Genomic DNA, 72089 nt, shown 5'->3' with positions numbered 1-72089 from the left:
GGAGAGGGGGGCAAAGAGGAGCCCATCACAGCAGCCTGGAGAGGGGGGCAAAGAGGAGCCCATCACAGCAGCCTGGAGAGGGGGGCAGAGGAGCCCATCACAGCAGCCTGGAGAGGGGGGCAAAGAGGAGCCCATCACAGCAGCCTGGAGAGGAGGGGGGCAGAGGAGCCCATCACAGCAGCCTGGAGAGGGGGGCAGAGGAGCCCATCACAGCAGCCTGGAGAGGGGGGCAGAGGAGCCCATCACATCAGCCTGGAGAGGAGGGGGGCAGAGGAGCCCATCACAGCAGCCTGGAGAGGGGGGAAGAGGTGCCCATCACAGCAGCCTGGAGAGGGGGTGGCGGGCAGAGGAGCCCATCACAGCAGCCTGGAGAGGGGGGCAAAGAGGAGCCCATCACAGCAGCCTGGAGAGGGGGGGGCAGAGGAGCCCATCACAGCAGCCTGGAGAGGGGGGAAGAGGTGCCCATCACAGCAGCCTGGAGAGGGGGGGGCAGAGGAGCCCATCACAGCAGCCTGGAGAGGGGGGCAGAGGAGCCCATCACAGCAGCCTGGAGAGGGGGGGGGGGCAGAGGAGCCCATCACAGCAGCCTGGAGAGGGGGGGGCAGAGGAGCCCATCACAGCAGCCTGGGGGGGGGGGCAGAGGAGCCCATAAGAGCAGCCTGTAGAGGGGGGCAGAGGAGCCCATAAGAGCAGCCTGGAGAGGGGGGGGTGCAAAGGAGCCCATCACAGCAGCTTGAAGGGGGCAGAGGAGCCCATCGCAGCAGCCTGGAGAGTGGGGAGGCAGAGGAGCCCATCACAGCAGCATGGAGAGGGGGAAGGGGGGCAGAGGAGCCCATCACAGCAGCCTGGAGAGGAGGGGGGCAGAGGAGCCCATCACAGCAGCCTGGAGAGGAGGGGGGCAGAGGAGCCCATCACAGCAGCCTGGAGAGGGGGACAGAGGAGCCCATCACAGCAGCCTGGAGAGGGGGGCAAAGAGGAGCCCATCACAGCAGCCTGGAGAGGGGGGCAAAGAGGAGCCCATCACAGCAGCCTGGAGAGGAGGGGGGCAGAGGAGCCCATCACAGCAGCCTGGAGAGGAGGGGGGCAGAGGAGCCCATCACAGCAGCCTGGAGAGGGGGGCAGAGGAGCCCATCACAGCATCCTGGAGAGGGGGGGGACAGAGGAGCCCATCACAGCAGCCTGGAGAGGGGGGGGCAGAGGAGCCCATCACATCAGCCTGGAGAGGAGGGGGGCAGAGGAGCCCATCACAGCAGCCTGGAGAGGGGGGAAGAGGTGCCCATCACAGCAGCCTGGAGAGGGGGGGGCAGAGGAGCCCATCACAGCAGCCTGGAGAGGGGGGGCAGAGGAGCCCATCACAGCAGCCTGGAAAGGGGGGGGGCAGAGGAGCCCATCACAGCAGCCTGGAGAGGGGGGGGGCAGAGGAGCCCATCACAGCAGCCTGGGGGGGGGGCAGAGGAGCCCATAAGAGCAGCCTGGAGAGGGGGGCAGAGGAGCCCATAAGAGCAGCCTGGAGAGGGGGGCAGAGGAGCCCATAAGAGCAGCCTGGAGAGGGGGGCAGAGGAGCCCATCACAGCAGCCTGGAGAGGAGGGGGGCAGAGGAGCCCATCACAGCAGCCTGGAGAGGGGGGCAGAGGAGCCCATCACAGCAGCCAGGAGAGGGGGGGCAGAGGAGCCCATCACAGCAGCCAGGAGAGGGGGGGCAGAGGAGCCCATCACAGCAGCCAGGAGAGGGGGGGAAGAGGAGCCCATCACAGCAGCCTGGAGAGGGGGGCAGAGGAGCCCATCACAGCAGCCTGGAGAGGGGGGCAAAGGAGTCCATCACAGCAGCCTGGAGAGGGGGGCAGAGGAGCCCATCGCAGAAGCCTGGAGAGGGGGGAGAGGACCCATCACAGCAGCCTGGAGAGGGGAGGGCAGAGGAACCCATCACAGCAGCCTGAAGAGTGGGGGCAGAGGAGCCTGTAGTAATGGCATATGTCTTTAAGGAATAGTGTGAAAGAATAGTAACCATGTAATTATAGAATGTTGTACATGTAAAGGATGTATTCCATTTCTACTGTTAGAGAATGTTATGATTCATTCTTCCATTTGTACTTTATTGAGCTACATGCTATTTTCTTTACTCTCATATTTTTATCTTAATAAATATATTTTACCTAATATTAATAAGTGTCATCTATACACTACAAGATATACTACAATTTTTGGCGACAAGGATGGGCAGAATATATTTTTTTTTCATGAAGTTGTGAAGTAATCCACAATGTGGACGACGAAGACCAATGAGGAAGACAATTGTGCCTTTGGACACTCTCCGTGAGTACTTGTACCAAACTGTATGTTTGCAGAGTACCCAGCGAAGTGGAGTTCGTCGAAATTACCCTGCTGTGAGCTTGGTGGAAGCGGAGACCCGCAGTTGTGTAGTATCAACGTTTCCGTCCGTGTATGTTTTTGAGCGGCTTGGACTATTATTTACTGCCTTTAACACTGGCGCTGTATCATGTTCTGGCATAGTCGACAAGTGCGTTGGTGCAGGCAGGAGTACGTTGGTGAACGGGCTTATGGTGATTACCTTTGAATCCCGCATCGGAACGTTCTCTGTCTCAGCACGAAGACGCCAGTGACGCTATATCCTTTTCCAGCATTGGCAACGGGTGTGACGTCAGTTCCCCGACATCATCACGCAGAAGGTCATGTACGGCGGCCATTTTGAGCGATTTTCTTTTAAGGCAGTTTCCATGACAACGTTCCTGCGATTAATCGTTTTTGCTTCTTCCATGCTCACAGTGGATTCACGGTATTTAATTGATTTATAACGATGTGTTCTTCATGAGTAATGCATGCAGCATCAATTTCTTGAAGTTCTTTTCACAATTCTCGGAGTTGCAAAACTTACACTCAGTTTTCGATTTCTGTGACTTTTCAAAATCAATTCTTCATTTTTGTTTCACTATTTTCAACTGGGGTTCAACACTAACTATTGCTGACTTTTATTCAAGAATTTGGAATCGCATATAAACTAACTTTTATTCAAGAACATGTCGGTTGAAGCTAGCACGTCGAGAACAAATGCCTCAGGGGATACTAATGTACCAAATCTACAAATCAACTCTCCCAAGGAGTTTCTGTTGGTTCCTGTAGAACCTGTTGTTGCTTGGCTCGATTGGAAAGCATATTTTCTTAATTATATAGCGAATTTAGAGGATGTTAATGGTGCATTTTCCCCTGAGGGAAAAAAAAGAATGCTTTTATATCCCTAAGGTTTTTAAGACAGCTTGGTTAAACCTCGGTGACCATGTTTCCGCTTCAGTGTGTATTGCAGTCACTAGACATTCTTTTTTGCACAGAAAGCAGGAGAAACATGAATCAATAGAGGAATATGTATCAGCATTGAAGAAATTAGCGAGTAAGTGTGAGTTTGCTCAGTTGCATGACGATCGATTTGAGCCCAGGTAGTCACGTACACTAAAAACGAGAGTTTACAGGATAAACTATGGGTTGAAGGTGATAAGTGCCTTAAGGACATTATTGCCATGGTAAAGAAGGCTGAACTGTCAGAACGATGTGCCAAAGTTACTCTTTCTCAAGACAAGAAGAGTCCAGAGGAAATTGTGGAGAAGGTGGTGGAAAAGAAAGTTAGTTATAAAAATTATAAAAATGCCAAATATGCTAAAAGGAAAGCAAATATTCCTGAAAGGAGAAAGTCTGATGCTAATTCATTCCATCTTATTGAACTCTCTCCGGTCCCTGGGAGTAGATGGTCCTGCATTGGCCTGGATTGCCTCCTTTCTAAGTGAGCGCACCTTCCAGGTCTTCTCCACTAAAGCCGCATCTGATATTCGTCCTTCGGCGTATGGCGTCCCTCAGGGGTCCATTCTCAGCCCGTTATTATTTAATATTTACATCAAACCTCTAGCTTCCATCGTAGAGGATGCTGGGCTGACTATTTTTTCATACGCCGATGACACACAAATTGTTTTCTCCCTCTCCAGCACTGAAGGCAACAGTGTATCTAATCTGAAAATTGGATTGTCACGAATGGCTGAGTGGATGCAGAAGCATCTCCTCAAGCTAAACGGTGACAAGACCGAGATTGTCATCTTGGGGAAACACAAAGAGCTCTGGGGCCCGCAACACTGGCCTGGTGCCATGGGTCCCCTTCCTCAACCGGTCCCCGTGGTTCGCAATCTCGGATTCCTCATAGATGACAAGCTCTCTATGAGGCAACAGGCTACCAAGGTGGCTGCCATCTGTTTTTCCACCTTGAGATGGCTCCAGAAAATTCTTTGGATGTTGTCATATGTCACTAGGAGAACCGTCGTCCAGGCGCTTGTAACATCTCGCCTGGACTATGGCAACGTCCTCTACCTTGGTGCCGATGCTGCAACCATAAATAAATTGCAGGTAGTGCAGAATTCACCGGCTCGACTTCTATGTAACATCCCTAGGAGATCTTCGGCCACCCAGGCTCTCCGCGCTTTACATTGGCTCAAGGTCCCGAGCCGCATTAAGTTTAAAGCCCTATGCTACCTTTTTAAAATCAAGCAGGGCTCAGTCCTCTGTATCTTCAGAACCTTGTCCAACTGTACAGGCCTAGCCGTACATTAAGATCTTCGGCTAACTGTGACTTTGTCATTCCAAGATTCAAACTTGTGAAGATGGGGGGAAGATCTTTTTCCAACCTAGGTCCCAAATCTTGAAATGCGCTACCCACTGTCCTGAAATCCGAGACTAATTTGCTTTGTTTCCGGAAAAAATTAAAAACTTTACTTTTCCAATAGATTCCCGGCCGTTTTTAGCTGTCAATAATGCTGTTGTAAATGTCCATTTTCTTCTTTAGTCTATCCCTTGCGCCGGGAAACCCACTGTGGGTAGCTGTTGCGCATTACAAGTTTTAAATAAATAAAATAAATAAATAAATAATGAACAGAAGAAATTTAGCAACGTGATTTTTTACAGGTGTGGCAGTTATTCACATGCTGCGACGTATGAAAGGTGCCCTGCTAAATCTGCAAAGTGCATGGAATGTGGTTTGGTGGGACATTTTTCAAGAGTATGCAATAGAAAGAATAACAAACAAGCATTTACAATGCAACGGTTTCGCCTTTGGAAAAGTTAGAGCTATTGGCATTGTAAATGACAAAATTTGTATTTATGTGTTGGTTTTGAAAACCGATAAATAAATGGCATTGTCATTTACATTGCCAATAGCTTAATCTCTCGCAAATGTGAGACCTATTGTACCCTACGGATGAGCTCAGCAGACAGCAATTACTACCACACACACACACACCCAGAGCCACACACACCCACACACCCAGAGCCAGCCACACACACCCAGAGCCACACACACACACACCCAGAGCCCCACACACACCCACCCAGAGCAGTCCCATACACACACCCACTGGAGCAGTCACACAAACACACACACACTGGAGCAGTCACACACACACACACTCTGGAGCAGTCACATACACACACTGGAGCAGTCACATACACACACACACACACACACACACTTTGGAGCAGTCACATACACACACACTCTGGAGCAGTCACATACACATACACCCTGGAGCAGTCACATACACACACAGCCGTGCAGCGCAGAGCGTAGCCGTGCAGCGTAGAGCAGCAGAGCGCAGCGTAGAGCAGCAGAGCGCAGCGTAGAGCAGCAGAGCGCAGGGTAGAGCAGCAGAGCGCAGCCGCGCAGGGTAGAGCAGCAGAGCGCAGCCGCGCAGGGTAGAGCAGCAGAGCGCAGCAGAGCGCAGCATAGAGCAGCAGAGCGCAGGGCAGAGCAGCAGAGCGCAGCCGTGCAGGGTAGAGCAGCAGAGCGCAGCCATGCAGGGCAGCAGAGCGCAGCCGTGCAGGGCAGAGCAGCAGAGCGCAGCCGCGCAGTATTCTGCAATGGCATAGAGTAGACCGTAGTAGTATATAGTAGAGACCACATTTCTTCAAATGAAACGACCATTACATTTCCACTCTCATACAGTTTTACTGATAAAAGTATACAGCGCACAAATGATATGTGGAAATATCATCCCTCAATGCATTGATTTGAACGTCAGCACAGTTCATTTACAGACATTTAAATTTTGCTGTGTGCTAGAAAATAAACATATCCTCTACACAGCCTTACTACAGGAACGCCGCCTCCCCATGCCAGCATGAAGGTCACATAAATCCTCTCACTTTGAAGTCAGAAAAATAAAAATAAACACCAAGCTCACTAGAAAGCACAGCCTAAAATGTGATCTTTATCTTTGAATGCACAGCAATGTGACAAGATAAAAGCAAGATTTAGAGGCCTGTCTACAGAAAGTGAGTTTGTGGAAGAATACAGTAAACAAGGTTTGGCCAACAGAAGGGACGAACTCAAGCTGGAGAGCCTAAAGCAAATAAAGCCAGCAAACAGAAAGCCAGAAAATGTGAGTTACAAAACCAATGGTAAGCTATGGGCGGAATGCCTTCCTATATCAACTTTCTTAAAGTACCCAATATGTCTTTAGCAAACTAGACAGCTGCGTTGTCTGGTAGGCTGCGACCTAAAAAGTACATCGGTCGGTAGCTGGGAACAATAAATATACTCTAAGGTGCACATTAGGCTACTGAAATAGTAATTTTTAAGCTATTCCCCAGAATCTAGACATTCTGCATTTCTTCTAAAAATGTTAAATAACCTGCACATTTTAGATACCTGCCTAAATTTCCAGGCATAAAGAGGGCATGTAGAACTATCAGAATGGTAAGACGTATGACTGAAAACAATGAGGCATACCCGCGGTAGTGGTTATTTACAGATTATCACCATTGCCTTGGGTACTCAATTCTGACAGCAGATCACATGCCAGTTTGGCTGAGTTGAGAGTATCCGTGTAGTGAGTCTTGGCAGTGAAGCCACCTAGACCAATATCCTATATAGGTCAATGCAACAAGCATGCATGTATTGTCAGGTGTATAAATATATAAAGAGGGCCTGAGAAAGGTGTATAGGGGTGTGAATATTCTGATACCAAAACACAGAAAGGGTTATGTGAGAGACGAAGGCCATCAAGGCTCACCAACTGTAGCTGAAAAGAAGCATAAGTAACAGGGTTTACGCAAGGCTCCGAATTTACCAACCTACTCTTAATCAGGGCCCAAGTGTCTTTTTCTGTACTCATTTCTTTGTTGGCCATCTAACGGACAGTATGATGAGTGTCCTGTGGGTCGGGTTGAAACAATACAAAAGCAGGAGAGTGAAGGATTACATATTGGGTTGGTTGCCGCTTGAAGTAGAGCAGTACTACCAGTGCTGAGGGTTAAAATGTCTTTGTACTAATGCTGGGGGAGAGTGAAGATGAACCCGTACTGAGGATACTGGCGGATCTAGGTTGAACTTTCAGATCTTGCTGGTCGGTCCCTGTGGGCATGTACTGTTGCTGGCAAGGTTTCAAAGGGGGCCATGCAATGGTTTGAAGGTTTATTCATGTTAGAGTCAAGGTGGATTCGAGCAATTGTCTGGAAGTATTCTGCCAATGTGTCAGTATTACAGGGCAGTTTTAGTGAACCAGATTAAAGCTCTTCGACTAAGGGTTTGCACTGCGTTTTCACAACAGGTTATGTTAAAAGTGGTCCAAAAGGAGGTAGCCAGCGGTGAGTTTTTATCGTGCGGGGTAAAGTCTGTCCCTAATTTGTTTATGCCTTCGTGGAGGTCTTCAGGTCTGGAATGTTACTGTAAACTGTCTCATGACTAAAGGCTATGATCTGGATTATTTGGCGGAGGTGTGTTGTAATCTCGTGAACATTTTCTGTGTGCCACGGTTAATACTTGATGGAGTTTCCATAGCTGCTTGCCGTGATAGTATGTGCTAGGTTGTGTATTGTTCCCAATATTTGTGATCCTTTAGTTACTCTGATATTAGAATTGGGCTGGAAACTGAAAGAAAAATCTGGCCCCATGTAGAGCGCTACCTGTCTTTCACCGAAAACCTTGAAGTAAACATGCTGGAGAAACAATCTGGGTCCTGCGCATCTTCATATTATGCAACGATAACACATGCATTATGTGTGCGTCTTTTGCCCATTCTGATTTTAGAGACATGTAACCCCATATTTATAATATGTAAAATTGAGCAATATGTTGCAGAAAGCAAATAGTGCATGTAAAAAAGACAAGAGGTGGCTAAAAAAATGTGACACCTGGCTTCACCTTATGAACGTGTGACCTGCCCTGTGGTAAACGACATGGAAGCATCCTGTCAGCGAGGGGTGTGTAAGACGCAGGTGTATATACAGCTGTGACAAGAGCAGACGTGTATGAGTGTACTTACATAGTCCAGCCTGGGCATTATTGTGGAGCATCCCCCCATCTTGAACTTAAGCAACTTGTATATCTCGTCCGGATGCCCCATCGACTTAAGGATGTCCATCGTGACAGCTGCCACTCCTCCCTTTCCGCGGCGCTGTCGCTGTTTCGACCGGTGGAGGCTTCGGCGATGTCCCCCTCCCCGACCCAAAGCCTCCCGATCACCCAACTCCCGGAGCGACATCTTAAAAAGCAGCGCAAACGTTCCTCTGCGTCAACCAATGGCGCACCTGGCCTCAGGGTGGGCTGACACGAACTATTGGTTACCCGCCCCTCGGATCAGGCCGCCAACCAATCGCATGACTCGGCCGATGTGACGGCACCATCGTTGCACAGGCTGATTGGATAGCGTTATAATCAACCGAAAGTGGAGCTGCTCACATCGGACTCGAAGCCGGTTTATCATTCACAACAACGCAGGTTAATCAGTGCGTGTTCGCGCTGCTGGGAACCGACCCGTGAAACGGAACAGGTGTTGTGTAATACTTGAAAAAGTGTATCCAGTGCACAACGGCTGTCGTCCTAAGGGACTGTTTGGATGGTTATCCGTTGCCCCGCCTACTCAAGGATATGGGCACCGACCTCAGCGCTGCCTGTGCGGGGGCCGACAGAAGCAGCCGCACCGAGTCTGAGGAGAGCTAATCCTAGAAATTCACCTCCCCATTTGGATGGCGAGCGCACCTCAGTAAGCGTCTCTGTGCCATCAGCACTGATAACGAGCGATGACAGCCTTACGGGAGAGTAATGAATGCAAATAAATGTTAAGTAAACGATGACCTTAATACGAAACAAAAACAAGAAACAACGGCACAAAAGGGGAGCAGAGGCTTACCTAAAAGCCTCGGTAGACGCTGCTCAGAAAGCACAGTGTCCTGTAGGGATTCGGGGGCGTGCTCTCCCCTTCCCATTGGCTGGAAGGTAAAATTCCAGCCAATGGGAAGAGGAGAGGGCGTGACTTAAAAAAAGACACGGAAACGCCCCCGAATCGCGTTTTCACGGGGAGAAAGTGATTGACGCAGATGTCTTCCAATGGCTAGCCTCCATTTATGGAGCTAGCCAATGAAAGACAAGGCGGGACTAAGCCCCACACTGTAAGAACATGAGATTTCTCCTGGGCGGAGCTAGGAGCTCCAGCCCAGGCGAAACCTAAAAATCTACGGGAAAGGTTACATACATACAAGATGGTGATGATAGTTGTTCATCGTCTTCAAGTGATAATGACGTTCAAATGTATTTATTACAAAAGAAAAAGGTTGTACTAAACATCACTGGTGGTTCATCTTCTAAACCTTTGTGTCAAGTCTCATTGGGTGGAATTATAGTCCAATTAGCAGCAGATTCGGGTTCCCCTTTTACTATTGTGTCACAAGAGGTTTGGAGGAATCAATTTATTAACAAAATTGAAGAATGGTTAGAACCCAATGATGTCGCTGCGGAAAGCTTCACTGGTGAAATAATTGAAATTTTCGGATTTAGGACTTTAATTTTCCGCTTTAAGGAGAGACAGTCTGTAGGGAAATTGTATATAGCCAAGGAGGGTCCATCGGTTTTAGGATGGAAAGACCAGAAGTTATTGGATATCATCCTGAACCCGAACAGTAAAGAACAGGTCTTGATCTCATGTGAAAGTGAACACACTAAGAAGTGGGTAATACAGGAGTTTCTAGAAGTATTTGAAAGTTGTATGGGGAAATTAAAGGGTTTCACCCATCAAATTCGCTTAAAGGAAGGAGCAGTGCCCAAGATCCATAAAGCTAGGAATATTCCTTTTATTATCAGGGATGAGGTCAAAGGGGAGTTGGATAAAATGTTGGCTAATAAAGTCATTGAACCAATTGAAGCAGCCGAATGGGTTTCTCCATTGGTCGTAGCCCGTAAATCCAATGGGAAGGCCCGTTTGTGTGTGGATTTAAGGTACCTTAACAGCAACATCGTAGTTGACCAATTTCCTCTCCCCAGAATTGACGAAATGCTTTCTTTGATGCGCAATGCTAAGAGGTTCTCTACTTTGGATCTGTCGACTGCGTACCATCAAGTGATGTTAGACAAGAACAGCAGGCATTTTACATCTTTCTGTACCCCTTTCGGATGTTATAGATTTAAACGCATGCCGTTTGGGTTGGCATCAGCCGCTGCAGTATTTCAGAGGCCGATGTCAAACCTGTTTAGCCACATTCCTGAGGTCTTATTTTTCAAGATGATATTTTGATAATGGGCAAAGACAAAGCTCAACACGATGCCGTTTTGAGAGAGTTTTTGTCCATTCTCAGTATCAATGGTTTGATTGCTGAAAGGAGTAAATGAAAATGTTCTGAAAGGTCTGTTACATATTTAGGCCATGAAATTGGAGGTTGTGGCATTTAGCCCAAAAGCTCATTAGTGGAAGCCATTTTGAATGCTCCCTCTCCTAAGTCAAAGGACGAATTGGGATCCTTCTTAGGATTGGTAGAATTCTATTAGAAATTTGTCAATAATTTTTCACAGAAAACATATGAGATGTGTCTGTTGATGAAAAATAAAGTTCCTTTTGGGTGGAGTGACAAGTGTCAGAAAATGTTTGAGAGCATAAAAAGAGCCGTTGCACATGCACCTGCATTACAGGGGTTTGATCCGCTTGCTGATTCCATTGTCACAACAGATGCCAGTGGCACAGGCTTAGTGTGGTTCCGTGAATTCTGAACCCGTTTTATAAATGGCATGGTTTCGTTACGAATTTGATATTAGCGAACCGTAACTAGTTAGTGCGGCAAGTATGAGTGTTTTCGTCATGTTAGACTGATGGATTCACTACGTATTTAGGGATTTCGTTCTGAACCCGTAAGTTCCATTTTGTGTATGGCAGCCATTTTGTGGTTGCCCTCACATAGGCCGATGACTGTGGCCAAACTAGTCTTTTTAAGTACACGTACACCTTAGCTCCAGTTCGTGCTGACTCCTGTTTGACCTGAGTGAACTGACCCTGTTGCCTGAAGCTGACCTTGTTAAACCAGTTCCTGCCCTTTAGCTGATCAAGATTAAGGATCAGAGCACAGGACATCGTAAAGGTTTACAACACACAAATATGCCTTATCCTACTCTCACCTGTTTCTGCTCCTTTCTTTATGGTCTATTGATGATTGGGTTGTGGCCTTTTTATTATGGGTTCGTTCGACCTGTCTAAAGAAGAATGTTGGGTTTGACCGATGATTGATCATGGGCTGGGCAACTGAAAAGTGGGTTTTACCGTCATGCGATACCTTTGGTGTGAATACATGTGATTGGACAGTTTGTAAATGTTAGGTATTTATCTGGAATGTGATTTTTGCCATAAAAAGGGATGACTTGCTTTGTAAAATTGAGCAGTCTCCTGAGAACTCATACCGTGATGATTTCTAGGACTTCTGTTACTGGCTGCAGCCAATAAATTTGATCTCTGATGCCACCTAGAAGTATTCCGTGTCTCTGTTTGCCAGGACAGGTGGAACTCGAAGACATTGGGCGTGTCCCTGACGCCGCCGGTTCTGATTGACCCGGTTCTTCATTAGGAAGGGTTCTGTCTCAAACTACTAAAGGTGGCAATGGGGTTGTCATAGCGTTTGCGTCTCGCTCTCTTTCTCCATCAGAAGAGAAATATTCTTTTATAGAGCGCGAGACGTTAGCCAGACCCTCCAGGATATCGCGATTTTGTGGTTTGCCGCGAAATCGGCTCTTTTGCAAAAATGCCCGCAAAATCGGGAATTTTGTAAAAAAAAAAAAATCCATCCAATTCTGCACAGGTCTATCTTATTGATTTGAGGGACTCCTTGGTCTTTAAGCTCTCCCATCTTGCTGACTGATGTCACGGGAAATGCCTCCAGCTCACTGTTTGGATCCTGAAATGTGTCCGTTAGTTATCGGTGCAGAGTGGGCCGCCCGCCCCTTATTCAAATAGTATTCTCGGGAGAGGGGTAGGAAGGGTGTGAGCCAATCACCACTGTTACTTCAGTGGGCCAGTGCCTCCCCGTAATAATCTCGGGCCAGATACAGTAGGCCCCGCCTGTCCTCCCCCCCCACACGCCTTGAGCACTTTATTCCTTTCTCAATCTCTCAGGCGCTGCCCCTCGCAGCCCTCACTCATACGGCCTGCGCCCTTTCAGGCCTCTCCTGGGAAGTACCACGCCACGACTCCACTGTGTCTGGCTGTTTGTATCGCCGAGAAGTCATGCCAGTCCCTTCAGGCCTCTCCACTGTTAAATCTCCAGGGTTGAGTCTCAGGAGCAGCACTGCTGCCGGCTCGTCACTCACAGCGTGCCCCATATTTGCCTGTCATGGTCCCAGTGACTGTCGCTCGCCGATCCGCCCACTTCAACTTCACCACATGCCCAGGCCTCCTCTGGGCATGCCACTAGGAGCGGTTCCCCATGACGTCGCAATGTCTGCTCTGGTCTCTGCAGCCTATGAGTCTCCTAGGTTCCACTTGTCCGGCACTTGGTGACCAGCGCCATCCAACCTCATAACGACATCCAGCACAGGGTACAGGCAGCAACCTAGTCCCAACTCCTCTGATCCGCGCACCCGTCCGGGTCAATTCCTTCTGCTTACGGGACGATCATCAGTGTCGGGCGGCCGTCTGTATGTTCCTTAGTCTATCCCTGTGTTTATCTCCCATGGTACTCGTTTCAAGAGGACGGATTAAGGATCCCCAACCGAGCAGATCTCAGCTCTTTCTTGCCCACCAGAGCGCCTTAGTCCTAGGGCCTCATTTCAAGACTTTCATTATTATTTATGTTGTGTTTTAGCCAGTAATCCAAGGATTTCAGGCTGAAAATGAATGATTATGAGTAAAATAAAGTGCCACAAAAATGCAGCTAAATTTCCATATTTGTGCCGCTAAATTTCCAAATTTGTGCCGCTAAATTTGCTAATCCATGCCGCTATATCCTATGGGGTCTGATTCGTGTGTGTATGGGACATGGAACATTTCAGGAAATTCATATGGGGAATGAAATTTCTATTGATGTCTGATCACAAACCATTGACTAAATTGCGCAGGGCCCGATTCACAGAACTAACTTAAGACAAAATCCTAAACTTACTACCATTTTGGTATTCACAGAAGGCACTTACTCATTTTGGTATTCACAGAAGGCACTTACTCATTTCGGTATTCACAGAAGTTAGGACTCCTAAATGCCTTCTGTGAATACCGAAAGTCTTAAAATTAGGATTTTTCTTAGTTTAGTAGTAGTAAAGATAGGACTCCTAACTTTAGGACTCCTAAATGCCCTCTGTGAAGACCGAAAGTCTTAAAATTAGGATTTTTCTGAATTTATGAGTAGTAAAGTTAGGACTCCTAACTTTAGGACTCCTAAATGCCTTCTGTGAATACTGAAAGTCTTAAAATTAGGATTTTTCTCAACTTTACTACAACTAAAATGAGAAAAATCCTAATTTTAAGACTTTCGGTATTCACAGAAGGCATTTAGGAGTCCTAAAGTTAGGAGTCCTAACTTTACTACTACTAAATTGAGGCAAATCCTAATTTTAAGACACCCTGTTGCACCCCTGATTATGGCTTGTGTGCCATGTGGCACACATACATGCCCCATGGCACAGGTGTACATGCACAGATGTGCATGTACACAGGAATTCGTTATTTACCATGACATAGTATGTCATGGTAAATAACGAATTCTTAAGGGCCGGTGGCACTGTTTTCAGTGCCGCCTACATCACAAATTTGCGATTCGGTAAATTTACTGATTCGGTAATTTATAGAATCCGTAAATTTACCGAATCAGTAAATATACTGAATCTGTAAATTTAAGGCCCCCTACATCTGTAACTCCAAATACCGGTCAGTAACGGACGATTTCGTCCGTTACCGACCGGTATTTGGCTTCCTACATCTGGCCCTAAATTGCTTCCAATAGAAAAGAATAAGATAAAGTCGGCCTGTGCCATAAACATTTCAAAATTAAGACAGTCTGAAAATATAAACACTTAGAGACGTGGTTCTTTTATGACGTATGATGGAAGGATCATGTTGCTTCCAAAGAAGCTAAGGCACTTTCATACATTGGGGGTCTGAAGAAATTTGATAATCGCTATGGGGGTCCCTCCCTATGACAGGTGCTGGCAGCCTATCAAGGTATGATAAGGCAGCAGTTCCAGCACATTGCTGAGGGGGTTGGCATTGGAGGTAAAATAAGCTTGTACTGTGAAGAGGGAAAATGCCGAAAAACGTACTTCCTCTCCCCTATCCACAATGATGCAGTCAGTCAGAGTAGAAACGGGACTGACGGAATAGATTCAGCATATGCAGATATAATAAAACTGTGTCTCAATCAAGCAAACCACATTTGTAAACCGCAGCACTGTCCTCCCTGGGGGTTACCGAGCGCTGTGTCTCCATCGTAGAGACAGGTCGTCCGTCTCATTCTGAAGTTTGTCAGTAAGGGGAGCTGGAGAAGAAGGCTGTTCTAGGTTTTGGCAGTGATGTAGGAGAAGGAGCAGCCACTGCTGCGATGGATGCAGGGTATATGTGTGAGGGCGAGTGAAGAGGAGCGTAGGTATCTTGAGGGTTGGGGGAAGTTTAGTGGATGGTTGAGGAGGACCGGTCCTAGGTCATGGAGTGCTTTATAGGCGTGGGTGAGGATCAGGAACTGGCATCTTTTCTGGATTGGGAGCCAGTGGAGGTCTCTCAGGTGGGGGGAAATGTGGGTTAATTTAGGGAGGTCCAGGATGCGTCTGTCTGCTGCGTTCTGTAGGGTCTGGAGGAGCTGGGAGGAGATGGCGGCATAGAGGGAGCTGCCGTAGTCGAGGCAGCTGGTCACAAGGGCCTTAGTGACGTTCTTTCTGGTGTTGGTTGGGATCCATATGATGATTCTGCTGAGCATGCAAAGTATGCAGAAGCAGGGAGAGGCAACTGCGTTGACTTGTCGGTTCATGGTCAATTGGCTGTCGAGGGTGATGCAGAGATTGCGTGCATGGTCGGTCAGTGTGAGGCCGCGTTCTGCAGGCCACCAGCTCTAGTCCATGCAGTGGGGTGTTCTTCCCGAAGATCAGTACTTCAGTTTTGTCAGAGTTGAGTTGGAGGCAGTTGTCTCTCATTGATTTTGCTACACTAGTCATGGTGTTACAGAAGTTGGTTTTGTCATTGGAGGGGTCCTCAGTGAGCGGGGGCGTCAGTTGAGTGTCATCTGCCCAGGAGATTATATTCAGTCTGTTGGATCTGCGAGAGAATACATGTAGATATTGAACAGGGTGGGGCTAAGGAATGATCCTTGTGGTACGCTGCATATGATATCTGTGGGTGCGAAGGAGAAGAGAGGCAGTTGGTTGCTCTGTGTGCATTCGGTAAGGAAGGAGGCAATCCACTAGAGGGGGTCTTGCTGTATGCCTAGAGTCTATTGATGAGAGTGATGTGGGAGACTGTGTTGGATGCCAAAGAAAGCTTGAGGAGGATCAGGGCCATTTTTTCTCCACCGTCCAGGAGCATTCTGATGTTGTCTTTTGCGGCAATCAGTGTGGTCTCAGTGTTGTAGTTGGTACGGGATCCTGATTGCGAGGTATGCAGTTTGTGGTTTTGTTCCAGGAATTTTGTGAGCTGGTTGATGGCTTTCTCGAGTTCTTTGGCCTGGTAGGCGAGCAGGGAGATCAGATGATAAATTCTGAGACCGTTGGGCTCAGAGGAGGCTTTCTTTAGGAGGGGTCTGATGTTTGTCTATTTCTATCTGTCAGGGAAGGTTGCTTTGGAGATGGAGGTGTTGAGGATGCTGGTGAGTTGCATGCTGATTGGGTTAGTTGTGAAGTTGTAAAAGTGGTGGGGGCAGAGGTCGGTGGACATCCAGGAGTGGATGGAAGACATGATGGCTGAGGTGGTCAGGGCGGTAAGCGGTGACCAGGTGGTAATGGTTTGGCTGGTGTACGCTGGTTGGTTGAGGGTGGTGAGTTGGAGGTAGACATTGCTGTAGATGTTTTTGATCTTGCTATGAAAGTAATCCAAGAGGCTGTCACATAGTTCTTGGGAGGGATGGATGTGGTCTCTATGGCTGTTGTGTGGGAGAATTCTTTGACTATTTTTAAGAGTTCCTTTTTGTGGTTGGCCGTGGAGCTGTTGTGGGTGGTGATGGCTACTTTCTTAGCTTCTTTGATGTGCTGGTTCCTCAAGAGCTATTTTGTGAGCTGCTGTGTCGGCAGGGTTCTTGGTAGCGTGCATCGTTTCTCCAGTTGGTGGCAGTTGGGCTTGCTGGTCCTGAGTTCTGGGGTGTTCCAGCTGGCTTGTTTGGAGAAGAATAGATTGAGTGTAGCTTCACAAAATCTCATTGCTATGCAAAAACGAGATACTACAAAGTGAGTTAACCTGGGCACGAGTAGTTAGAGGTAGGATTCTTAACTGCTGTAGGAAATTAAAAATAAAAGGTGGTATTGATCGGGTAGGGGTGAGCAAGGCTGAGCTCAGAAGAGGAAAAAAACAGGTGTCCAGAGAGGAAGATTTTATCCACCAAAATAGTATGACATCTATTTCCCTCTGGATGAATTCATGGTTCGGAGATGAGACTTTTCCCTAATACACAGTGCGTCAAGGTATCCTGAGATTTAGATGTGGGTTAAACCAAGTACAGATATCAGATGTCCATGGAACTTTGCTAAATTTAATAAAACCTCTAAATGTGCCTTAAAATGAAGGGAGATTTAATAATATTTTGGTGGATTTGCTGTGGTTTTTAGCTCAACAGAAGTTTTTTTTATTAAAACCAGTTAAAACAAAATATGATATTAGAGACAGGGTGTAAGAGCTCGAATCTCATATGATCAACAGCTGCACACATCTCAGATCTTACTCAGGCCTCATAGATTTCTTAAGATAGTAACAAGAAGGTGTACTCCCAGAATACTGAGTTTTAACTGCCATGGTGCAAAAGTATCATATTAAAAATAGAACTATTCTTAACCCCAAATAAATGTCCCTTGGCATTGGCGGAGGCTCGCAGATACGCACTTGTGGAGTTACAAATACTAAGGGGCTTATTTATGAGAGGCCTGCGCCGCTGAAGCATCACTTTCTCTGACCATCCAGTGGTACAAACTTCTCAACCATACCTATGAGGTGATGTAATGCCACTTTGTATGGCTTTGCATGGCCTCATAGATACGGAGTAAGACAAAGCAGCGCCAGTCGCTGCGTTACCTTACTCTGCACCAGAGAGGCGTTTCCCACACAACCCATAGATTGTGAGGCTGCCCCGGATTTACTTAATCATGTAAACCTGGGCAGTGCCAATACCTTACATCTCCCCAGAGCGGATGTACGTTGTTACCACGCGATGTATTACATCGCGGTACTATACAACGCGTCTTTTACAACGCAAGTCGTTACCACAACTTGCGCTGTAGGGGTGCTGGACTTAGGAATAGTTACATTTACTATTCCAACACCAGCCTACGTACAGTAGGGAAGGTGTTGGAATAGTAAATCTACTATTCCTTATCCTAGAGCGCCCTCCAGCGCAAGTCGTGGTTACGACTTGCGTTGTAAAAGACGCGTCGTAACTGCACTGCGGGGTAACATCCGCGTTGTAAAGGATGTTCCCCCCCAGAGCAGGGATAATAAGGAGAAATATATTTATTTCTCCTTGTTTTTCCTCTTACCATATTTTCGGCATTCTGTAGCAGACATAGAAAGAGGGAAATGCCTCTCACAATAGTTTTTGTGCAGGAAGGTGTCCCCTCTTGCCTTGTGGAGGAGTGTGGCTCACTGATTGGAGCACAAAAAGGAGGTAGACCCTTGGTGGGGCTGAAGGAGGGCTGGGCCCTATATACTTGTAATACACAAAAAATTGCCCCCTCTCCAGTTATTTTAAATTGAGGACCAAATACACTCTTATTTTAATTCGGTCCGGTATATTTATTCATACCTTTTAATCATATTCTTTTGTACAAAAAACGTTTCAAATGGCAGAAAGAGAATACACCAAACAAACAATTACTGACAAAACTTATTAGATGAACAATTCACAAAAAAACATATTCACGAAATTATCAAACAATAAATATACACAATACATCCAACATTCACTATACATTGCAGTGCAGAATTTTGCAATATATGAGATCAAATCAATGATCAAACTTCTTTACATAAACAAGAATGAAATTACTACATTCAAAGAGCAAATAGAGGCATGTATCACAATTATCCTGAAACACTTTAGTTGTTACAATTCGCTCTTGCTGGGGTAGCCGACGCGTTTCAAGTTTGGACCATGAGTGTCCAAACCATCTTCAGGGCTTTGTATTATTCTGTTGGGATGCAGAAAAACGTAGTTTTAATACAACCAAGTCGCCTCTATTTTTAAAACTCCACCGTTTGGATAAAAACAAATGTACCTGTGTGATACTATGTGGTTTAACTTCTATCACTAGGCACGACTCTTTTCCTCAACTGTCAGGCAGTGCTCTGTGTTCAGCGAGCAACAGTCTGTGAAACAAACAACATATTGCCTATCTTTACTCATTGTAATGCCAGGGATTTAAAGACCACCTAATACTAATTTGAGAATGGTTTTTCGTACCTTGAACTGCGCTATCTTGCGTTGCACCGGGGGGCGGGAGAATGTCTTGTTCCTTGTTCGTATGATCCTAATTAAATGACATATAACCTGCTTTTAGATAACCCTTAAATGTCAACTAGGAGGAATAAGTACGTGTTATTCCCAAACCCGTTTCGTACCTTCAAATCATGTAAGGGTACCAGTCAAAGGCCTTTGTTTTCTTTCTTTCTCTTTAAGTCCTCCACGTCTACCTGTTTGTATAACGCACTTGTGAGTACACAATATTTATAGAGATTCACATGTTTACATAAAACCGGCAGCCTCACTACAGAAACAGGTCTGCATACCTGAATCTTCGGTAGAGCAAGGCGTCTAGACGTGGAGGACTTAAAGAGAAAGAAAGAAAACAAAGGCCTTTGACTGGTACCATTACATGATTTGAAGGTACGAAACGGGTTTGGGAATAACACGTACTTATTCCTCCTAGTTGACATTTAAGGGTTATCTAAAAGCAGGTTATATGTCATTTAATTAGGATCATAAGAACAAGGAACAAGACATTCTCCCGCCCCCCGGTGCAACGCAAGATAGCGCAGTTCAAGGTACGAAAAACCATTCTCAAATTAGTATTAGGTGGTCTTTAAATCCCTGGCATTACAATGAGTAAAGATAGGCAATATGTTGTTTGTTTCACAGACTGTTGCTCGCTGAACACAGAGCACTGCCTGACAGTTGAGGAAAAGAGTCGTGCCTAGTGATAGAAGTTAAACCACATAGTATCACACAGGTACATTTGTTTTTATCCAAACGGTGGAGTTTTAAAAATAGAGGCGACTTGGTTGTATTAAAACTACGTTTTTCTGCATCCCAACAGAATAATACAAAGCCCTGAAGATGGTTTGGACACTCATGGTCCAAACTTGAAACGCGTCGGCTACCCCAGCAAGAGCGAATTGTAACAACTAAAGTGTTTCAGGATAATTGTGATACATGCCTCTATTTGCTCTTTGAATGTAGTAATTTCATTCTTGTTTATGTAAAGAAGTTTGATCATTGATTAGATCTCATATATTGCAAAATTCTGCACTGCAATGTATAGTGAATGTTGGATGTATTGTGTATATTTATTGTTTGATAATTTCGTGAATATGTTTTTTTGTGAATTGTTCATCTAATAAGTTTTGTCAGTAATTGTTTGTTTGGTGTATTCTCTTTCTGCCATATGAAACGTTTTTTGTACAAAAGAATATGATTAAAAGGTATGAATAAATATACCGGACCGAATTAAAATAAGAGTGTATTTGGTCCTCAATTTAAAATAACTGGAGAGGGGGCAATTTTTTGTGTATTACAAGTATATAGGGCCCAGCCCTCCTTCAGCCCCACCAAGGGTCTACCTCCTTTTTGTGTTCAATTTAGAGCGGATACCAGATCCGCGAGAGGCGTAGGGGCACAATAACAAAGTAGCAGCTGTGAAGGACCGTGTTTTCCTTCGAATATTATGGCAGAGAAAGATACACTATCTTTTAGTGAGAGTCATATCCAGTCTCTCATTGCCTCTGCACCGTTTGGATCTATTTCTTTAAGTACCACTGCCAAACAACAAAACGAGTCTGAAAAACTTACAAGACTTTATAAAAAACACGTAAGAACTGAATTACATGGCTATTTCTTGCTAAAACACCTTCAGGGTGGAACTATTCCCTGGGGTCTCCAGGTTAAGAACATACCAGTTATTTTTGTAGACGACGCTGAATACAAAAAGGGATTCAGCTACATCAATACTAAATGTAGCCGGGACTTGATGGTCCATACCATCGAGACGGCACAAAGGTTGTGTAAAAAAGAACTAGAGGAAATAGAAGAGCTAACAAAAGCTATTGCGGATAACCCAGCGGTCACTGATGCCAAGACTCTTCTTGACAAAATCCAAAAAGACATACAGGTCTTTAAGGATATTACAATAAATAATAAAAGTTTGAAATACGAGAAAGACACCAAATCGTTTAAAATAGAACAAGTATACCCCTTTTTAAAAGAGGATTACTATACTCAGGCTGAGTCACGCAGGGCGTTGAACGACTACCAAGGTAGATCTCGAAATCGATTCACCACCTTCTCTGAGACTTCGTCATCAGATTCTTCAGACCCAGACGCAAGAGGGAATAATTCACGCAAACAGGTTGCTTATTTAGAGCGGGGCCAACAAGGAAGAGCCAAGTCCAAAGTCCCATGGCAAATGCGAACGCGCAAACGGTTCTACCAATCATAAGCAACCCCAATGTAGTGGTCAATCTTTCTGATCGAACACTGACAAGACAGGAAGAATCCTTACTCAATCTTGGCTTGAAATTCGTCCCTTGCAAACGAACAGACTATACAAAATTGAAGATAGAAACGTTGGAGTTTTGCAGGAAACTCAGGTTAAAGGCCTTCTTTTTTAACCAGCCGGCTCTTCAAAATACTGAGGCAACTGGGCTAACAAATAAATCTAAATTTGTCCCACAGCAAAACATTCCAAAGCAAATACTAGCATTTGAACAAATCATGCTTTCTTCAATAAATAAAATGGAAAGAACTAAGAAGTATGTACCTCCCAATATCAGCAAGGGAGAATTACAAGCAATATGTAGTCTGAAAGAAGATCCCTCGCTTGTCATAAAGCAGGCGGACAAGGGAGGAGCAGTTGTCATCTGGCCCCGCGAAAAATATGTCGCTGAGGGATTGAAACAGGTTAACAACACTGAATGGTATCGAGCCCTCAATGAGGACCCCACAAAACAGATCCAAGGATTGATCGCTCAAGTGTTAACACAAGGGAAAGAGGAAGGTTTTTTGGGGAGTAAAGAATTTGACTTTTTGAATAAAAAATTTCCACGAATACCAGTCCTATATTTACTCCCCAAAATACATAAGAACCTAGCCGAACCACCAGGGCGTCCGATTGTTTCGGGCTGTGATTCCTGTTTGGAACCAATATCCAAATATGTGGATTTCTTTTTAAAGCCCTTTTTGACGGAGGTAAAATCGTATCTCAGAGATACTACAGATCTCCTACTGAAAGTAGAAGGATTGACCTTTGACCCAACTACACAAATAATGGCAACCATGGACGTCACGTCCCTCTATACACAAATACCTCAAGAAGAGGCATTAGAGGTAATTGAACTATTCCTAGAGAAAAGGGAAAAGCCACATAGAGTGCCAACCAGCTTCATTTTAAAGCTTGCAGCAATAGCTTTGCAAAAGAACTACTTTACGTTTAATGAGCGGTTTTATATGCAAATCAAGGGCACTGCCATGGGGTGTCCTTATGCCCCAGAAATGGCAGTGCTCTACATGGCACAGTATGAGTCTCTATTTATAGAGAATAATAACCCATACAAATGTAACATCAAACAATGGTGGCGATACATAGACGACGTCTGGCTCCTGTGGCAGGGGAGCCAGACGGACCTCTTGGCGTTCCATGACTGGATTAATAACAGGCATTGGGATATCAAATTCTCTATTGAGACAAGTACCACCAGAATGACATTTTTGGATGTAGAGGTCACCTGTGAGGATTGTAAATTAAAGACGTCATTATATAAAAAACTGACTGATAAAAACACCATTTTGCACCACAAAAGCTACCACCCCAGAAGCTTGAAGGCCAATTTGCCGTATGGACAAATGTTGCGCATCCGGAGAAATTGCTCCGAGATAGCTGACTATGACCATCATGCCCAGGCGTTCTGTAATGAAATGACCTACAGAGGTTACCCACGAAAACTGTTGAAGAATTCCCTCAAAAGGGCCAGATGTACCCTTCGAGAAACTCTACTACAGGTTAAAGAGAAGAAGGAACTGGATAAACTAGTTTGCGTTACAACCTTTGGGCCAGACACGCATAACCTCAGGCAAGCGGTGCTTAAAAATTGGCACCTGCTTGAAAATTTAGAATGCCCCTTTCCGCGTCCCATCTTCGCATATAAAAAGAATAAAAGCGTGGGGGAACAAATAGTGAGAGCAGATCTTCCAAAATCGCAGCCAAAACATGACCTTCGAGCATTATGGGACATGAAACCATTAGAGGGCCACCACAGATGCGGCAATTGTGTTGCATGTGGAAACACGATCGAAGGTAATGAGTTCCAGCACCAAGGAGTTAAGTGGCGACATCTAAGTTTTTCAAATTGCAAAACCAAAAACGTGATCTATGTGATCATTTGCCCTTGTCAAAAAATCTACATAGGCAAAACAAATCAGCAGGTTAACCTCCGAATAGGACAACACAGGTCGAGAATTAAAAAGAAAATACTCACAGCTCCTATGGTTGAACATTTCGTTGAGATGTCACATAGTGAAACCGACTTCAGGTGGTCTGTCCTCCATACAATGAGCAATGTACAACGCCCTGCGGACATTGAAAGGATGCTACTTGAGAAGGAAGCATACCTTATCCTTAAATTTAACTGTACAATGACTGGATTAAATAATATGACTGAATTGTCAAGAATTTGAGACTTTCCATCACACTGCCCGGTTATCCTTGCAAAGCTTGCAGCAAAAGTTCTTGATTCAGGAAGTGATGTATTAAAATATGCATTCCTTTTGAGTATTAATGACAATACTTGTGTGATTTTTATCTTTCTAATAATATAGGTATCCCCCAAAAAACCAATTTGTCACCCACGCAACCATGATTCATGCGTTCCAATTTTAAACACACTACAACTCCCACAATGCATTGACTTTACAAGTAAGTCCCTTTTTATAGTTAGACAACATGGCGGCTAGCTACACACTCGAGCTAGTAGCAACCGAGGAGCATAACAGAAAAAGAGCGCACTGCGAATGCAGGTAATGAAATCTACGCGGTAGCGCAGAATCTCATTTCTTCACCCCGCTGAACGCGAAGCGTTTAATAATGCGCTTGATTTTTTCGAACAGAAGGGGAGATTTGTTATCCCAAGCGGAACCCGCCAAGCACTAAACAGAAGGCGAGGCCATTTTTCCTACAGCCCCGGACGGGGCGGTAGACGGGAGGCGAGAGGCGACGCCTTGCTCTACCGAAGATTCAGGTATGCAGACCTGTTTCTGTAGTGAGGCTGCCGGTTTTATGTAAACATGTGAATCTCTATAAATATTGTGTACTCACAAGTGCGTTATACAAACAGGTAGACGTGGAGGACTTAAAGAGAAAGAAAGAAAACAAAGGCCTTTGACTGGTACCATTACATGATTTGAAGGTACGAAACGGGTTTGGGAATAACACGTACTTATTCCTCCTAGTTGACATTTAAGGGTTATCTAAAAGCAGGTTATATGTCATTTAATTAGGATCATAAGAACAAGGAACAAGACATTCTCCCGCCCCCCGGTGCAACGCAAGATAGCGCTGTTCAAGGTACGAAAAACCATTCTCAAATTAGTATTAGGTGGTCTTTAAATCCCTGGCATTACAATGAGTAAAGATAGGCAATATGTTGTTTGTTTCACAGACTGTTGCTCGCTGAACACAGAGCACTGCCTGACAGTTGAGGAAAAGAGTCGTGCCTAGTGATAGAAGTTAAACCACATAGTATCACACAGGTACATTTGTTTTTATCCAAACGGTGGAGTTTTAAAAATAGAGGCGACTTGGTTGTATTAAAACTACGTTTTTCTGCATCCCAACAGAATAATACAAAGCCCTGAAGATGGTTTGGACACTCATGGTCCAAACTTGAAACGCGTCGGCTACCCCAGCAAGAGCGAATTGTAACAACTAAAGTGTTTCAGGATAATTGTGATACATGCCTCTATTTGCTCTTTGAATGTAGTAATTTCATTCTTGTTTATGTAAAGAAGTTTGATCATTGATTTGATCTCATATATTGCAAAATTCTGCACTGCAATGTATAGTGAATGTTGGATGTATTGTGTATATTTATTGTTTGATAATCTCGTGAATATGTTTTTTTGTGAATTGTTCATCTAATAAGTTTTGTCAGTAATTGTTTGTTTGGTGTATTCTCTTTCTGCCATTTGAAACGTTTTTTGTACAAAAGAATATGATTAAAAGGTATGAATAAATATACCGGACCGAATTAAAATAAGAGTGTATTTGGTCCTCAATTTAAAATAACTGGAGAGGGGGCAATTTTTTGTGTATTACAAGTATATAGGGCCCAGCCCTCCTTCAGCCCCACCAAGGGTCTACCTCCTTTTTGTGTTCAATTTAGAGCGGATACCAGATCCGCGAGAGGCGTAGGGGCACAATAACAAAGTAGCAGCTGTGAAGGACCGTGTTTTCCTTCGAATATTATGGCAGAGAAAGATACACTATCTTTTAGTGAGAGTCATATCCAGTCTCTCATTGCCTCTGCACCGTTTGGATCTATTTCTTTAAGTACCACTGCCAAACAACAAAACGAGTCTGAAAAACTTACAAGACTTTATAAAAAACACGTAAGAACTGAATTACATGGCTATTTCTTGCTAAAACACCTTCAGGGTGGAACTATTCCCTGGGGTCTCCAGGTTAAGAACATACCAGTTATTTTTGTAGACGACGCTGAATACAAAAAGGGATTCAGCTACATCAATACTAAATGTAGCCGGGACTTGATGGTCCATACCATCGAGACGGCACAAAGGTTGTGTAAAAAAGAACTAGAGGAAATAGAAGAGCTAACAAAAGCTATTGCGGATAACCCAGCGGTCACTGATGCCAAGACTCTTCTTGACAAAATCCAAAAAGACATACAGGTCTTTAAGGATATTACAATAAATAATAAAAGTTTGAAATACGAGAAAGACACCAAATCGTTTAAAATAGAACAAGTATACCCCTTTTTAAAAGAGGATTACTATACTCAGGCTGAGTCACGCAGGGCGTTGAACGACTACCAAGGTAGATCTCGAAATCGATTCACCACCTTCTCTGAGACTTCGTCATCAGATTCTTCAGACCCAGACGCAAGAGGGAATAATTCACGCAAACAGGTTGCTTTTTTAGAGCGGGGCCAACAAGGAAGAGCCAAGTCCAAAGTCCCATGGCAAATGCGAACGCGCAAACGGTTCTACCAATCATAAGCAACCCCAATGTAGTGGTCAATCTTTCTGATCGAACACTGACAAGACAGGAAGAATCCTTACTCAATCTTGGCTTGAAATTCGTCCCTTGCAAACGAACAGACTATACAAAATTGAAGATAGAAACGTTGGAGTTTTGCAGGAAACTCAGGTTAAAGGCCTTCTTTTTTAACCAGCCGGCTCTTCAAAATACTGAGGCAACTGGGCTAACAAATAAATCTAAATTTGTCCCACAGCAAAACATTCCAAAGCAAATACTAGCATTTGAACAAATCATGCTTTCTTCAATAAATAAAATGGAAAGAACTAAGAAGTATGTACCTCCCAATATCAGCAAGGGAGAATTACAAGCAATATGTAGTCTGAAAGAAGATCCCTCGCTTGTCATAAAGCAGGCGGACAAGGGAGGAGCAGTTGTCATCTGGCCCCGCGAAAAATATGTCGCTGAGGGATTGAAACAGGTTAACAACACTGAATGGTATCGAGCCCTCAATGAGGACCCCACAAAACAGATCCAAGGATTGATCGCTCAAGTGTTAACACAAGGGAAAGAGGAAGGTTTTTTGGGGAGTAAAGAATTTGACTTTTTGAATAAAAAATTTCCACGAATACCAGTCCTATATTTACTCCCCAAAATACATAAGAACCTAGCCGAACCACCAGGGCGTCCGATTGTTTCGGGCTGTGATTCCTGTTTGGAACCAATATCCAAATATGTGGATTTCTTTTTAAAGCCCTTTTTGACGGAGGTAAAATCGTATCTCAGAGATACTACAGATTTCCTACTGAAAGTAGAAGGATTGACCTTTGACCCAACTACACAAATAATGGCAACCATGGACGTCACGTCCCTCTATACACAAATACCTCAAGAAGAGGCATTAGAGGTAATTGAACTATTCCTAGAGAAAAGGGAAAAGCCACATAGAGTGCCAACCAGCTTCATTTTAAAGCTTGCAGCAATAGCTTTGCAAAAGAACTACTTTACGTTTAATGAGCGGTTTTATATGCAAATCAAGGGCACTGCCATGGGGTGTCCTTATGCCCCAGAAATGGCAGTGCTCTACATGGCACAGTATGAGTCTCTATTTATAGAGAATAATAACCCATACAAATGTAACATCAAACAATGGTGGCGATACATAGACGACGTCTGGCTCCTGTGGCAGGGGAGCCAGACGGACCTCTTGGCGTTCCATGACTGGATTAATAACAGGCATTGGGATATCAAATTCTCTATTGAGACAAGTACCACCAGAATGACATTTTTGGATGTAGAGGTCACCTGTGAGGATTGTAAATTAAAGACGTCATTATATAAAAAACTGACTGATAAAAACACCATTTTGCACCACAAAAGCTACTACCCCAGAAGCTTGAAGGCCAATTTGCCGTATGGACAAATGTTGCGCATCCGGAGAAATTGCTCCGAGATAGCTGACTATGACCATCATGCCCAGGCGTTCTGTAATGAAATGACCTACAGAGGTTACCCACGAAAACTGTTGAAGAATTCCCTCAAAAGGGCCAGATGTACCCCTCGAGAAACTCTACTACAGGTTAAAGAGAAGAAGGAACTGGATAAACTAGTTTGCGTTACAACCTTTGGGCCAGACACGCATAACCTCAGGCAAGCGGTGCTTAAAAATTGGCACCTGCTTGAAAATTTAGAATGCCCCTTTCCGCGTCCCATCTTCGCATATAAAAAGAATAAAAGCGTGGGGGAACAAATAGTGAGAGCAGATCTTCCAAAATCTCAGCCAAAACATGACCTTCGAGCATTATGGGACATGAAACCATTAGAGGGCCACCACAGATGCGGCAATTGTGTTGCATGTGGAAACACGATCGAAGGTAATGAGTTCCAGCACCAAGGAGTTAAGTGGCGACATCTAAGTTTTTCAAATTGCAAAACCAAAAACGTGATCTATATGATCATTTGCCCTTGTCAAAAAATCTACATAGGCAAAACAAATCAGCAGGTTAACCTCCGAATAGGACAACACAGGTCGAGAATTAAAAAGAAAATACTCACAGCTCCTATGGTTGAACATTTCGTTGAGATGTCACATAGTGAAACCGACTTCAGGTGGTCTGTCCTCCATACAATGAGCAATGTACAACGCCCTGCGGACATTGAAAGGATGCTACTTGAGAAGGAAGCATACCTTATCCTTAAATTTAACTGTACAATGACTGGATTAAATAATATGACTGAATTGTCAAGAATTTGAGACTTTCCATCACACTGCCCGGTTATCCTTGCAAAGCTTGCAGCAAAAGTTCTTGATTCAGGAAGTGATGTATTAAAATATGCATTCCTTTTGAGTATTAATGACAATACTTGTGTGATTTTTATCTTTCTAATAATATAGGTATCCCCCAAAAAACCAATTTGTCACCCACGCAACCATGATTCATGCGTTCCAATTTTAAACACACTACAACTCCCACAATGCATTGACTTTACAAGTAAGTCCCTTTTTATAGTTAGACAACATGGCGGCTAGCTACACACTCGAGCTAGTAGCAACCGAGGAGCATAACAGAAAAAGAGCGCACTGCGAATGCAGGTAATGAAATCTACGCGGTAGCGCAGAATCTCATTTCTTCACCCCGCTGAACGTGAAGCGTTTAATAATGCGCTTGATTTTTTCGAACAGAAGGGGAGATTTGTTATCCCAAGCGGAACCCGCCAAGCACTAAACAGAAGGCGAGGCCATTTTTCCTACAGGCCCGGACGGGGCGGTAGACGGGAGGCGAGAGGCGACGCCTTGCTCTACCGAAGATTCAGGTATGCAGACCTGTTTCTGTAGTGAGGCTGCCGGTTTTATGTAAACATGTGAATCTCTATAAATATTGTGTACTCACAAGTGCGTTATACAAACAGGTAGACGTGGAGGACTTAAAGAGAAAGAAAGAAAACAAAGGCCTTTGACTGGTACCATTACATGATTTGAAGGTACGAAACGGGTTTGGGAATAACACGTACTTATTCCTCCTAGTTGACATTTAAGGGTTATCTAAAAGCAGGTTATATGTCATTTAATTAGGATCATAACAACAAGGAACAAGACATTCTCCCGCCCCCCGGTGCAACGCAAGATAGCGCAGTTCAAGGTACGAAAAACCATTCTCAAATTAGTATTAGGTGTTCTTTAAATCCCTGGCATTACAATGAGTAAAGATAGGCAATATGTTGTTTGTTTCACAGACTGTTGCTCGGTGAACACAGAGCACTGCCTGACAGTTGAGGAAAAGAGTCGTGCCTAGTGATAGAAGTTAAACCACATAGTATCACACAGGTACATTTGTTTTTATCCAAACGGTGGAGTTTTAAAAATAGAGGCGACTTGGTTGTATTAAAACTACGTTTTTCTGCATCCCAACAGAATAATACAAAGCCCTGAAGATGGTTTGGACACTCATGGTCCAAACTTGAAACGCGTCGGCTACCCCAGCAAGAGCGAATTGTAACAACTAAAGTGTTTCAGGATAATTGTGATACATGCCTCTATTTGCTCTTTGAATGTAGTAATTTCATTCTTGTTTATGTAAAGAAGTTTGATCATTGATTTGATCTCATATATTGCAAAATTCTGCACTGCAATGTATAGTGAATGTTGGATGTATTGTGTATATTTATTGTTTGATAATTTCGTGAATATGTTTTTTTGTGAATTGTTCATCTAATAAGTTTTGTCAGTAATTGTTTGTTTGGTGTATTCTCTTTCTGCCATTTGAAACGTTTTTTGTACAAAAGAATATGATTAAAAGGTATGAATAAATATACCGGACCGAATTAAAATAAGAGTGTATTTGGTCCTCAATTTAAAATAACTGGAGAGGGGGCAATTTTTTGTGTATCACTGATTGGAGCGGCAGACCCTGATGCAGAGGTCTGGCCCGGGACCAGGGTTCAATTCCCGACGCGGCAGGGTCCTGAGCCCAAAATGTCCACGGACTCGATAATTCTCGCCTCGGTGCCTATTCTAATCATGGGGTCCCACGCTGCAACTCTGGGCAATAGTTGCTTAATCTCCACTACGGCGGCCCACCCGCTGCGGGATGCCTGGCTTTCACCCTAGGGATACCCAGTAGGGGTTATCTCACAGGGAAAAGCCAGGACGGGTTCCCAAGGCAAGCGCCTTGATGCCTTTGGGTGATACGTGCGCTATATAAGTCGCAATACATTACATTACATTACATTGTACCATGCCAGGTGCCTTCATTGGTGCTAGGCAGCAAATTGTGAGCCAGCACAGGGGGACAAAAGACAGGAAAGCACTGTATTCCATAAATACGCTGCATTTCCCGTCCTTTCGTACTGGAGTAGGGCAGCGCAACCTAGCAAGAAAACCTGCGGCGCTGCCCTTAACCAATTTCCCATAAAGGAGGCCCTAAATCTGTACTCACCTATAGATACACACCTTCAAGAAACTTTTATGGACCATGTTTCGGATACGATATTTTGTAGCACAATGTGCTCGATATTGTGACGTACAGTCCTGGGTGGGATACTGTGCACTTTTGTCAGTCTGGGGCACGGGATCGCCAGCAGTACAAATCCCATGTCAGGTGGTTGGGTTTCAGGACCGGCGCGTGGTTAACACGGCCATCCCCATCCCACACCCTTCTGTGTGTAATATGGGGAGAGGATGTGGTCAGTTGGCTAGACTGCTGACTTTGGTGCTGGAAACCAGGGTTCAAGCCTCGGGGTCGCGTCCACATCCTGTGATTCTGGACAAATCAATTAATCTCACCTGTGCCTGAATGTGTAATGTAAATACGGTGCTCTTGTAAAGGGTCGAGTTTGCGCTGTATAAATATGCAAACAACAAACAGAGCCGCCGCCAACATGTGCTCTACAAACTCATCTCCTGGAAACAGGACGCAGCCATCTTGGCGCACACGCTTCAGTAGGAGTACACCAAATTATGGGGCATATTACCAACAACTAGCGATAATTATCGCTATGCTGGCTTAGCGGCAATATTTTTATCGCCGTGCTGCTGCGATTTTTATCGCTTAGGAACCTTGCTATTATCAAGGTTTATCTCCTAAGCGATAAAAATCGGCCGAAATGCGTGAATATCGCTGAAAAGTCAGCGATATTTATGCATTACCGAGCCAATGCTCTTAGCCATGTTATCCACCTCCCATTGGATAACATGGCTAAGAACTGCTCAGGGGCAGGTGTTAGCTTTTGGAGATATTCGCACTTAGCGCGAATATCTCCAAAAGTTGGTAATAGGAGATAGCGATGTTAGCGACTGTTTCCAGATGCTAACATCTTGGCACGCCCACTTTGCATATCATTAGTGATAAATATCACTGACATGCAAAGCGGGGCCCAAGATGGTCGCTATCTCCTACTAGCTGTTGCTAACTGGTGTTAGCGACAGCGAGGTAATAGGGAGATAATTTTATCTCCGCTTTCTTGGCTTTTAAAGCCAAAATAGCGGAGATAAACCCCCTCGATAATATGCCCCTATGTTCTGTTCTGTGGTCTCGTCTCCGTCCACTTTTATTGCGCACCCGTGACCCATGTTGCTACAGGCTTTTGCATTCTTATTTTAGGTTTTTGGTTGGTCAATTTATGGCTTCAGTTCATTTTTTCAAAATTTCGATTTCGAATTGCTACATTCTGCTTCTTAAATAAAATTAACACCTATTTATGTTCAAGCCACAATTTTTCGTGTTGCTTCATTTGTTCATTTTAAGTCATGCCTGTAAAGTATTTTATATCACGTTTTACTACCATTTAATTTTGCACTGTTTACTTTCATACTTTTTTAGTTTGTTCAGTTTTGATTCACTTTTCTGGAGGGCCGTGCATGCGGATGGGCGGATGCTCTGGTCGTCGTGCAGTGTAGCTGCGGACCAGTTATTTCTCGTCACCATGAATTTGGTTGACATTGAAATCATCAGGAAGCAGCAACTTCTTGCCTGAAGAGCGGTGAACATTCCATTCCATGGAACAACCATGACTACTCTCTTTAGTTCATATTTATACACGAGACAGTGCGGCATGGCGGAGCGCGCGCCCACGCGACTATCAGGTTCAAATAAAGGTTTCTTCTAGCGAGATAGGGGAGCCATGTCTGACGTCAGGCAGAATCGGCGAAATCAGAGATCTCTGCGGTATTTAACGAAACACCGGATGCGGAAGGACGCTGTTCACTCACGTGTTCTTTGCTGTGGAGGCGGCCAAGAGTTGCAGGGAGATTCAGACTCATGCTGCAGATATCCACTTCCTTTGCACAAGTGGTTCTGTGGCACGCACCGTTGTGAGGGTTCTCACAGATTGCATTCAACGTAATTTGCTACAATCCTAGCAGCATAGAATCAATGCAAAAGACACGCACACTGTGCCCGATTCACAAAGGTAAAGTTAGACCATACGTCTAACTTAGACAGTGGGGCATATTTACGAGGCCCCTGTAGGATGTACGTTGTTACAACGCATGCTTTTACTACGCATGCCATTACAACGCAGGATTTACCACGCAAGTCCTTACCACGACTTGCGTTGGGGGGTGCTGGATAGTGAATAGTTTAATTTAATTTACTATTCCAACTCCAGTCCCCGTGGATAGTAGGGTAGGTGTTGGATAGTAAATTAAACTATTACCTATCCTAGAGCGCCCCCAGCGCAATTCGTTGTAATGACTTGCGTTGTAAATCCTGCGTTGTAAAGGCACTGCGTGGTAAAAGTTGCGTCGTAAAGGATATTTCCCTCCCTGTACCATTAGAGTGTCATTTGTTTTACACTCTGGTGGCGCACAATGCTGAACCATATATACAAAGCCACCCTTTCACGCATTACTCTACGTGGAAGGGGTATTCCATGGGTGTTGCTGTGGGTGTTCCCACGTAACCTTACAAAGAAGAGAGTTTCCCAGAGACCAGAAAGGACCGGGTATATAGTAATCTTAAAAAAGTTTCCTTTCTGTGTTATTAAGCTTTTGTGTTAGTGACCAACAGGCCTACTTGCGTATCAAATAACTTTTTGTTTTTAGCCGTGACACTGAGTATTCTAATTGCACCACACTAGTTTAGATTTGTATCTCTCAAAGTTTATTTTCTTAAAACATATTCGATCAGTATTAAAAACATTTTGCGAATATCTTTAATTAAATATTAAATAAAGGACCTAATTTTTATTAGTTTATATTAATTTTCATAACATTTTTATTGTGTATGTACATTGGAACAATATGCCCATTAAGTAATTTGTGAACTTCTTGTTTTATTTAATATTTAATTTTGATGCATAACCATCAGTGACTCTGTGCTAGAATACCGTAATACGGAATTGTTAGAAAAAGGTGTTAATTGTGTACCAGAGCACTGTACAAAGATATTCGCAAAATGTTTTTAATACTGATCGAATATGTTTTAAGAAAATAAACTTTGAGAGATACAAATCTAAACTAGTGTGGTGCAATTAGAATACTCAGTGTCACGGCTAAAAACAAAAAGTTATTTGATACGCAAGTAGGCCTGTTGGTCACTAACACAAAATCTTAATAACACAGAAAGGAAACTTTTTTAAGATGTTCCCACGTAACACCCCCAAATTCTGATGCATTCCAAGATTTACAACGTTTCTTACACCTGAGAATGCGTCACATTCTAATGCCTCCCTAGGGGAAGTGTTGAAGTGGCGCAATGGGGAGAAAAATCTTTATTTCTCCCGGTTTTTGCTATTTCATTCTGCTGCACATATAGAAGGAGGAGGAAAACGCCATCTATGATTCGTTTTGTGAAGGAAGGTATCCCTTCCTGCACATTCCTAATGACGTAGTTGATTGCTTGCAGCGCCGCACTGAATCATTTTTAAATAAATATGCTCCGAAAAGTATAACTTTACTACTTTTCAGTATTCACAAAGGTAAGTTACAACGAGTAAAGTTAGACTTTTTGTCTAAGTTAGACTTTTGGTCGGACTTTACCTTTGTGAAAGGGGCCCACATGCTCTGTACGCATCTCTTTCCAGGTCACATGCTAGGTGCTACATTTATCTCTTTGGCCAATCCTTCTAAAGTCTTTTGTGGCGCTGAAAGACTCTGCTGTAACTCTCCAGAAAGTTGTGCATGGTTAGAGAGCAGTGATACTTTCATCCCCACCTATGGAACCTAGACCACATCAGGATCTTGCAGCATGTTTGAGCTTTTCTGCATTCTAATTTCGGGGACCATTAACTGCTGTGTGCTTTAAATCCTGCTTCCTGCTTATCGCACAGATCGAGTTTCATAACTGAGCCTGGTCAACAAGTCAAATACAATCAATGATTTGTGAAGAACATTAGCCTCCACAAGAAAGAGACATACTATTTCAGTTTCAAACAAAAGGTTAATTAAAGGTCAGTGGTCTACAGAAGGAAAAAATGAGATTAGCATCATTTAATAACCAAAATGCGTATGGTTCATTTAACATGCAATTCAAATTAAGTCAACATTTTACAAACAAGAGGACGTATCAGTACAGGGTCACCTCAAAGGGAAAGAGAAGGAAAGTCAGTTCTCTCTCTGAGAGAGACCTCTAAGCCTCCTACTGTGCTCCCCTCTCATCTAACTCTCAGTATGAACCGCTCACTTCAGCTCTGCACTATATTAAAAGCACAACGCTAACATTGTACACACCCCTCTGTGACGTATGGAGGGTGTGGAACCCCCGCAAAGAACATACACCCACACATTTGCGGCTCACCACACCCACTCCAGTATAGACCTCATTCTGATGCCCTCCACGGACTGCCAGTTGCTCTCCGGGGTTACTATATTAACTAGGGGGATTTCCGACCACTCCCCTGTCTCCCTTCGCCTTGGAACCCCCATTGTCGGTCCACTTGGCGGCTGAACGCCTGGTTCCTGCAGGACTCTGCACTGGTGGAGTCAGTCGGACAGGAATTGCGTCACTACTTCTCCACTAATACGGGCTTGGTTCCCTCGCCGGGGACGCTGTGGGAGGCAGGTAAGGCCGTCTTTCGGGTGTGGCTCGAGGACTAGTCCACGCGAAACGTGTGCAAAGGACCGCCCAGTTAGTGCAACTGGAGAATCAGGCAGTACACCTAGAAAGATTTCAACTGACTAACAGCGACGGTGATTCCGCTCCACAACTTGCACTGGTCCGTGAGGAGATTCGCTGGATCTCGTTGGAATCCGCTAAAATGCTCTGGCACTCCTCGGTGGTGCGTATTTACAGATGGTGTGACAAGAATGGCAAGCTTCTCCACAACCTGGTGTCCTATCCCAAAATTAACCATATCATTCCCGAGATTCGGTCCGGAACCAGGGTTCACCACGTCACCTCCTCTGCTATCTCGCATACTTTTGCTGGCTTCTACGCGACCCTGTACAAGGCTCGCCCCCCCTGTATTCCCCTGGTGGACCTGCTGGACGGTATCGGTACTCAACTGCCATGCCTCCCCCAGGCGACTACAGATGCCTTAGACCACCTCCTTACCCCGGAGGAAATTCACGGGGCGATTTCACTATTGCACCCAGGTAAGACGCCCGGGCCTGACGGCTATCCCCAAGAGTACTACGCGGCCTTCCGCGATGAAATGGTTCCCCACCTAGTGAAGCTCTTCAATCACTTGGTGGAAGAGGGGTCCTTCCCGCCTGAAACTGATGTGGCCACCATAGTGGTCAGCCCAAAGACGCAACCGTTCTCCCTGGACTGTGCGGACTACCATCCAATTTCATTGATTAATACAGAGGTTAAGATTTTTGCCAACGCAATAGCCCAGTGACTCCGCACCCTCCTACAGGACTTGGTCCATCCCGACCAGTGTGGGTTCATGCCGGCCAGGGGTACCGGCCACTGCATTCGTCGCCTCCACTTGGCTATGGCCCACCGACACCACCTGGCCCCGTATCTGGCACTGCTTTTCATCGACTTTGAAAAAGCCTTCGATACGGTGGATTGGAATTACCTCGAGGTGGTGCTGGAGTGTATGGGATTTGGCCTTTTCTTCCACCGCATGATCAAGGTCCTTCACAGTAACCCCAGGGCCCATGTCCCCATTAATGGTGAGCTTTCTGATACCTTCTCAAACCGGAGGAGCACCCGTCAGGGGTGCCCGCTCTCACCGCTCTTATTCGCGCTGGCGATGGAGCCCTTGTTGGCGGTCATCCGCCAAGACCCTCTCATCCAGGGTAGGGCCTGGGATCGGAGTCAGGTGGACAAGATAGCTCTATACGCGGACGACGTCCTGCTCTACCTGGCGGACCCGGACCGCTCCGGCCCCAGGTGCCTGGAGGTACTTTCCACATTTTAATGGGTTTCTGGGCTTCGACTCAATCCGGCAAAATCAACCTTGGTCCCTCTGCACCCTTGTCGGGCATGTTTTGACTGGCAGAGTACCATCCCCCTACGAAGGCAGTCATTTAAGTACCTAGGTGTGTGGGTTGCCCTCCTACCAGAGCTTGAATGGGCCCTGAATGTCACACCCTTAGTCACCAGGATGAAGGCAGACCTCAAGAAATGGCAGACCCTTCCCCTCAACCCCCTGGGCAGGAGTGCACTTTTTAAAATTATGATTCTTCCCCGCTTCCTTTACACTTTGCAAAACATCACCGTCCACCTCCCAAATAGTTAGTTCCAGGATCTAGATGGCATGCTCACCCAGTTCTTATGGGAGGCCGCGAATATCCCTGGCGCACTGTCGGATACCTCCTTTGACAGAGGCATGGGGGTGACCAATCTCCACCTTTACTGCCTGGCCGCGAGACTCATTGTGATCCACGACTGGCTTGCTGGCGGCTGGTCCGACCCAGCGTACTGGGTGGAACTTAGAACAATGGACCTTCCACAGATTCAGGCAGTTCTATATGGATGCCCGGTGCCGCAGGCTTTGCTCCCTGTCATTAGGACGGAGCTAACGGCCTGGCGTACTGCCCTTCGCCACGTGCAATGGGACCGGAAGCCCACCAGGCAGACACCGCTGTGATCTGGGGCCTGGTTGCGGGAGGTCTCGTCCCTGCAGGGATTCCATCGTTGGGACCTCATTGGGATCTCACTGCTTGGAGACGTGTGGGTGGGAGACCACATTCGATCTTTCGCTGACCTACAGCAGCATCACGCCCTTCTTCCCTCCCAATTCTATAAATATCTACAACTTAGACACGCCCTCCATACCCACATTCCATCCCCCACCTCTAACCCAGAATTCATCCCCCTGGAGGCTCAGGTAATGATGGGAAACATGGGGAGGGGGGAGTGTCCCGAATCTACCGGTCACTGCTGAACAATGGTCCTACATCACTAGACCGACTCCGGGCTCTCTGGGAGGGGTGGCTGGGTTCCCTGGAAGATGTAGATTGGCGGGACGCCCTTATGGCACCTAAAACCTTGACAACATCCTCCAAGTTACACCTGGTACAACTTTACTACCTCCATGCGGCTTACCTCACTCCAGCGCGCTTTTTCAGGGCCCAGATGGGATCTTCCCCAGCATGCGTGCGCTGCGACTCTGCTCCAGCAGATTTCTACGTCATGGTATGGCAATGTCCAGCCCTGGCGAAGTTCTGAAGAGGGGTGGAACTTGTACTTATACAGGCCGTAGGATGGGAGGTTCCCCATGAACCGATGCGCTTGCTATTGGGGGTCTTCGACGGCCTCGACGGCTCCAGGGCTGATAAACGTTTCCTGGGGATTGCAGTGGCGATGGCGAAAAGAGACATAGCTGTGCTTTGGTCTCAGGCTAAGGCACCGACTGTGCGGAACTGAAGAGGGGAGAGGACTTGTGCGGAGCACAGGAAGAATCTCTCTTCGAGGGCCTGGGGTTGCCCCGAACTCTTTGGCAAAGTGTGGGGTAAATGGTTTAATATACTTCCACTGTGAGGGTGTAAATACTTCTGTACCCCTGCAAGGGTTTGGGAACTCCACGCCCGGCCCAAATGGGCCAATTACATTGTCTTGTCGAATGTATGGGATGTCCTGCTTTGTTATGACGCTTAATCTGCTACCAATGAATTTTGCTATTATTCAAAAACCAATAAAGTTGATTATCTAATAAAAAAAAAAACATTGTACACACCGACACACAGTTCTTATAAGTGTCCAAGCAGGTTAAAACAAGCTGATACAATTACATACTCAAAAGATTCTCTAGATTTTTTTACTATCGCAATTCTGTCTGCGTCCCTTAACTACATAAACTGTAACAGGATAAGACGTGCACTAGGCTGAAAACTGCAGGGGTGTATTACACATAGGGCGTACTTTCTCTGTTTGTGCCTTGGTGCACCTTTCAAAAGGTGTGCCGGGCTTAAACAGGGACAGTGTGCCCTATTACAAAGAATGAACTTCCCCCGATCAGCGGTGAACTTACACTCCCCTGAGGGCAGCACAAATTTGTAAAATATGCTTCATCTGTTTTTAAGCTGCTCTGTGTTTCTCTGCTAGGCAGCAAAACCCCTGCACTTTAAAGAAGGGAGAGACATCCCCTAGAACGTGGGCACAGTGAGTGACTGCACTCCCTTGCATGGGGATATCTGTCGGGGTCCATGGGACACCTTTTCACCCCTCGACAGGGCTGTCTACAGGAGGAGCACTGACAGTGTGCCACCATTTTGCACTCACCATGCGTCTCCTAAGGCCTGTTGTGCCTCTGTCTGCAGGTTGAAATTTTTGTGACAAAGCAGAATCGACATTGCTAGAGATGATTTCCATTAATTGTTCAATGAAAGGGAGGTTGTCCCCTGGGGGGTGGTAAAAGGTGTGTAGTTTGCAGATCGGCAGTTCTTACTTGAGATGATGAGGCCTAGGTATTCACAAGAGGTAGGGGAAGAGGACTCCAAGTGAGATATCAAAAGAGTGTTCTTGTGGATATAGGCTAGACCCCCACCCAACTTCAGAGCTCTGTCTAGCCTGATTATATTATGAGTGGGAGGAACTAGGAGGTCTAATATTGGTGTGGAGGTCGGGCTTTAGCCAAATTTCAGTGAGGTGCCTTAGTCTTGCATCCACAGCCCTCACGGGCTTTACATAGAATATGGCAGTATTTTCTCCCTTTCCACCTTCCTTCCCTGCATGTCCCAGTTCTCGCGCTGTCTCTATCTATCTGGCGTCCCTGATAACGCCCCTCCCTTTCCGGCCACACCCCGTCTGAGTCCCGGTCACATGAAGCACTGACGCTCCAATTCCCAGAAGCGCTGCGTCTACTTTACCCGGCCGGCTTTCTCCTTTATCTTCACGCCGACTTTCCTCTCCGCTGCGTCTCATCTGAGGTTCACATCATCCCCTCTGGAACATTGTCCTGTCATCGGGCAAGCTTGACGGACCCTTGATACATGCTCCCGTCCTCCTTTAGGTAGGCCTATTTTTCGCCTCCCCTAAGTGCTTCTCAGTCACGCAACACGCCCCTTCTTCCCCTCCCCTTTCCCCACTCCTGACTTCTTCCCCTTTCCTCCCCTATGCAACACCCCAAACTGGCAACCCGTTCCTGAAGATGATCCTGAATAAATAGGATCCAAACGCCGTCGACCAATTTATCAGCGCAACACACGGCGCATACTCAACTATGGTTCACTTAAATGTCTAAACTATGACCAAGCACTGTAAATAACAATTCTTGTTGGACCATTTATTCTTATAGATATCTTTTATCACCTTGTCACATTGCGCCTTTTGCTGCTCTTACACTTGTCACTTGCGCCGTCACTTTGTTTATATGTCACGAGCACAATGGTGCACCAAGTCCTTTTTGGGTTGCCCTTGCAATTTATGCCCACAGTGCTGATATAACTGTTTTGTATAAATTATTATTTCAAATATATGATACCATGAGCACTTTTGAAAAACTTACTATGAGTCTCCCTCGTTCCTTCTTGTAATGTCTTGCACATACATGTATATTTGCCTTTCTCATTGATAACGGTTGAGACATTGTAGTTAGTTTTTGCTTACAAATACACATTACATACCAGAGTCTATGAAGGTGTTCCAGAGTCAGACAGTGGGGAGTAAAAAGGTATCTCAGAATCGAACAGTGTTGACTATGGAGGTGTCTCATGGCAGGTACTGGTAACTATCAAAGTGTCTCAGAGACAAAAGCTGGTGACACAGAAGGAGGAATCAGACAACAGTGACTAAAAAAGCATTCCAGAGTTGGAGACCAGTAACTATGAAGGCATATCAGTGTCAGACATGGGTTAATATGAATTTCTCCCAGACAGAACCATTTTAAGGCATGGGCTAAATAGTCAATTACGCAGGGCCCCACCTTCCCCAGAGCAACCTAAAAAAGTGAGATTTCTTTCTATTTTATATATGTATTTTTCTCCATCTCTATCTTTGCTGTATTATTCAATGTTGTTTGGATAGGGGCCCTAAAAGTATGTCTTGCTCAGTTCCCCCAAATCCTTCAGGAGACACTAGTCTCAGAGTCAGACACTGGTAAATAAGAAGGAGTAGTTCAGCAGTGGCTATAAAACTCCCCCATAGTCAGACGGTAAACAGCGTTTACAACGCAACTTTTACCACACACTACCTTTACCACGCAACTTTTACAACGCAAGTCTTTACAACGACTTGCGCTGGGGGACGCTGTAGGATAGGGAATAGTCTATTTTACTATCCAAAACCTTTCCTACTATCCACGGGGACTGGAGTGGGAATAGTAAATTAAACTATTCACTATCCAGCGCCCCCCAACGCAAGTCGTTGTAACGACTTGCGTTGTAAGAGTTGCGTGGTAAAGGCATGCGTTGTAAAAGCATGCGTGGTAACGATATACATCCAGTCAGACACCAGAGACTATAAAGGCAAATTAGAGTCAGATTCTGGTGACTACGTAGGTGTGAAAGAGTCACACAATGGTGACTATGAAAGTGGCTTAGGGTGGTTAAGAGTGGTTAAGAGTGTGTCCTGGAGTTAGGCATGGGAGACTATTATTCCATCATTCATTTTCCATCGTCCATCTACATATGAGGTGACATCACTGGACTTCCCCTCATACGTATGCACAGGAAATGACATCACTGGATTTGCCATCATCCATCTGCACAGAAAGAGATATAACTGATTTCCTGCCAAAACCGTCTTTAAAAGAAGAATCCAAGCAAGAGGAGCTTTTTATATCATCCATATGCACAGGAAATGACATCACTGAATTTCCCATCATTCATCTCTACATATAGTGACATCACTGGAATTCCCATCATCCATCTGCACAGGAAGAGATATCTCTCCTCTCGGATTCTAGGACCTACTTAATGGCTGCCACAACGTGGACGTGCAGCGGACGTCACAGCAGACCCAATACTGGTGGCCAAAGGCAAGCCCCTCTGTGATTGACTGCGCGTAGAGTGGGTCCAACACCAGAAAGGGTGGTCCTCCCTCCTCTACCATGCTGCGACACTACATGGCCTCAACCCCAGCTGCTGATCCACACACTGCTGCCTCGCTAGACCACACAACACTGAGGGAGCATTATCCTGCACTTCCTGCAAGTTTTCATGCACTTACATATACCCAACACTTATCGCACTGACGGCACCCAACACCCCACTGTCTGACACTCACACAGCCCTGCAGTCATCCACACAGCAGTCCACACTTGCATGGATGGCCCTCAGCACCTGCTCACTCACCAATCAAGTCACAGAAGATCAGGCACCTGCTGCACAACAATGCCTCTTACCTCCTTTTACGCACAAAAACCTGGCTGAACCCTGCATCATCACCTGACATCGCCACAGTCACCCCCTTGATTGCCAGGCAAGACAGACTTCACAAGCCCAGAGGCGGAACCACCATCATCCACAAAAACACCATCAGTTGCACGACATCCACAGACACGTCATCTTTCAGCATTGAATACCTGTCATTCAAGCTCCACGTCACAGCCGACTTCACCTGTAGCGCCACTCCCACAGACCACTGGAACCGTGCACCAACTTCAGTGACACCATCACAGACTTTGTTGCACCACTCACCCTCAATGCTAGCAGTTATATCCTAGTCGAAGACCTGAACTTCCACCTGGATGACCACGTTGAACTCAACTCAAGAGCACTCATTGAAGACCTTGGTAGCCTGGGCCTCATACAACTAATAAAGGAACCTACCATGTCACTGGACACCTCCAGACTCCATTTTCACCTACTTCTGCAACAGAGTAGATGGGCTCACACTAGTACTCTGGACAGACCACACCCTTGTCTATTTCGTCCTCCCTGTTCCGGTCCAATGCACATGCACAACCAACTTAGCAGCCTGTCAAAACTGGAACAGCATCACTGACAAAAATTTAATTAATTTAATTGCGGGTTTATATAGCGCTAGGAATCGACTCCCGGAGGAGTATCTCCACGCTTCGACCGCTGGGGAACCCGTCCTGGCTCACCCTGAGAGATGGTCCCTGATGGGTATCTCTAAGGTGCGACCAAGCATCCCCGGCGGTCTGGGGGGGCCGTTGTGAAGATGAGGCAAGCTGATGCCCAGAGTTGCCGAGTGTGGTTTCTGACTAGAGTAGGCACCGAGGCGAGAATTATCGAGTCCGCTGACCCTGGTCCACGACCCTGCCACGTCGGGAATCGAACCCTGGTCCCGGGCCGTTCTCTGCTTACGGGTCTGCCGCCTCTAACCAGTGAGCCACACTTCTCCAGTGGACTGGAAGAATGCTCTACCTATCAAACGACCTGAACACAGCAACAGCCTTCCCAAAGCCATCCAGAATTTCAACAAATTGGTTCACCTCCTGCGCCAACTCTCTCGCTCCCTTCAAATACAACAGTCTAACCAGATCTAGACCCTAGGACAGTTGTTACACAGAGGAACGCAGACTGATGACATGCCACTGCTAACAACTGGAGCTCAAATGGAGAATGAGCCAGGACAATGCAGACAGGAGTGTGTTCAAATCTGCCCTGAGAAGCTACCACCAAATGATCCAGGCCACCAAACGCACTGCTCTGGTGGACCGCATTGTTGCCGGCACCAACAGCAGCAAATAAATCATTGCCACTGTGAAAGATTTCTCCTCACCATCAGCCACCTCCATCTCGATGACTCCTTTTCAGGACCACTGCAACAATCTCACTCAATTGTTCCGCAACAAAGTCACTGTCATTTTGCAGCAGCTGCAGACCAGAACCGGACCTGACAGACCTCACGACCTTTTCCACAGAACTAATGCTAACTACATGGCCTATCATCACCGCAGAAGAAACAACCAACCACCACTGTGAAGTCCATCCACTCATGGACCCCATAGGACCCCTGCAACCCCTACGCCTACTCAAGAGGACTACAACCAATCTGCACCACACTTACACCCATTCTGAATGCCTCCGCCTCTTCTACAGCCTTCCCAGATAATTGGAAACACAACTGTCCTGCTATTGCCGAAAAATCCCTTTGTATACCTTTCAATACTCACCAACTACAGACCGATCTCCCTGCTACCATTCCCAGCCAATGTCTACAATCATCAACAGAAACCTCACTGCAGACTGCCAGCTCCTTAACACCGTCCAATCTTGTTTCTGACCCAACTGCAGCATGGAAACTGTCCTCAACACTGCCACGGGTGAGATCCGCATGACTCTGGATGAGGGAGATACAGCGACCCTCATCCTTCTGCACCTCTACACAGCATTTGACACAGCCTCCCATCCAAAGCCTACACATCTGACTCCAATGGAGCTGCTCCTTCCTGACTGCAAGGACTCAGTCAGTCACACTGGTACTGTACATCTGCACCTCATCTGTGGAATACCACAAGAGTCCTCCCTGAGCCCTACCCTCTACATGATTGCTCTCATGGACAAGGCGCTGAGTACTCACCTCAATTTCAAGGCCTGCATGACTGAAATCGCCCACTGGCTGAAGAGTAACTGTTTAAAACTGAACACCGAGAAGACCAAAATCATGATCTTCGGGAAGAGCACATCCCTGTGGGACTCCACCTGGCTTCCAACAGAGCAAGGACGACACACACCGGCACCGATGCCAAGCAGCAAACTCAACATGACCACCCAAGTCAATGCCCTCACTGCCTCATGCTCCCATACAGTGGAGATACTGAGGAAGATTTTCTAATGCCTTTCAATCTGCACTTGGTGAACCATCACGCTTGCCCCGGTCACAAGCAAGCTGGACTAAGGGACCACTCTCTATGCCAGGATAGACCACAAACTCACCAGAAGGCTGCAAACCAGTCAGTACCCAGGGCCAGAACTACTCTCAACCTCCCACATCACACTCACATCAGACCACACCTGAAGGAGCTCCACCGGCTCCCCATTCAGAAATCCAAACATGAACAAAAATCAAACTCCTCACCCACAGTCTCAATGCACCGGTCCAGCAAACTTCAAGAATCACATCTGTTTTCGCAAACTTTGGAGACAGCCCGCTCACCAGGACTCCTTCTTGCACAAATCACAAACATTCGAAAAACCAGATCCTTCGATCAAGTCTTCTCTTACGACACACCAAAAGCGTAGAATGACCTGCTGCTACACATAGGAGCCTCCTGCTCACTGCAAGAATTCTGATAGAAGCTGAGATCTGGCTTTTTTAGTAGACTTGCTATGTCTTAGGTATATCTTGATTGACACCTGCCCATCGCCAGGATACTCTCCCATGTGATAGTGCGATCTACCGATCTACGTAACATGACATAACATGACGTGACACGACATAGCATAACATGGCTATAAAGGTATTTCAGAGATAGACCACAACGACTATGAAAGTGTACCATAGTCAGACATCGGTGACTATGAAGGCATCTGAGAATTAGACATCGATGTCTTTGGAGGTCTCCTCGAGTTCTCGACTCACGCCCTGGTGACTAGGAAGTTATCCTAAACTCAGACACCAGAAATTATGAAGGCATCCCAGAGTCAGACACTGGTGACTCTGAAGGTGTCTTGTAGTCAGACATCAGTGACTATGACGATGCCTTGGAGTCAGGCGCTAGTGGCCATGAAGGTATCTCTGAGTCAGATACTGATGACTGAAGGGGTCCCGGAGGCAGACACAGGTGACTATGAAGGTGTACCTCATACAGATACTGCAGACAAGGGCGGTTTCAGTGAGCCTTACGAGAGTCTGACCCGGCTGATTACTGGTTATACAATGGCAACAAGAAGGTGTCTTAGAGTCAAACACTTGTGACTTTGAACGTGTCTCACATTCTCTAAATCATCCCAAGGTACTTGCCACAAAAACTAGAATTATCTGGTGGTTTCAGATCCTCTAGAAGCAACAGCACTTTGGAGTTGAAACCACCGAAATACCATAAAAAGAAAACTTGCAGCTGAGCCTTCTTGGGTATCGCCCCAAGAATTAGGAACTCACTCCCACCTGAAATCAGACTGATCAACTGCATCATTCAAAAAAGAAGTCAAAATATTATTTGTGAACACATCTGTGCTCTAGGGCTCACAATCTGACTGAGTGTCTCCGCCCATGATGATTATTCGAATGTTGGATCATGTCTACTGTCTTGCGGCGTGGTCCTATGGGGATCACGTCCCTCAATGTGTGCGCGTACACAGTCTGTAGCACGCCTGATCATGGTGTTGTTTGCTTTCCCGTTTCTTCCTTCTGATCATCTGTAAAGCGCTCTGATACCCTCATGGGTCATGTTCGAACTATATAATAATTTATAAATAAATGAAAACATCAAAACACTGGTGACTACAAAGGCAAAGAATCTCCTTGGAGAACTCTATATTAACTTTGCATCTTAGGGGCATATTATCAAGACGGGCGCTAAAATTATTACCGCTTTAGCGGCAGGAAACTGCAGCTAAAGCGGCGATAAGGGCTTGATAATATGCCCTTGTGAATTCCCATAGAAGCCCAGGTTCACACCAGAAACTGGGCTTCTATGGGAATTCACAAGGGCATATTATTAAGCCCATTAATGCCGCTTTAGCAGCAGTTTCTTGTCGCTAAAGCGGCTATAATTTTAACACCGTTCTTGATAATATGCCCCTTGAAAGCATATCATCAAGGGACGGCGATAAATAACACTAATGGTTATTTATTTATTGCCATCTAACTCTGGAATTTATCGTCCTGGTAGCGCCTTATTAACAACGCGTTTCTCCAGGGCGATAAAAATTCCAGCGATAGCCGGGTAATCGCCGTTTTGCGGGGAACATCGCTGGTTTTCCAGCATTGTTCCCTGCAAAACGGCGATAACCTTGCTGAATCGACCCTGTGGTTGTATCAGCATAATTCACCCCCAATGTTAGCAATAGGTAAGTCTGCATTTAAGCAGACGTTCATTTTTGGCAAAAAACGCGTTTTTCTCCAAAACCTAATGTCTGTTTCAATGCTGGGGCAGCCTTGTAAATATCTCGATGTGCACATCAGCGATATTTACAAGGTTGTACTGCCCAGTGACGCCCACTTTGCATCTCATTAGAAATGCAAAGGGAGGCGTCGGGTAAAAGGGTGCTAACATGCGCTAATGCATGTTGGCACCCTCTTGTAAATAGGGCGAAAAGATGATTTTACTGTTTGGAGACGGTTCCACAGCAGGAGCTGAGGCATGGATGTGAATAATCTTTTATTTGAAATTAGGTCTTGTTCACACACCTACACACGCGCCAGGTGAGCCGATTGAATTAAAGGGATTAATGCGAGAGTAATAGAGCAATTGGAAAATATTAAAAACAGAGGAGTGCTGAGAATCAACATTTCTGGCGGCTATGACGCCAGCATGAGGGGACACTAATCCGTATGCTTATGTTAATGCCATTCAATTAAGCGCACAAATCCCAGAGGCTTCATGGCGCTGGGGAGCATTCAAGGAGGTAAGAAGGGAGAAGTTAAATACCGGGGTGAAAAAACAGGGATTTAAATACATTCTGCAGATACTCAGAGAGGTGAGGGGTCTCGGTCTGAGACTGGATGGAGCAGTCTTCCAGTGTTTTTCGCCCAACCGAGATGCAGCCGAACCCAATAAGAATGTGTTGAATTTAGGAATTACAAGCAAGTCAGAAGAGCAAAAGTACTTGTCTCTGATAGGGTGGAAAGGTGGCAATAATTTCTGGATAGACCTGGATGCCTATATTACGTGATTCTGTCTTTCCTTGTCACGATAAACTATAAATAAAGAAATGTTTTTGAATTGTAATCTGCATATTTCCCAGATGTTATAATTTTGTTAAAGATTTTTACATGAATGCTTGACTGAATGAAAAAAGAAATGTTAGGGGTCACTCGGTGCAAGGCTACTGAAGGGCTGATAGTATCTAGGGGTGCGCCTCTCCTTCCCATGACACCATCAGAACCCCACAGGAATGTGTGGGACCATCACAGCCCACAAATGCTTCCCATCTATTAGAATTGCTGAGCCCGTGATTCGGTTCCATGTACCAAAACTCCCGTTTTTAGGTCGGGACCTGCGTAGGCTGCGCTTGCGCAGTCGCAGGGAGAGATCTTATGTCTCCTAGAGTGGGGGCTTGAACCCGCCCCTCTTCTCCATTGGCTGGCTTCCTAAACGGAGGCCAGCCATTGGAGGAGAGGGGTGTCACTCCGTTCAAGCCCCGTCTTTTTGGGATTCGGGGGGGGGTGTTTTTAACTTTCTTTCTCTTTTCTTTCTCTCCTCTTCCCATTGGCTGGAATTTTATCTTCCAGCCAATGGGAAGAGGAGAGAAAGAAAAACACGCCCCCGAATCCCAAAATGAGGCTGCGTTTCTCCGAGGCATTTCTGCCTCGCCTCGGAGAAACGTGCTCATGAGGAGGCTCCTCTCTTGCTTTTTGTAAATGCACACGCATCGCAGGGAGAGATCTTATGTCTCCTAGAGTGGGGGCTTGAACCCGCCCCTCTTCTCCATTGGCTGGCTTCCTAAACGGAGGCCAGCCATTGGAGGAGAGGGGCATCACTCCGTTCAAGCTCTGTCTTTTTGGGATTCGGGGGTGTGTTTTTAACTTTCGTTCTCTTTTCTTTCTCTCCTCTTCCCATTGGCTGGAATTTTACCATCCAGCCAATGGGCAGAGGAGAGAAAGAAAAACACGCCCCCGAATCCCAAAATGAGGCTGCGTTTCTCCGAGGCATTTCTGCCTCGCCTTGGAGAAACATGGTCGTGTGGAGGCTCCTCTCTTGCTTTTTGTAAATGCACACGCATTTTATCTTGAGGCTTTCACCAGGAAACATTTTGGTAATTGTGTGTTTTTTTCCATCGTTCTTAGATTTTGCTCTGTGCTAGAATAGTTCCCAGTCTAAGTGACATTTTCCTGCAGTCTTTACAGAACCACAGCATTTATCTCATTTTAAAGGCTCAATTAAACTCTGTATACCGTGAATTCCCCTCTTATGGAGCTGGGCTGATTCAGTTGCATTAGGCGTGACTCGTCGCTTTGGCATACTGGAGCGTTTGTGCTGTGTGTAAAAGGTGGGATATCGTTTATAGGAAGTTGGCAGGGACAGTGCGCGCGCTGATGGGTCCGGTACCTGCTCAGGAAGTGCGAGTTGGACGAGGTCCTGGCGCAGGGTTTCATGTGATATTTGATGTCTGACGTAGCGGGGCCTTTTGCAGTGCGGTGCTGTCTGGAATTAGACACGTGACCGTCCATTTAGTTCTTGCTTCCATTTCCAAAAGTGGGTAGAGGTCAGTTGTTGATGGCTGCCTTTGACACTTAAACTGAAGGCCATTTGTTTGACTGAGTTTGCCTGTCTTTTTACTAAAGTGTTTTGCAGCTGGAGCATTTATTCTGTGTTGTACTGGGATTACAATTAATATCTTTCAATGACTTCCAGTACCTCGCAGTGATGGCGGCTATTTTTTGATCAGCAGCGCCTCCTGCCTCTAACGGCGATTATCGATGCGGCTGATTCAGCAGGACCGGGCCCTGCGCAGCAGCAAAGCCCTACCTGCTGGGTCAACTGCAACGAAGGGCACTGCTCCTTGGCACAAGAACAGGTCGAGTCAGCCGGTGAGCTGTGCTCCGCGTCGTGTGTTAGGAATCCCGGCAGAGATGCTGAGATAGCTTGAGGGTCAGAGCGCCTGCTGCTGCAGCTCCCTGGAGGCTGCATACAGAGCCCAGCGTTGAATCCTCATACCCAAAGCCTCCCTGTGAGCAGAGACAGGAGGGCTCTGGACCCACCGGCGGTGCTTCAAGAAGAAGGATGCCGCGGCCAGGACTGGCATCCCTCCCTCCTTGTCTTCATTGCAGGCGAGGTGCACGCGAAGGGCACAACGCGCGCATGGTGTGCTTTTTTTTTATTATGCGAGGCTTAACCATAAGACATGGATGGCAAACATTATTTTTTTTAAATAAATATAGACGCGCCGCGCTACAACTTTAACAATGGCAGCCCCATCATTAACTTTCTTGTTTCCTCTGAGTGCCTGAGCATCTGTACACGTGCGTATGTGTGTATAGTATACCTGTGTAAACATGTGTGCCTGTGTATTTATGTAGTGAGTATATTATGTATATGTGTGTGCGTGTATGGCAGTCCGTGTCTGTGTGCATATAGTCTCCTCGGCTCCACTGTCTTCTTGCCCTGTGAGCGTGATGAGGCAGCATGTCCGTGGATGCCAGCCGGCTGCCCGCGAGTGCCAGTGGCTGGTTATTTGTAGCTCGCATAAAGCCCCTCTAACGTGTCTCTCGACTTCATGTCCTGAGAGAAGGCAGGGGAGGGGGGGAAGGGGGTTTGTCTGCTTCAATCATCGTTGAAAGTCATTTTTTCAGTCCGAGGCAGATGAAAAGCCCCGCTTACATCTTCGCTCATGTTTCCTGGTCATCTTCTGCCTGTTGATGCAATCGGTTTCAGTAATTGTACGAAATTGGTTCACTTTGGATAATGGGCCTCCATAAAAGACCCCTTTTGATTTATCCCCGCAACGGACAATCCTTTTCAAACTTTTTCTTAAAAATCAATGCCACTGCGCGGAAGCGAGAGCAGGCGGATAGTGTGCAGCATGAGGTTTTTGATATTTGTTGTTTTTTTTAAAATCGCAGTCTTAAATCCACCAAGCAGCGCGACGGGCATCAATCTGGGAGACTGGAAAGTTGTATTTTCCCTCTGTGCTCTGAGATTTATTCCTCATTATTTTGACCCCGCTGTCCTTTGTTTAATTATTATGAAAGCTTTGTGATCTTTTTCCCAATAATGACAGCGACCAAAAGGCACAATCATATGTATCATGTCGCAAATAAAGACACATTTTGAGTCCGAATAATGCAATTAGAGAACAGGAGCCGCGTTACACGTGATAAATATGTGTTATAAACTAACATATAGTTAACTGTGGATTGTGTTTGCATAACACACATCTTAGAATTTACCCCTTATGAAACACACTGGACGCTTGTGACTCACACCCATCTCTCTGCGCGCCTTGTGCCTGGGGGGTGTGTTGCAGTTGTATCACATAGTCTGGCCCACCGCAGGATGCATGTTACCGCCACCATTTACCAAGTTTGCACTACAGTGGGGAACAGCGGCGGAACAACTGCTACTAGTTTTTTTCCTGATGTTTACTGTTTCACGATATTCACTTCCCAAATAATGCACTTGAATCCCCACGCTAATTCTTTGACACAATAAAATGAAACTAACCCGCGGTCAACTTTCTGCAACAAACTACCCCACCACATCCAACACCACATCCAACACCACATCCACCACCACATCCACCACCACATCCAACACCACATCCAACATCACATCCACCACATCCAACACCACATCCACCACCAGATCCACCACATCCACCACCACCACATCTACCACATCCTCCACCACATCCACCACCACCACATCCACTATCACATCCACCACATCCACCATCACATCCACCACACCCACCATCACCATGTCCACCAACACATCCACCACCACCACATCCACCACCACCACATCCACCATATCCATCACCACAACATCCACCATATTCACCACCACCACATCTACCACATCCACCACCACATCCACCACATCCACCACCACTTCCACTACCACCACATCCACTACTACCACATCCACCACCACATCCACCACTACCAAACCCCCTACCACCACCACATCCACCACCACACCCACCACCACTTCCACTGCCACATCCACCACCACATCCACATCCACTACCACCACCACATCCACCACCACCACATCCACCACCACCACATCCACATCCACCACCACCACATCAACCACCACCGAATCCACCACCACCACATCCACCACCACATCCACCACCACATCCACCACCACCACCACCACCATATCCACCACCACATCCACCACCACCACCACATCCACCATCAGCACATCCACCACATCTATGTGTGTGTGTGTGTATGTGGCTCTGTGTGTGTGGGAGTGTGGGTGCAAATGCAATAGGTCTCGCATTTAAGCTATTGGCATTGTAAATGACAATGCCATATATTTATCTGTTTTCCAAACCAACACATAAATTAAAAATTTGTCATTTACAATGCCAATAGCTCTAACTTTTGCAAAGGCGAGACCGTTGCATTGTAAATGCTTGTTTTTTTGGGGGGGGTGGAGGGGTAGGGATCGGTGGGAAGGAATCGTTAACAGAGTCCAGCTGCAGAGTCAGTTCATTCTATAGGGGCGTGGCATGGCACGAGAACGAGGCCAGCAGTTCCACTCGCCAAAGGAAAGAGCACGCATCTATGCTTAATTTGTGCCAGGGCTCTCATCAGGAGAGCACTGGAGCTTGCACCACTGATGGCCCCTGCCATGCTGCCAGTGAGAGAAACAAAACAACTACTAACCATCACACTCCAACAAGTGTAAGAAGTCGGACTATTACAGGCCCCCAAAGCTATAAGAATGGCTTGGCAGGGAAAAATCATTTTTAATGTATATTAAATTAATAATGAACTGTTGAATTGGTCATCTTTAAATTAGCCAGGCAGCACCACCTTGTGCAGACTGTCACAAATGCTGGTGTTGAATATTAAGTGCCGGTACCGAGCACCTGACAGCACCGGCTCAAATTAAGCACTGTAACAGCGAACCGCAGACATGGCCGTATAAACCATGGTCTGTCCAACTGATCCTTTTGCAGGTGCACGTTGGTCTGGTCCTGTTCACTCATGCCACAACACATGCCAGGCACAGTCAATGGAAGTGTGAAACAGTTTGCTAGCCTTAGGGAGATAGTGCCACCATGTGGTGGACAGTAATAATTAAGTGCTGGTGTTTATAAACAGATGCCAGTGCATGACACCGGCAAACCCTGGCACAAATTAAGCACCTCGACTGAGAAAGGTAGACCGTCTGACCTTGCACCACTCTTCTGGTTGCATTTATCTGCTCCCTACTAGGACTAGAAGTGGTTAACTCTGAGACGTTCACTTTTCATCACCTCCTCTTCTGAACCTCACTCTACTTTTTTTGTGTCCGCCTTAGAAGCTAGACCGCGGGAGCAATTTCGCTCTACTGAGATCAGTCGCCTGCAACCTATATTTTGCTCGCCTGCGTTCAAGCAGAATCTTACGGGTTCTTTTCTTTCATCTAACTTATTATTCCTCCCTTTGTGCTTCAGAGAAAGAAAGAAGATAAGGCTGGGTCTCATTCGATAGCACTGTCGCCCTCAGTAAGAGCTGAACTCCTGCGACAGCCACTGAAAGCTGCTGTGAGATATGCAGCAGGCAGAGCGTCCTGCAGAATAATGAATTTCTGCTTGGACGACCTGGGAGAGCAGAGAAGAGGGAGGCTGAGGAGGGGGGATATGTGCTATTTAGAAAGCAGCCAAGCTTATATGGGATCAGACACATTGAACACTATTGTGTCGCTGCCAGCGTGTGACTCCAAGCTGTCAACAGGAGATCAACGCGTCACATGTGACTGAATCTGTTCCAGCCCTGCTCTACTTGCTTCTGATATCACACTGACTTTGCATCAGTACTAGCACCTTTTCAGAGATGCCAGCCTGTTAGTAAATGCCCCATATTCCCTTACGCTGGCCCCGCTTCCACAGATTCTGCAACCCAATGGTAATGGCCAACTAGCAGGAGATTGGTGCATCAGAAAGACCCATACCAATGGGATCCCCTGAAACAGTAGTGACTTCCTGTCCTAGGCAGAAATGATGGTGGATGCACTGAAGGTCCTTATCCAGTGTAGGCAGTGATAATTTTTCTGTTCAAGATACCATGCATTTCGTTATGTTTTGTGGTTTCTTTTTAGAGCCTAGGAAAAAATATCTGTTTCTCTGTTTTAAAGGAGGCTGGCTTCACGCAGGTGAGACCAGCTCTGCTCTATCTTCAATCACTGAACGACATCCACATTACATTTTGCATGGCAAATTTCTTGGTGGCAGCAGTTAGAACTAAAAAAAATGCAACATAGTAATGGGCCCCCATAAAGGAGTTTTATTATTTTTAAACTTTGTATAAAATGAATTAATTCGCCCTTTTCATATATAGCCCGGAACTGTACCCCATTGTATGCACTGATCTGTATGATATTGTAATTAGTCTTTATTTGTATATTAATGTTTTTATCTCTCTGTATGATTTTTAACTAAATCGAATAAAGATTCTTGACTGACTGACAGTGTAGGCAGTATAATATTGCCAAGGATCTGAAGCTGCAAAGGTCTTTCTAGTTTCCTTCTTCATTGTCATAGGGATGGGTGACCCCTCAGTAACCACAGTGCAACCCTGCACTTTACACACATGTGAAAGGGTCAAGAGCCTCCTGGAGAGGGTCCCAGTTAGGAGGAAAAAGTCACACAGGGTAGATACAAACCTCCTGGGCAGCACTGGTACTTCCTGATCAAAGATAATAGATGATGCGGGAAACAACCTTTACAACGCAACTTTTAAAACGCAACTTTTACAACGCACTACCATTACAATGAAACAACGCAACATCCATTACATCGCATGCCATTACAACGAACCATTACAACGCACGACACTACAACGCATACCACTACAACGTATGTCATTACAACGCATACCATTACAACGGATAGTACCCTTCACTACCCAACACTTACCCTACTGTTGCACCCCCTGAAGTTAGAATAGTAAATTTTACCCCTACACTATCCAACACTTACCCTACTGTTGCACTCCTTAGAGTTGGAATAGTATTTTTTACCTCTACACTATCCAACACTTACCCTACTGTTGCACCCCCCTGGAGTTAGAATAGTAATTTTACCCCTACACTATCCAATACTTACCATACATGTAATGTAATGTTATGCGTTGTAATGGTATGCGTTGTAAAGGTAGTAAGCGTTGTAATGGAATGCGTTTAAAGGTTGTTTTAAAAAATGTGTTGTAATGGCATACGTTGTAATGGAATGCGTTGTAATGGATGTCGCGTTGTAAAAAATGTGTTGTAAAAGTATGCGTTGTAACGTCATACATCCGATGATGCAGATGTTGACAAGCAAGCCACCAAGACCACCCTGAGATCAAGGGTGAGAAAGATCTTGAGAGCTTTCAAAAGATAGAATCCAAGAAGAGTCCTGCTGCTGGAAAAGGAAGCACAAATCAGGGATGAAAATAGAAGTGATGAATGCCATGAAAAATAAGGTCAACATTATTCATTCTTCTCTGACAAAAAAACTGGACAGGGCGAGGCAGGAAATAACACCACAGCAAAAAGGTTGTCACCATCTTGGATTGGAAAATGTAGGCAACAACTAATTGTAAAGAAACATCTTGCTTAAGAATAGATTTAATGCTAGTCATGACTACTCTTCCAGCAGGATGGTGGCTTCGAGTACTGGGCAGCATGAGAAGCAAAACCACGCTTGCCATTCTTCATTTCCTTCCTGCGTCCACGCTCCAGCCATTCCCTGAGTCAGGCTTTCCACGTGGCATACAGCTCAACCTACTGTTGACCACAGGTGTTGAAGCACTGATGTTGGCTGGACAGAATGAAAGTAGAAAAGAAGTCTCCTGACCATCCACCGAGTATGAGGATCAAAAGGGCTCTGTCTTCTCCATGGACAGAAGGGCAAGCGAGCTCGTCGCTGTCTCTGGTGAGACCGGTCCCCAGAATTAATGCATATGTTAGCAAGAACAGGACAGAAATCAATGGTCCATGCTGAGGGGCAGATTCCACCTAGTTTATGCAAGTTAGCAGGTTTTTAATCTTACAAGCCCACCCACAGCAAACCGATCTGAGCCAGCCCAGATCATTCTGAGCAATCCTATGGTGTGTCCAACATAAACATTTCACATGACATCACGTACAGAAAAATAATGGACATAAAAGCAAAAGATTACACCAGAGCAGTCAACCAATGGAGTAAGATCTCTCTGTACGCCGAGTGTTTGGTGTGGACGGTGGTGTTTATAAAGGAGAATGAATGTACACTTTCATTGATGGGAAAAATGCACTATTTTATTCATTAAAAATGTAATATATCCCGAGTTTAGTAGCAGCAGGGCACAGCTGGCATATAGCTGGTTTATGGTATGGCTTAGCATGAACTTTTCTATGGATAGGGTACGGTAAAAATCACAAAATGTTTTTTATATATGAGCTATTAGGTTAAAATGAATGCGTATTCACATAATGTATGCATATGCGTTGCGAAACAGAATGTGTAATTACATGCCCATGCTAGTAGTAATAGATTGCTGATGTCTATGCAGTTGGCAGCCTCAGGCCACCTCCACAGGCAGGCCCGGCCAGGTCTGTGGTCCCCCTGCCAAGGTTTACACCCAGAGGGGCTGGATGTCACATGCCTCGGATCCTCCCTTTCTCAGCCGGGATGCATCGAAGCCCTGACATTCCCGGCCCTTGATCTGTCGTCAGCATATCACCAGATTGAGTTGCTTGAGGAATCCAAAGAATTGAAATAATGTATTGCCCAGTTTGGGTAAAGTCGCTTGCCTTTTAGATGAGTGTCAGCAATCGACCATTTTTCAGAATGGTATGCACCGACTGTTCAAAGATATGACTATTATATCCTACTTTTAGGATGGCAATCTTGTTTTTGGTCCAACCCATGTGGAAAACAATGTGTTCGAGGAATCGCCTGTATGGAAGGGGTGCAGGCTGACCACCTCCAAGTACATGTGCAAGTTTTTAAATCGATAGGGACGATGGTGATTGCTTAGACCCAAAAATATATAGACAGGGAATTGGTCCAGGGAATGATTATCACTGCAATTGTGAATGCTTCCCCCGTCCTACCAATACCGACCAGTAAAGATCATTTCTAGGGCTGGCTTACTGGTTACTTTACATTTAGTTTCTCACACGCAAGAAGGGGGAGAGGCAAAACACAACCACTACTCCAGCCTCCCCAATCACAACTGTAACACACACAGAGAGGAGTACTGTGTAGAGAGAGGTGTTACCTATATTATTTTATGTTTGTGTTATCTTCTCCTCCCTTTTGCCCCACCCCGGAAGGAAGCTTGGACAAAGACCTCAACAAGGGTTTCCATGCTTTGCAGGTTTGTTAAAATTCATGAAGTAGGGAGGGATGCTTTGGAAAAAAGTGAAGTTGTGAGGGTTCCATGACATGCATGAGATGAAGAAGGATTTACAAGTTGGTCAAATAAATTGATGTAAGGGCTTAATGAAGAATTAGAAGAATAGTTTATCTGTAAAACAATCTTCTTGACCTCATAGATGGATGGAAGAGCAGATAATGTGTTGTGTGGTGCACCATGCCTGGAAGCATTACGGGGCCCATGTATTATATATATTTTATATATGCAGTAGGGTTGTTTGTTTGTATCAACTTATTTCTGTAGTTTGGTTTGTAAAATATATAGGTGCAGATAGTTCATGGACTTTGTATAACTATGCATGTTGTATTTGTACAACACAAGGGGATGTGTGGTGTTTTGGTACAGGATATTAACAAATGTTCAAGGTTTGTCAGTAGCCAGCAGTCCCATTGCTAGTTGCATGTGTGTGCCACAAAAATATGTCTCACATGAACATTGCATTCCCCTGATGTCCTCAACCTCTCGCTGTCATGATAATGTTACTTTCTGCATGTGTTGGACGCACAGTACATGAACTTGTGAGATGTAGTACTTGGGCTCAGCTCCTCATTACCAGTGGATAAGTCGTGTCCATCCAGCGGAATGAATGCTACCAGTTCAGGCTGCAGCCTTGGCCTTTAGCACAAATGATGCAGTCCTGTGGGCTCAGGTTCTTTGAATATCATTTATTGCAGGGTTCTCAGAGGATAGCAGTTGTCTGTACCCTTAATACAACAAAAGATGTTTGAAAAGGAACAGGTATGCCCCTATTTTCTTCGCGTATGGCCCACGTTGTATGTATATTTTCTGTGTGCTGATAGACTTTCAAAAAAAGTCAAAATGCAATTAGGGGTTGCGTTGCCCTTGCATCACGCAAGGTAAAGCAAGGTATCGCAAGCCCTTGAGTCAGATTTACTATGCCGCACAGAGCCACCTTGTGTGGTATAGTAAATGTAGAGTAACACAAGGCGGTGCAAGTCGCTACTTGTGTTACTCTGAGTTAGGAAGGCGTTCCATGGGTGGCGTGTGGGCGTTCCCACGCATCCACCAATAGATTTCAGCTCATTCCCACATTTACTACGAATAGTCCAGCTGGGAATGTGTCAAACTGGTACGCCTTTCCAACAGAGGCATAATGAGGAAAACATATTTATTTCTCCTCGTTATTTCCTCTTACTACGTAGCTGCATTCTGCAGAACACACATGAAGAGGAAAGTGCCTCGGTGGATTGTTTTTGTGCAGGAAGGTGTCCCTCCCGGCACAAAACAACCCTGCCTGTAACGCACCATGGTTCAAGGGTGCCCGCTTTGGCGCTAGGCAGTATTATCTTAGTAGATATGGCGCATTCCTGCTCTCTGTACGGCATGCAGTGCAGCACAGCGCAGCATTGCATTGTACTGCATGACTTTGTTGTGAACCTAGGCCATTGTGTTTGGAGTTCCCGTACCAGAAGGCTTGATTTAGCACTGGAACACTGGAACGTTGAGCGCTGCATTGAAGACAATGAAGCCTGAACAGCCTATAAAGGCGGGGATAGCCATCTGCTGTCAACATTACAAAATCCTTATCCGCAGCCTCTGCCTTTCTCTTTCCCCTGACTCTCCATGATGTGTGCATTGGGCAGGGTACATGGAGTGGCAGAGGCTGGGCATCGGGGCACAAAGCAGCCTTCCCCGCTGCCTCCTTCCCGTAGCCCACAGTGTCGCTGGAGCCTCGGAAGGAGGGACGGAGGAATTCTCCTCAGCTCCTGGGTCTCCATGGCTCAGATGAAAAGCTATTTAGAGCCCAGGGGGAGCCAGGGGCTGACTGTAGCCTCCTTTCACAGCTGTTTCTGCGTTCAACAGTAAAGTCATGGCCCTGTACGCAGCTGTAATTGTTGAACATGCCCAAGAGCTGTGTAGCAAAGGCTGTGCAACCGCTGGAGGTTTCGACCCCTCGGTGTCGTTCCAGGCTCATATTTTTAAATTGGGGCATTCTACCCTCATGGGCGCAATGTTCTAATAGCCTTAGAGCCTGCCACAGAGGGCTATACCGGCCATTAAAGTCCTGCTCCCTTGTTACAGACTCTTGCCTTTGCCTCAGTTTAATAATGCTGCCGTGAGTTTTTAATGGCAATAGAGCTGGCTATGGGCAGACTATAAGGCTGCATTACATTTCAAACCAGGCTTTAAAAAAAGTAAACCCTGCCACCAAATTATTATTGCAGCGAAGATTCTACGTTACATATGTTATAAAACCAGACGCGTAGCCAGGATTATATGTGTTGGGCTGTAGTCTGGATTTTCGTGTAGAAAATTTATTGATACTGTAATATTGTAAAATCAAAATATTGACGTACAAAATATTGAAAGGCAAGCACATATAGGGGAGTTGGGGGTTTACTATTCTTAGCTCCAGATCACTGTATCGAGAATGTACAGAGATGGGGAGTTAGGCAGGGAAAATCTACACTTACTCACCAGTTGATAATGCTGCTCTCAATATTATAGTATGACAATATTTTCACCTGGATACTCAAGACAATGATTAGTGTGTCATGACCCCAGAAACAACATCACACCGACAGTCTGCATTAATGAGAGGAACAGAGAGGATGAATGTGGGAGGTCCTGCTAGGAATTTTTGGTACTAAATTGTGAGATATTCACTGCTAAAGAACGTAATATATTTATTTAAAAATATTTAGCTATAATATAACCTGAAAGAATACTTGCATAAACTTAGAAGACTATTGTACATTTTAATGAAGTCTTAGTTACACTAAAATAGAATTCTACAGATGTGAAAGGAATTCCTGGGAAATACATGGAAAATAATGTCTTTGAAAGCACCATAGGCGTGATATATTCTTTTATTTAAATGAAATTTTATAGGGGGATACAATTGCTGGAAATTAAAACAACAGACTAGGGGAGGCAGATTAGATGCGTTCTAGAAAGACACAAGCGAATATTCACTCAAGCGGTGAAGTGGGAAACAGTTCATTATTTGGCTCTCAAAACTCAAAACTCAAAAAATAAATGTTTCACTCATCAGCAAAGAGCATAGACCATCAGAAAAAAAGAAAACCAACATCAAAGTTAGCAAAAAATAAAGTGTCAAAGGGACAGGATGCACATACAAAAGTGTTCGTAAGAATGATTCCTCATAGTTGGAAGAGTTTGGCACTAAGGAATTCTCTTGTCGGCAGCTGTATGATCTTGCAATATGTCAAAAATGACCCCACTTCCAGAGAGAAGGGGCTGCAAAGGATGTGCTAAGAATAACTCAGTCTGATCTTCCTATCAGCCAAGAGCACGTGTCACGCACATGCCTGACCTCTTTAAGCTTCTCCTCTGGCTGTCCCACACCCTTTCAAGGTCACAGCTGGGAAGTGTACAATCAGTGAAGGAATATCACTCCACAGTGTATGATTTTCAGCTTCCTGAGTTCACAGAGTTAGAGATGGCCCTTGGCCTGACCTCGTTAATGACTCAAGCACATCATTTCATGATGCCTGCCGCCTTTGAATTTTTGAATCTGTTTGACCTGTATTCTACATTTTCTATATGATCAGATTTTTTAATGTGCCAGAACATTTCTGGTAGGAGGTGGGGTATGGGCCACAGAGGGATATTTGCAGCTGTGATTTGGAAGGAGGGAGGTTTGCATTGTTCAGTGCTTGTTAGTTTATAGCTTGGCTTTCAGACTGTCACTTCTCTTCTTCTGATGCTGAACCTAGGCCTCCAGGCAGAGTGCACTAACAGGAGCAGTGGCTGCATTTGCAACTGGGGCCTTGACACCCATTAGAGAAGTGAAACCTCCAGTGAGAGTGGCTTCCACCTCCTCATCCGGTTTGATTCTGTCCCTGTGACGTGCCATCCAATGACAAGCTAGGTATCAAGATGTAAACATCACAAGAAAAGCAGATTTGCTATATTTGATCAGCACTTCATTAAATGTCTCTTTGCCTATACACAAGCAATATCATAAATCTTAAGTATCGAGTGCAGCTCTGGTGTACAATGCTTATCCGCTTCAAGCATTAACCTTAGACAACCTGCCCACCACTGGTGTTGCAGAGTATCTGTCCCCAAAAATCACAAAACACCAGCGCACATCTAATTCAGTCTCTATAATCCTTGCGCATTTAGCACCAATTTTTCAATCCAAAGCTTTTTTTCCCTCCTTTCTCCGCACAAACACCCCTTTTCAATCCAATTGAGCCTCGTAGTATAGACAAACTTAAGACTTTATTTCATTAAAATCAAGTGCTCCACAACCGACACGCGTTTTGCCCCCTGCGGGCTTCCTCAAGGCACATTTTCAATATGCTCAGCATTGCATTGTCAACACCTATGTATTCAATAATCCTTGCGGTAGCTTAATTCTTGTAAAGCCAGCAAAATGTCACAGTCACAGTCAATATCTTTCTAGTTCTGTACCAGAGCCATGATAAGTTCCATCAAGAGACGCCGGAATTTCTTCCTACACGTTCTTTCGCGGCCGAGTTTCCTTTTTAGGTATCAAGATGTATTGGTAGAATCAATCAATCAATGGGTTTATAGAGTGCAAGCTACTCACCCGGAACGGGTCTCAAGGCACTGAGGAAAGGGGAGGGGGGTAAAGAGGGCATGAATTATCGAGCTCCCCCCTTTCTAGAAGTCAACCTTTCAATAACTTTGTGTCAGTGACATCTGTATTCTTTCACCTTATGAAGATTGAAGAAAAAAGTGTAAAGCGTCCGTGGGGTAGAGTCCTCCCAATTCCCTGATGGGCCCTTCTGTTCTCTCTTTTCAGTAGGCACTGAGTAGGTGTAATAACTTCAACTCCATCCACACCTGAAACTAGCATTGCCATTTATCTGTAATCACTAGCGACATCAAGAAATTTTCCATGCGTGTCTTATGTTATGTTGCGTTACATTATGTTATGTTACATTATGTTAGGTATTGTGGATTTGTATAGCACTTCTATATCACCCTTGATGGTATCCAGGTGCTGGAGCAGGCGTGTAGGCGTAATACTGAAGGTGTCCAGCCAGGTCTATCGGTTGTTGCGCAATTCATGAAGTGAGGAGGAGGCTCTGATGTGTTGTAGGAGGTCGTTCCAAGTCTTGGGTGTGATGTAGAGGTGTGGCGCCGCGGCCAGGGCGACTGACGCTGGAATCTGGGGACCACGGTTCGATCCCCGGCTCCGGCGGCAGGTTAGCCCAGCACCATGTGACTCTGGGCAATAGCTCGCTTAATCTTCCCGACGGCCCCCAGCGCCTAGAGACCCTTACGGGTGATTGTGCGCTTTACAAATGTGGATTATTATTTTTATTATGTAGGAGAATGCTCGACCTCGTGTTCTGCTATTGTGGATGTGGGAAGTGTGTGCAAGTGAGAGTGAGGTTCAGGATAGGTGTCTGGTGAGTTGGTGAAAGTGAAGGTTGTTGGTCTGATGTTGTGCAGTGCCTTGTACGCATGCGTGAGGGGTTTGTATTGACTCCATTTATGAATGTGGAGCCAGTGGAGCTCTCTGACGTGGCGGGATTTGGGTGCATCGTGGAGGTTTAGGATTTTATTTATTTATTTTATAGCACTTATAAGGCGCGCAGCTACCCACAAAGGGTTTCCCGGCGCCGGAATAGCAAAGCACATGACACAACTAGAGAGAGAGCAATCAACAGGCAATTATTTGTCGAACAACCAAGTTTTTACACTTTTCCTGAATCTCATATGGTTTTCTTCCTTGCGTATATGGATGTGCAGTGTGTTCCAAAGAGTTGGACCCAGACATGAGAAAGATCTCCCGCCCATTCTAGCCCGTTTGTACCTAGGCACTGCGAAGTTCGCTGCTGTACATGAACGGAGGCTGCGATTGGGGAGGTAAGGCTTAGCAAGATCTTGTAGGTACCTGCGGGCAGTACCAGCTTTGATTTTAAACAAATAGTTCAGGGTTTTAAAGCGGATCCAATTTTCTACCCTGAGCCAATGCAGGTCCCTAAGATGTTTGGTGATCCTGGCGGATCTAGGGATTCTGCAAAGCAGTCTGGCAGCAGCGTTTTGCACGAGTTGCAGGCGTCTTATTACTGCTTTGTTTGAACCCAGGTACAGGATGTTACCGTAGTCAAGCCGAGATGTAACTAAGGCATTGACTACGGTCTTCTGGGTAGTAGGTGGTAACATCCAGACAATTTTGCGTAGCCATCTAAGAATGGTGAAGCACATGCCTGCCACTTTGTTGGCTTGCTGTGTCATAGATAAACTGTCATCTATGATGACCCCAAGGTTTCTGACCTGGGAAGCTGGTGGCGGGAGCTTACCTAACGACGCCGGCCAGTGGGGATCACTCCAAAGATCTTTACTATTCCCTAGGAGGAGGATCTCGGTTTTCTCCCCATTTAGTTTAAGTTGGTTAGCCGACATGCAACTAAATACTTCGTGAAGGCCTATTTTTAGTGCAGATGGAGCAGACGGTATACAACCTTTACCACGCAACTTTTACCACGACCTACCTTTACCACGCAATTTTTACAACGCAGGATCCATTACAACGAAGTACCATTACAACGCATGTATTTACAACGCAGATACTTTTACCACGCATACCAGTACAACGTAAGTATTGGTAAGTATATAATTTTATCAAAAATATTATAAGTTTGGGTTTTTGGGTAAAGGGGTATTTTTAGGGTTCAGGGTCAGTTTTGGGTTTTTGGGTAAAGGGGTATTTTTAGGGTTCAGGGTCAGTTTTCAGTTTTTGGGGTAAAGGGGTATTTTTAGGGTTCAGGGTCAGTTTTCAGTTTTTGGGTAAAGGGGTATTTTTAGGGTTCAGGGTCAGTTTTCAGTTTTTGGGTAAAGGGGTATTTTTAGGGTTCAGGGTCAGTTTTCAGTTTTTGGGTAAAGGGGTATTTTTAGGGTTCAGGGTTAGTTTTGGGTTTTTGGGTAAAGGGGTATTTTTAGGGTTCAGGGTCAGTTTTCAGTTTTTGGGTAAAGGGGAATTTTTAGGGTTCAGGGTCAGTTTTTGGTTTTTGGGGTAAAGGGGTACAGGATAAATTAAATTAAATTAAATAATTAAATTAAATTAAATAAAAATAAATTAATTAAAATAATTAAATTAAATTAAATTAAATAATTAAATTAAATTAAATAAAAATAAATTAAATTAAATTAATTAAATTAAATTAAATTAAATTAAATTAATTAAATTAAAATAAATTAAATTACATTAATTAAATTAAATTACAATAAATTAAATTAATTAAATTAAATTACATTAAATTAAATTAATTAAAATAAATTAAATTAAATTAATTTAATTAAATTACATTAAATTACATTAAATTAATTAAATTCAATTAAAATAAATTGATTATATTAAATTACATTAAATTAAATTAAATTAAAATAAATTAAATTACATTAATTAAATTAAATTACAATAAATTAAATTAATTAAATTAAATTACATTAAATTAAATTAATTAAATTAAATTAAATTAAATTAAATTAAATTAATTTAATTAAATTACATTAAATTACATTAAATATATTAAATTAAATTAAATTAAATTAATTAAAATAAATTAAATTAAATTAATTAAATTAAAATAAATTAAATTAAAGTAATTTTAATTAATTTACATTTCAAAAATATTATATACTTACTAATACTTACGTTGTAATGGTATGCGTTGTAAAGGTATCTGCGTTGTAAATACATGCGTTGTAATGGTACTTCGTTGTAATGGATCCTGCGTTGTAAAAATTGCGTGGTAAAGGTAGGCGTGGTAAAAGTATGCGTTGTAACGTCATACATCCGGAGCAGACGGATCAGATTTAGAGAGTGAAAACAGAATTTGAGAGTCGTCTGCATAGGTCATTAAGGTAAGACCATAATTTTCTGCAAGGTCGGCAAGTGGTCGTAGGTACAAGTTGAAAAATAGTGGACTCAGGATAGATCCCTGTGGTACACCATGGGGGGAATAGAATACATCGGAACATGCCGAGGAAGAGGCGATCTGAAAAGTGCGGAGGGATAAGTATGATCTAATCCACTCTAGTGCCCTGCCCTCGACACCATTCTCCTCCAACCTGGCAAGCAGTCTGGAGTGAGAAATGGTGTCAAAGGCCGCACTGAGGTCCAACAGGACCAGTGCTACCGTTTGGCCATCATCCATAAGCTCCCTGATCTTTTCTGTGACCCCGAGCAGGGCAGTCTCGGTGGAGTAACCACTCCTAAAACCAGATTGGGACGAATGAAGCAAGTCATTGTTTTCCACATAAGTTGAAAGAGCTTTATGAATATGCCTCTCCAAGATTTTGGAAAAAGCAGGAAGTAACGATATTGGACGATAGTTGGCCAATATCGTGGGGTCGGCGGCCGGCTTTTTGAGCAGTGGACTGACCATAGCATGTTTCCATAAAGCAGGAACTGTGGCCTGTTCTATGGAGGCGTTAAGTATCTCTGCTATGGAAGTCATGGCGGAGTCCTCCAGCTGACAAATGATACTGATAGGAATGGGGTCACGTGGGGAACCCGATTTGATAGATTTTAACAGTTCCTTCAGTTTGTCCAAGTTAATGGGGGGCCAAGCTTCAAGGCGACAGCTTCCTCTGGGGACTTGGGGGGTGTTGTCTTGCTTGTGTGTGTTGATACTGTTTCCGTTGATGTTAGAGACAATATTCTCAATCTTTTCAACGAAAAAAGACGCCAGATCCTGGCACTGCTGAGTATTGAGAGGGTTAACCTCCTCCCTTGAATTCTCTCCAGCCAGCTCTTTTACGGTGTTAAAGAGGGTCTGGGATTTATTTACGGCCGTGTTAATAGTAGTAGTGACATAGCATGCTTTGGCTTTCATGCAGCCGAGTGGTAGCTATTTCTGGCCTTGCGATAAACCTCTTTTTGATGCAGTTCATATTTCTTACGCCACTGCCTCTCCAGGGTCTTACATGTAGATTTTTCTTTCTTGAGGGCCTCTGTATACCAGGGGGCGGGGGGGGGCGGTGCACTTTCCCTTTGCAGCGGGATAGGGGCAAGCAGGCATTCACGGCGCCATTTAGCCATTTCTGTGTGGCATCTGATATGCTTTCCATATCCCCATCTAAACATGGGTGGTCTTTCCTCAATGCGTTATTGAGATCATCCATGTTTAGGGTTTTCCAATTTCTCCTAAAAGTTTCAGAGAGAATCGTGGAAGGGCGTTTGGCAGGTTTAAGTGAGATAGAGAAAAGTGTGAGGAAATGGTCTGACCAGCAAATGGGAGTGGTGTTCAGCCATAATAGTTCTCTCATGTTAGATATGATAGGATCTAACAAATGTCCAGCTTTGTGGGTGGGGCCCTTATTGCGTAGTGTCATGTCTAAGGCCATAAAGTCATCAATCAGATTTTTACAGATCTTGTTATTGTCGTCTTCTAAATGAAGATTTAGATCTCCAAGTACTGTAAAATTTTGGGCGTTCAAATGGTGAGGTAAGATGTAGTTTACCAAGTTATCTGACCATAAGGGATTACTTCCTGGCGGGCGGTAGATAAGTAGGCCAGAGAAAGTAAAGTTGGGACTGAGGGTAATTTTAAATGATGCCGCTTCGCAGCTAGGAATGTCTGCAGGTTCAAAATTACACACAAGATCTCTACTGTGAATAATGTCAATGCCCCCTCCTAGTTGGTCAGCACGGTCCCTCCTTGCAATAGCATAACTCGGGGGGAGGGCAGTTGCAACATCTGGACCAGCACCATCATGTAGCCAAGTCTCCGTTAAAAATATCGCGCTGGGCTTTTCCTCCATTAAAAGATGGAAGATGTCTAGTTTATGTTGTGGTAATGAACGACAATTTACCAGGTAGAATGTAAAATCACCGGGGCTCTTTCCCAGACAGTGGGGTTTGTGAGTGGTACCGTGGGGAGTATCAGGATAAGGCTGATGATTTGTCAAAGAGAGGGTACACTTGGGACAAGTTTGTATTCCAGCTAATAGCGGGTTCAGTGTTATACATTTATCATGGCTGATGGGGCGAAACGCCCTAAGTTGCTCACATGTTAGCATACCTGAAAAGGGTGGGGCAGAGATCTGTGCCCTGTGTCCCGGCCTGGCCCGGACGGGCACAGACGGGCCGACTCAGGCTGGACTCCGGCGTAGACGAGGCGCGTCCGCTAAACGCGTCCGCTAGCGCGGAGTGGGACTGTTTCCTTTTATGCCGGAGACTAGAGCGCTCTCACCGCTCTGTCCCGCCCTAAGATGGCCGCCACTAAAGTCCCTGGTGCTCGGTGCCTTGCCCTAGATCGGCAGGTACCGAGCGAAAATGTGCTGGAAGTGATTGCGGGTCAGCGACAAGTATGCTGTCTGCAATTTCGTGAGTTTTAAAATGATGCAAGTACAGAGTATTAAAAAACAAATACAATTTTTTTTAAAATAATTAAGTTCGACAAGATACAGCTTGAAAATATCTTGTCCTGCTGTGGGATTCTGGATGGTCTGGAGTTGGTGGAGGAGATGGTTGGAGTTCCCATGATAGAATGCATTGCCTTTGTCTAATCTGCTTATGATGAGGGCATGCACGATTGTGCCTCTAGTTTTCATGGGCAGCAATTTAAAGATCTTGAGAGGCATGCAGAAATGGGGTGTTAGGCAGGGGCAAAATATAGAAAATATTGAGGCAGAATGAGCTGACTGTGTTGACTTGTGCTTTCATGTTTACCTTTTCATCCAGAATGATTCCAAAGTTTCTGGCTTTATCGATTGGTGTGGGTCGAGCTCTGATGGCCACCAGGTGGAGTCCCAAGGAGAGTTCTTGTTCCAAAAGATCAGCACTTCCGTCTTGTTGGAGTTGACTTTCAGGCATTTAGATCTCATTCAGTGTGCTACCTTAATCATGCAGTTGGAGAAGTTGGTTCTGGTGGGGGTGGACTTGCCGGTCAGAGAAAGGATGAGCTTGGTGTCATCGGATTTGATGGAGATGCCTTGTGACCTGATAATGTTGGCAAGTGGTGCAAGTTAGATGTTGAAAAGGGTTGGGCTAAGCGAGAAACCCTGGAGGACTCCGTAGATCAGATTCTTGGATTCTGATGTATACGGTGTAGTACGACTCGCTGTGTTCTTCATATGAGGAAGGAGCTTATCCAGTGCAGGGCCGGTCATTGGAGAACTCTGTTGGGTTGTCTTCTGATGAGGGTGGGGTGTGAGACTGTATCCGGTGTGCTGTTGCTGAGGAGAATCCAGATCTTGATGTGTTTGCTGAGCGAGCAGGTGTTGAGAAGCATTCATGCAAATGGTTGTTGAGGTTCTGGTCCGGTGTGTTGTGAGGCATTTGCATGAGGTGGCGGTGTAGTTGTTGGTGCATGGGGAACGTGCGTGGGTTACCTGATACAGGTGAAGGGGGAGTTTGCGCATGTGAAGGGTCTTACCATGGTGTGCTGTGGGATGTGGTGCGGCATCAGTAGGTGGATTGACAGCCCAGGTTGAGTGAGTGGACGATTGCTGCGGTGGTAGCGGTGAGGGCTGATCCAATCTGGGTGCTTGGCAGTGGGTGTGATCCAGGCATAAACTGTCACAGATGGGTTTGCGTTTGGCACGCCTTTGGTGCACCAGTGTCATGTCCACTGAGTGGGTGTGCCACAGCCTCTATTAAGTAGGTCCTGGGAAGGGGAGGAGCAGCAGTAGGCAGTGGGCAGGGCTAGCAGTTGCGGGAAGAAAAGGCACAAACAGTGGAAGAGAAAGGATGAAAAGTGCACAGAGTGGCTGAAATACAGGGGAGAAGGGCACACATAGTGAGACAGAGTAGAATGAGTGTGACATAGAGAGTAAGAAGACGAAGAAGAAAAGGCACTAAAGTGAAAGATTAAAGAGAGAGATTAGGAGGAGGACAGGGGCCCAGGTGAGAAAGAAGACAGAGCAGAAGGTGGAGCAGCAGCAGAGACACCTCAGGCACAGGAGCTGGGTATGAAAGGTCCTTGATTGGTCGGGTGACCGGCCTAGGTAAGAGGGCTGCTGGGCCTAGGCACCTGCTCACTCACATACCTATGTAAGTAGGCATCACAATGAAGAGCGCACGAGAAGCATCTCCCCAGGTAGGTGTTGCATAAGCTTACTTCTGGGATTGGAGTACTTGTGGTGTTGGAATGGACATAGATATGAAGTCCACCTGACTTACATTATTTATAGAAAGTAGCTCCAGTGCAAACAGCCAACCCTCTGCTGGCACAGCGGCTGACCTGTCCATGTCAACATCTCACAGATTACTTGTATGCTTTAGGAGTTGCATCCTCTAAGATCAATCTATCTATCAATCAACAACATTTGTAGTGTGCACTACATACCTGTGAGGGTCTCAAGGTGCTGGGGGGGAGGGTGGGGCCACTACTGATCGAACAGCCAGGTCTTGAGTAGCCTCCTGGAGGTCAGCAGGTCTTGGGTCTGTCGTAGGTTCAGTGGGAGGGTGTTCCAGGTCTTGGCAGCGAGGTGGGAGAAGGACCTCCCGCCGGTGGTTTATCTTCCGCTGCACAGGACGGTGGCGAGTGCAAGGTCGGCGGAGTGGAGCTGGTGGTTGGGGGTGTAGAAAGAAAGTCATTTGTTGAGGTAGGCTGAGCCGGTCTTGTGTCCGTGGATAAGACTAAACAGGGGAGACTAGACTACGGTGGTAAGGTCTCAATGCCCATTCATACCTGTATAGTCACGAGAGTTCCCCTCTGAATAAGAGGAAGCTGTACATTTGATTTGGTCCACAATTGAGGGGAGCGTGAAGATGCGTGTTGGCTGTCGTACTAGAGACACGTTAAAATGGCTTAAGTTCTTGAGCATTTGTGGTATCAGTTGCGTGATTTGAGAGATATGTTGGCAGGCTTACTACAAGATCAAGTGATGGCTCCTATGGGTTCATTCAAGTATCAATCTAGCATTACGGGTTAAGTAAATTTAATCCTAAATACCCACTTGGGATTTGCTCTCTCTTTTATGGTGTAGACCATAGAATGGATGTACAAAATAAAACAAGACCTCACTAGAGATAGACATGTATAGAGTGAGTGAATGTAGGGAAATCAAACTCTGAGCAAATTATAAAAGGCTCTACATGGGTGAAAGGTGAGGCAGGACAGTGATTGGGAAAATCATATACACTAGGAGTGGTCAAAACAAATCGTGACACGTAATATAACATGAGATGTATGTGTAAAACACACATTCACTGTTATTGCTGAAATAACCAATCCTTTGTGTAACCCAACTCAATGATACACATAAGTATGAAAGGCTGAGTGGACCTGCCGGGATTCAAACCTGTGACCATAAGTAGAAGCACAGATTCCTGAAGCATGTGCATTAGTCTACTGAGCCTCCAACCCCAGCTGTCTAGAACGATGAATGACCGTCCGAGTGTTTGTAAATGGCTGGAGGTCGGGGAAACAGTGACTGACACTTTGGAGTTCCTTTATAAAAATGAGAGATTCCAAGGTATTAGCAATGCTGGTGTTTCAACCTCAATATCAGCTATTTGTAAGGGGTCATCATCAGGAGAGTGGAGCAAGATTTCTGCCTGAATGAAGATAGGAGGCAGGCAATGCAAATCTGTTAAGTGATAGGACAGGAACCCGAGTTAATGGCAATGCTAAGCCAAGCCTTTTATTCAACTGGGCATTTCCCCGGTGGGCTGGAGCCTTTAGAAGCCAGTTATGAAAGCCGATGGCCACCCCTGGTGCTTCGATAACTTTCCCCAGCTCTCCAAGGGTAATGGCAGCAGGCACTAGAGAGAGAGGTTTCTAGAGAGAGGGGAGTAAAGAGAAAGCGATCAGAGAAGGAGACGACAGAGAGGAAAGAAGGAGAGAGAGAATGGGTGGAAGGAAAGAGAGAGACTGAACGAGGAGACAAAGGGAGCAGAGCTGGTTTGAGCATTTTTTCCAGGGCTGCTATTGGTTCCCACAGCGCAGACCTAATCATGCTGTAAGGGCGATGCGCCAAATTAATATTATTCAAAAAGGACAGCAAGAGTTTTCTCGCTGCCTCTGCAAAAGTTGCCCGAGAAGCTTTCTTAATTTGGCCTTCTAAATGTTGCTGATTCGTTCCGTTTCCATCAGTTTTTCAATCTTCAATAATTGGTCATTGAGACGCGGGCTCCCAGCCTGCCTCCATTGAGTCAGCATTATATGTCGTCCGCACTGCAAGCCCTGCTTCATCAGGTATTATAAATAATCTTCGTCTCTTATTGAGACCCTCACGGGTAGTAGTGCGCTTTACAAATGCTCTGATTGATTGATTGATTGAAGAATAAAGTTAAAGTCCATTGGCCTTACGCAGAGCATGGCAGATGTTCCACCATGCCACCAGAGTAGTGGAGACCCTCCCCTCTGCCTTCTGGGATGAAGATCACACACTGTGCTTAGATATTCTGCTGAAGTTGCTTCCAGCAGTGAGAAGAAAGCCCTTTTGACTAAACTGAAATGTCATAAATGGCCGATGGTCGGTCAGGTTTTTGTCAGAAACAAACACTCACAGAAAGATTTATTTCTGAAAAAACAATTCAATGTTTCCGACATGCGTGAGATTTCTCAAGGGCTTGAGAGTCATTTCTGAAGGTTCTATAAACCTTGAGCAGCAGGGAGATATCACAGCTGAAAGATCAGCCTCAATCCCTATAACCACATCAGGTAAATTTATTGAGAAATGTATGAAAAACTCCTATGCATGTGGTTAGTATCACACCTGAAGAATTAATATACCCTTCGAATTCACTAAGATAAAACCTGCTCATTTCCTATCGATGGGAGGTCTTGATTTGGGCCTGAGCTGAAGCCCCTCTTTTCACCTCCAGAGGAGGGAATGACTGCCACATCTGGGCAACGTCCAGGGCTCTGCATCAACACAACCACACGATGCAGCACCCCGGGATCAAGGATGCGAGGCAGTGGAGACACCAGGACCTCCGCGGTTACCTCTTAACGCAAGCCTTTACTTGAGCACCGGAAAGTAAGACATTAAATATCTGTGGCTTCAACAGCCACTTTCATAACTCCAAAGCCACTTTCCCTGTCTCTAACATGAGATGGTTACGGATAGGAAACAACAGCAAGGGGGCTAAAATGCAGGGCTAGAAAGAAAACATATTTGTTGGGTCTCAACTTCCTTTATGATTAATGCTTTTATGTATCTACAGATGCGACTAATGTTTGGGAAATTTTCAATCTTGCTAGTTTTCTGACAGCAGCGGTCAGAATAAAAAAAAAGAGGTATTGATTGATTGATTGATTACTATGAATTAGATCATTTTTAACCATGGTAAATGTTATCTTTTATAATATGACTTGTCTTTTATATGATCGCAACATATTTTCCTTGTATCTTGATGGTGTTTGTGCAATTGTAATATTTAATGTGGTTTTTGTAGCATGCTTTTATAGTTTTAATTAGGTGAATAAAGTGAATTTGACTGAGTGACTGATTAATGTTAGAACTGGGGTCTCTAGTTGACTGAGGCTGTTGCCTTAGTGCAAATAGGGACCCTTGCTTCTAGTTAGGGAAAGGAGGGACACCCTCTTTGATAACCCCCACTCACCCCCTGGTAAATTGGCACGAGCAGCTAGGCTTATCTTCAAGGCAATGTGTAAAGTATTTGCAACCACACTCCCAGTGACACAGTGATAACACCACACTGATGTTTGAAAATAGCGATACCTTTATCAAGAAGAAAAATACGATAAGACCAAACGATAATAATCCAACATATGCGTATTCGTAATATTTCACTTTTCCGGTTATTAGGCCAACAAACACTT

The sequence above is a fragment of the Lissotriton helveticus genome, chromosome 3_2 (genome assembly GCF_964261635.1).
Source record: "Lissotriton helveticus chromosome 3_2, aLisHel1.1, whole genome shotgun sequence".
Classification (NCBI taxonomy): domain Eukaryota; kingdom Metazoa; phylum Chordata; class Amphibia; order Caudata; family Salamandridae; genus Lissotriton; species Lissotriton helveticus.
Note: the sequence above shows the minus strand (reverse complement) of the source record.